The sequence below is a fragment of the Cajanus cajan genome, chromosome 4, assembly GCF_000230855.2.
Source record: "Cajanus cajan strain Asha chromosome 4, NIPB_CcT2T_4, whole genome shotgun sequence".
Lineage (NCBI taxonomy): Eukaryota > Viridiplantae > Streptophyta > Magnoliopsida > Fabales > Fabaceae > Cajanus > Cajanus cajan.
In genome coordinates, this window is record NC_138520.1 from 59,131,799 (window position 1) to 59,203,887 (window position 72,089).

The 72,089-nt window shown below is 36.5% G+C and overlaps 3 protein-coding genes and 1 long non-coding RNA gene across 5 annotated transcripts; 1 reads left to right on the forward strand and 3 right to left on the reverse strand.

The window, feature by feature from the left end:
* Window positions 1-20,503: 20,503 nt before the first annotated feature.
* Window positions 20,504-21,906, forward strand: LOC109817797 (RING-H2 finger protein ATL33-like). Its single transcript, XM_020383140.3, has one exon. It carries the CDS (start codon window positions 20,913-20,915, stop codon window positions 21,573-21,575), a length of 663 nt encoding a protein of 220 aa, XP_020238729.2. The 5' UTR covers window positions 20,504-20,912; the 3' UTR covers window positions 21,576-21,906.
* A 1,044-nt stretch (window positions 21,907-22,950) lies between these two features.
* LOC145956885 (uncharacterized) lies at window positions 22,951-23,813 on the reverse strand. The gene is made up of 3 exons (XR_014433216.1): window positions 23,469-23,813; window positions 23,329-23,375; window positions 22,951-23,057 (listed from the first exon to the last, which is right to left on the reverse strand). It is a non-coding gene; the product is annotated as an uncharacterized LOC145956885 (long non-coding RNA).
* Window positions 23,814-26,108: 2,295 nt separating this feature from the next.
* Window positions 26,109-29,845, reverse strand: LOC109816741 (protein ALP1-like). 2 transcript variants are annotated; one of them, XM_083072680.1, is made up of 5 exons: window positions 28,804-29,845; window positions 28,431-28,517; window positions 27,040-27,587; window positions 26,727-26,952; window positions 26,109-26,651 (listed from the first exon to the last, which is right to left on the reverse strand). In XM_083072680.1, the coding sequence occupies exons 3-5, from the start codon at window positions 27,559-27,561 to the stop codon at window positions 26,290-26,292; spliced, it is 1,110 nt and encodes a 369-aa protein (XP_082928806.1). In that variant the 5' UTR covers window positions 27,562-27,587; window positions 28,431-28,517; window positions 28,804-29,845; the 3' UTR covers window positions 26,109-26,289. The 2 variants fall into 2 exon arrangements, with proteins under 2 accessions (XP_082928806.1, XP_082928805.1); XM_083072679.1 differs by having other exon boundaries at window positions 28,777-28,888.
* Window positions 29,846-55,534: 25,689 nt separating this feature from the next.
* Window positions 55,535-56,029, reverse strand: LOC109788800 (uncharacterized). The gene has a single exon (XM_020347627.2). The coding sequence runs from the start codon at window positions 56,027-56,029 to the stop codon at window positions 55,535-55,537; it is 495 nt and encodes a 164-aa protein (XP_020203216.2).
* Between the last annotated feature and the right edge of the window lie 16,060 nt (window positions 56,030-72,089).

Here is a 72,089-nt window from a genome sequence, read left to right on the forward strand (position 1 = left end):
CGGGCTAATATTCTTATTAAGCTTTTGGTTGAGGAACGTTTCAATTTTATCACAGAAAATTTACTTTTGAGATGTCTGTCAAACTAAGCATTTATTGTCTTCTTATTTTGTCTAGCTTGCAACATTTTATGGTGACTGGAACATGTTTAATATTCATTAATCTGACTCATTATTTTATTTGTTATAATGTTCTCTCACATATCATTTTTCTCTAAAAGGATATCTTCAGATTAATTGCTATTAAATACACTTCAATGATTATGGAATGAGAATCGGTAAAAAGTTATGTGGAGAAGTGGGATTGACAGAGGCGTGCACATAAATAGTAACTCTTCAACTCTTAAATGACACCTAAGACTCAATTTACCTAAAGCAAAAAGGTTCCCATGGAAGAATACCTTGAATTTGTCTTCCTTCCTAGGAAGAACATTGCAATTTAAAAACTACAAGATGATGGGTATCTAGTGAACCATTACTTGGATAAGGCTTTATGGACAAATTTCACAAAGCTAAAATGGTTTCATGCTCCATATGTCTGCTTTTGGGCATCTGTCATATTGGATCCAAACACAATGGTGGCCCTAGTGGATCAGTAGATGATTAGGGTTACTCCTTTAATGTCTTAGATGTGGATACGTTCTATCTTAACCACCTCAATCTAGGTGTGAAGATAAATTTGTGCAATTTGATCCATAATCACTAGAAGTCTTGTCTCAATTAGAGTGACCAAGAAAGGAGCAAAATGACACCTATTCTTTAAGGTATGCTCTTCACTAAAGTGATTGAGAAGGTTCACATCAACACCAAAAACTTGGACAAAGGTTTTGATGCAAAAGATTTATTTGTCACCACTCTCAAGAGGATGGGATTGCTCACCTGTTTCCTCAAGTGAAGAGGAACTTGGTAGCTATCAAAATAGAGCTAGAGGAGGAGCCGCTGTAGACCCCTAAAATTGTCCGGGTCGGAAATAAAGCTTGAAGACTCTCGAAGACTGAAGGAAGATCAGCCAGAAGGACTCCTGGAAGGCCCTAGGAGGGTTCTCTGTAGGTCTAGAGGTCTTAGAATAGCTCAAAATAAGGAAGTGGAGGGAATGAAGCCCAATACGGCCGTACTGAACTTAATACGGCCGTATTGAAGCTTCAATACGGCCGCAGTGAACTCAATACGGCGTATTGAAGTTTCTGAAACTTCAATACGGCCGTACTGAAATCAATACGGCCGTATTGAAGCTTCAATACAGCCGTATTGAATTTAATACGGCCGTATTGAAATTTCTGAATTTCAATACGGCCGTATTGAACTCAATACGGCCGTATTGAAGTTCAAAAATTTCAATACGGCCGTATTGCTTCTGTAGGCCGTATTGCGCCTATTCCCTATAAATATGACGTCAATTGGACGTCATTGGGGACTTTTACACTCAGTTTTGACTCCCTCCTTGAGTATTCTGGGGTTTTTGAGCAGTGTTCTGCCCTAGAAATCTCTCTGGGAGTCGATCCGACGAAGTTCTGGAATTCCGAGCACTTAGCTTGGAGATTCGAACCTAGTCGAAGGGAAATCCTCCGGATTTCCATAGTCAAAATTTTATAGGAGGGAGCGAGCGGGCTTGTAGAGCGAGGGAACGCCAAAAAGCTTCCCAGTTTTACGAAATATATAAAAGCACGCTTCAAAGGTTTCTTCTTAAATCCTTCCTTTTACTGCTTTCTGTGTGCATATTTAAACTGTCATCATGTAGATAGTTAATTTATAATTGTTTAGAATAAATAGGGGTAATTTAGTAATTTTACACTGTTATTTTAGAAATAATCTGTCATAGGGAACCCGAAAGGGGCGCTGTGGGGTGCTAACACCTTCCCCACGCGTAACCGACTCCCTTACCCAACTCTGGTTGTAATGGCCAAAGTTGATTTATAAAATCAATTGCCTTATCCCTTTTTCCAATGTTTTGAGTAAAACATTGGTGGCGACTCCACGAACCCTCCTTTTGCGAAAACCACTAATCCATGGAGGGTCCCGCTTGGGATTAATATGGATTGGTGAGACATTTAATAAATAAATTGGATAAGATTGACAAGGTCTCAGTTTGAGAACAAGTCGTTCTAATAATCCAATACATTTTCAAAACTAAAATAAAAGCGAGCTCGACCGTCTTCGCGACTGCCGAGGCCCGTTTCGGGCCGGTGGCGACAGATGGCGACTTCACTGGGGAAGCTTCGAGAGTCAGTCCCATTTAGTGACAGATTATTTTTAACAAATAATAGTTAAAAATTACTTTATTACCCCTTGTTTGTATGATAACATGATTTATTATATGGCTTTAAAATAACTGTTGTATGTTTAAATTCCGCAATTGTTTGAAATACAAACTGTACACAAACCTTTGCACACAACAGTTCCCTCTATACCCGGGGGCATGAGTGATTAACCATAGGGAGTGGATGTTAGTACGGCCGGTTGTCGAATGGGTCTATAGGTGCCCGTAGACCGTTGTCGGAAAACATCACTCAAGGTGATAACCATGAACTTGAGTCCGACGGTGCGTTGGAGCTTTCCATCGACCTACGATGAGAGGAATTGGGTCCCTATAATGGGGGCACCTTGGGGGCCTTTGACCAAGTGAGAACAGTTAGATCCTCCTTGAATATGCACTTTTCTGCAGGAGACCCCTACCTCGTGATTCGCTCGTGACTGTTCGTGGATGAGTGAATTGTTTGTGCATTGTTTATGTGAAATTATTTGAGCATACATTGCATTTCTTTAAACATACAACATTCCTATTCTTTTAAAAATAAGAATAAATAGGAATAAGAATCTTCCATTATACGGTGTTAACATCTACCTTCATCACATTCATATAGGTAGTTTCCCTTTTCACCCAAAAAATACAAAAAATATATAAAATAAAAAATACCCAAAAAAAGAAAAAAGGGTTATTTATCCAAACCAAGCAATATCATGCATCATCTTAGGAACATCCTAAAAACATGATAATGCTTAGTTGAATAAACACTATGCATGCATATTCAACCTCATCATCTCATATCATGCATATAGATCATGGAGAGATCTAGGAGTCATTCATACATCTCTCCTAGTAATCCATTAATAAACATTAATAAAAAGAAAGAAATAATCGATGCGTATGTTCAAAGAATGGATCGCACGCCGTTCGTTATCAAGTGTAAGCCAACAACCGTGCCAATCGAGCGCACATCAACTCCGTTGTTGGTAATCAAGACGAACAAAGGGGAAGGTCCAACACCATTAAGGATCACAGTTCCAAGGCCTTTCCCTTACAAATCAAATAAGGCTGTGCCGTGGATATACGACATCCACTCTTCTGCCGACAGCGATATCTCTAACATCGCTGGACTTGGGGGCATGACTAGGAGTGGCAGGATCTACACTCCCGAAGATCTTCATGATAAAGCCCCCAAGAATAAAGAAAAAGAAGAAAAGAAAACCGAGGAAAATAAGGAATCCGAGGAGGAGACAGACAAGCTGTTAAAATATATCCGACAGAGCAAGTACTCCATCATGGATCAACTTCATAGGACGCCAGCAAAGATTACGCTGTTGTCGTTGATCCTATGCTCCGAACCGCATCGGCAAGCTCTGTTGAAAGTCTTGAACGAGGCATACGTGTCGCACACTATCTCCCAAGACGAGTTTGAGGGGATTGTTAGTCACATCAAGGCTAATGATCACCTCACCTTCATCGATGAAGAAATCCCCGCCGAGGGATCAAACCACAACAAGCCCTTACACATCTCTATAAAGTGCAAGGAGTATCACATCGCTAAAGTCTTGGTAGATAATGGATCTTCCTTGAATGTGATGCCAAAAAGAACGCTCAAGCAATTGGCAATCAAGGGAGTCCAAATGCGCCCAAGCAACATGATCGTTCGAGCCTTCGACGGTTCAAAAAGAGAAGTGGTGGGAGAAGTCAATCTCCCAATCCAAATTGGACCCACCATCTTCAACGTCGAATTTCAAGTGATGGACATTACTCCCGCATACAGCTGTCTCCTCGGCCGACCTTGGATTCATGATGCGAAAGCTGCTCCCTCTACGCTCCACCAGAAAGTCAAATCCATTGTGGGTGACAAGCTGGTGACTATACAAGCTGAAGATGACATACTCATCAGCAAGCCATCCACCATACCTTACGTGGATGCAGTGGAGGAAGCTCTAGAAACCGCCTTCCAAGCATTGGAAATTGCCAATGTTGAAACGTTTCCCCGAGAAATGAAGAAGGTAGCCCATATGCTCGTCAAGAACGGATACTTGCCAGGACAAGGATTAGACAAGTACTCCCAAGGAATCCCGGAGCTACCCATTATCAAGGACAATCCGGGGAAACAAGGGTTAGGATACAACCCTGTTAAAGATCAAAGAACGAAGAGGAATCAAGATCCTTCTCGACGTTCTTTAAGCCAGATCTTTAGGAAGGCCGGTTCACAAGCGTCAAGGCCGGTTGTCGTCGTCAAAATGTTTTTCTCCTTCCGATAAGGATGTATAGACTCAGTGACTATTAGAGATCACTCCTCGGGGACAGCCCGACCCCCGAGCCTCGATAGGGCACATGTTTCCATTATGATTATAATAAAATCATTCTTCATTAATTCTTTATTGCTTCTTTTCTCGCTTGCAATAAAATTCTAGACCACATTATTTTAACCCTGTTTGAATAAGCATAAATGAGGTTAAAATCATCTTGATAACAATAAACCCGCATCATTTTTATGTGGAAATGTGCATGACAGCTTGGAGCACCTTTTCTTGGCATCAATAAGTGCCATCATGGATAAAAGAAATCCTAAAGATAATAAGCTCAACAGGAAACCCAAAAAGGGGGCTGCACAAAAATAAGAGCAAAAGACCCGCTAGGAATCCCACAAAAGGGTGACCTAGGCAAAAATTAGGGTTACAAAATGATGAACAAAAACAAAAGCCCGCTAAGACATCACAAATGGGTGTTTTAGGCAAAAGTAAGGGCCATCAAAAAGAAAAAGAATAATAATAAATCCATGATGGTACCATCAATTGAATTCAACAAGGGGCTCAAGAAAAGCTATCCAAGTTGTCAAAGCACAATAACAAAGATGTGCTTAACCTCATAAGTGTTTAATCGAACAAGCCTAAACACATAAGCCTACCATGGCCAGCCATTCTTACAAAAACCATTTTTCAAAAATAAAATAATCCCCTCTAAAACACAAACCTTTGAAAATATATCCTTTCCTTCTTTTCTCTCTTGTCCCAAACGATTTTTGAATAATCTTGTGGAAACATGGAGATATAGTGGTCAATAGGAGGGTTGACACATCTTCTAAAGAAAGGGAAGAATCATTTGGTTGATGACACCAAAATCAAATATGCATCATTCCTCGGTAACAGAAATCGGCAGAGCACAGTCCGTCTGGAGGAATGGCAAAATCCAAACACAAAAACGCATCGGTTAATTCTTTTGAAAAAAGAATCAAATAGAATTAGGTGCATCATACTGCATACATGCATACAGATGATAGGTGTACTGGAAGATCACTTATTCTCTGTTTATTGAAAAAACAAAAAAAAAAAAAAATATAAACTTCAGAAAAACAATACGCCCGTATCATGTTCAGTACGCCCGTACCAAAATTAGGGTTATGAACAAATTTTCAATTCAATACGGGCGTACTGAAATGAATAACGGCCGTATTGGCAATAACAGAAATCCTCCCTCACATCAATGACAAAATTCCTCCAAAAAGAAGAGGATAGGGGGAGCCATTCATTTTTTCCAAAAATAAAATAATTAAACTTGCATTTTGTGCATCGCGCACATTAATAGCACATTCAAAGACCTCATCATGAGGCAATTGCATAAAATAGAAAAATAGAAAAATTGCTTGTGTATGACAGCAGCAAACAAAATGCAAAGATTCAGAAAATCAACAGCGTCATACAGAATAACTGAGCCTGGAGAGGCTTGCCGAAAGAATACTCTCAGAATAACTGAGCCTGGAGAGGCTTGCCGAAAGAATACTCTCAGAATAACTGAGCCTGGAGAGGCTTGCTGAAATAATACTCTCAGAATAACTGAGCCTGGAGAGGCTCGCCGAAATAATACTCTTTCAGAATAATTGAGCCTGGAGAGGCTCGCCGAAATAATACTCTCTCATAATAACTGAGACATTTCTGTACAGAAAAAGCCGAAAAACAACAAAAAAGGCAAAAATACAGAAAAAGCCAAAAAATGACAAAAAAGGCAAAAATACAGAAAAAGCCAAAAAATGACAAAAAAGGCAAACATACAGAAAAAGTCAAAAGTCGACAAAAAAAAAAAAAAAAAAAAAAAAAAGACAAAGATTTCACATCTTTCAGAATAACTGAGCCTGGAGAGGCTCGCCGAAATAATACTCTCAGAATAATTGAGCCTGGAGAGGCTTGCTGAAATAATACTCTCATCAGAATAACTGAGCCTGGAGAGGCTTACTGAAATAATACTCTCTCAGAAATAACTGAGCCTGGAGAGGCTTGCCGAAACAATACTCATTCAGAATAATTGAGCCTGGAGAGGCTCGCCAAAATAATACTCCACATCAAAGAATAATTGAGCCTGGAGAGGCTCGCAGAAATAATACTCCCCAGAGGGAACCTCAACTCATGCTCTTGGATTCAAAATCCCCAGCGAGAGCTATCAAAGCAAGATCGACGACATTCCCAATGGAAGCACGATCACCCAAGCAGTATATCTAGTCAAAGGACTTAAAACTTCCTCAGTGGAAGATAGCTCTCTGACTCAAGTGTTGAGTGAGGCTAAGCCTGCAGAGGCTTCCTAAATAATACTCTGGGATACATAAGATCCCTCATTCCCCAATCGCCTACTCAAGAGGCACTCCTTCAAAAAGAGGAAAAATAAAAAAGATCAATAACCATTCCCCAAGCGGAATTTGGCACTCAGCCGAACACTGAACTTCAAATCCCCAGTCGCCTACTCAAGAGGCACCCCTTCAAAAAGAAAAAAAATCAAAAAGATCAATAACCATTCCCCAAGAGGAATTCGGCATTCAGCCAATCATCAAACATCAAGATAATTCGCCTATTCAGAGGCACTCTTTCAAAAAAGAGAAAAAATCGAAAAGATCAATAATCATTCCCCAAACGGAATCCGGCTCTCAGCCTATCATTGAACATCAAGATGATCTGCCTAACAGAAGAGGCCAATCACAACCAATGACAAAATCCCCTGGCGGATAACAGCCTACACAGAGGCAACAAAATCCAAAAATTAAAAAGAGTTACCCGAATAAGGATAACCGGGATACTCCACCTACGTCAAAAGGACGTCAGCCAAACATAAGGCATTGCTCAACTCAGAGAGAAAGAGCATCTGTGTCTATACCCCAAGGAGTCAGAAATTCCCCAAGGGTACCAACAATGCAATGCAAGTTGGGGCACAGGAACCTGTGAATGACTGCACATCCCCTAGACGGATCCCTGCGTTATCCAGCCCTCAGTGGCACAAAAATCAAAAACAATCGTCGAAGCAGCATCGTGGACTGTGGAGACAAAATCAACATCCAGAATCCCCAGCGGATAACAGCCTACACAGAGGCAGCAAAAAATCAGAAAATCAAAAAGAGTTACCCGAACAAGGATAACCGGGATACTCCACCAACGTCGAAAGGACGTCAGCCAATCATAAGGCACCGCTCACATCAGAAAGAGCATCTTTGTGTCTATACCCCAAGGAGTCAGAAATTCCCCAAGGGTACCAACAATGCAATGCAAGTTGGGGCACAGGAACCTGTGAATGACTGCACATCCCCTAGACGGATCCCTGCGTTATCCAGCCCTCAGTGGCACAAAATCAAAAAAAACAACCGTCGAAGCAGCATCGTGGACTGTGGAGACAAAATCATCACAAATCCCTGAAAAGGAGATATTCACACTACCCCGTCGTCACAAACACGGAGGTACACAGCTTCCGGCTCGAGCAATGAGCGAAGCTATCTCTGGAAAGGAGGCACTCACTGCTTACCGTCGTCACAAAGGTACTTAGCTTCTGGCTCGAACAAAGAGTGAAGCTAAGCCTGGAGAGGCGGTACTCACAGCTTCCAGCTTGGGCAACAAGCAAAGCAAAGCCTGGAGAGGCGAAACTCACACTGCTCACCGTCGTCACAAAGGTGCTTAGTTTCCGGCACGAACAAAGAGCGAGACTAAGCCTGGAGAGGCGAAACTCACACTGCTCACCGTCGTCACAAAGGTGCTTAGTTTCCGGCTCGAACAAAGAGCGAGACTAAGCCTGGAGAGGCGAAACTCACACTGCTCACCGTCGTCACAAAGGTGCTTAGCTTCCGGCTCGAACAAAGAGCGAGACTAAGCCTGGAGAGGCGAAACTCACACTGCTACCGTTGTCACAAGGGTACTTAGCTTCCGGCTCGAACAAAGAGTGAAGCTAAGCCTGGAGAGGCGGTATTCACAGCTTCCAGCTTGGGCAGCAAGCAAAGCAAAACCTGGAGAGGCTACTCGACAATTTTCCACCGGAAGACACTACAAGTCAGAAGGTTGGCTTATTACCCGGACAATTGGGTCAACTCCTTTACTTGTCAATCGATGCACTAAAAAGACCGTTTGACTAAGTAAAGGGGGGGAAGCTGTAGACCCCTAAAATTGTCCGGGTCAGAAATAAAGCTTGAAGACTCTCGAAGACTGAAGGAAGATCAGCCAGAAGGACTCCTGGAAGGCCCTAGGAGGGTTCTCTGTAGGTCTAGAGGTCTTAGAATAGCTCAAAATAAGGAAGTGGAGGGAATGAAGCCCAATACGGCCGTACTGAACTTAATACGGCCGTATTGAAGCTTCAATACGGCCGCAGTGAACTCAATACGGCGTATTGAAGTTTCTGAAACTTCAATACGGCCGTACTGAAATCAATACGGCCGTATTGAAGCTTCAATACAGCCGTATTGAATTTAATACGGCCGTATTGAAATTTCTGAATTTCAATACGGCCGTATTGAACTCAATACGGCCGTATTGAAGTTCAAAAATTTCAATACGGCCGTATTGCTTCTGTAGGCCGTATTGCGCCTATTCCCTATAAATATGACGTCAATTGGACGTCATTGGGGACTTTTACACTCAGTTTTGACTCCCTCCTTGAGTATTCTGGGGTTTTTGAGCAGTGTTCTGCCCTAGAAATCTCTCTGGGAGTCGATCCGACGAAGTTCTGGAATTCCGAGCACTTAGCTTGGAGATTCGAACCTAGTCGAAGGGAAATCCTCCGGATTTCCATAGTCAAAATTTTATAGGAGGGAGCGAGCGGGCTTGTAGAGCGAGGGAACGCCAAAAAGCTTCCCAGTTTTACGAAATATATAAAAGCACGCTTCAAAGGTTTCTTCTTAAATCCTTCCTTTTACTGCTTTCTGTGTGCATATTTAAACTGTCATCATGTAGATAGTTAATTTATAATTGTTTAGAATAAATAGGGGTAATTTAGTAATTTTACACTGTTATTTTAGAAATAATCTGTCATAGGGAACCCGAAAGGGGCGCTGTGGGGTGCTAACACCTTCCCCACGCGTAACCGACTCCCTTACCCAACTCTGGTTGTAATGGCCAAAGTTGATTTATAAAATCAATTGCCTTATCCCTTTTTCCAATGTTTTGAGTAAAACATTGGTGGCGACTCCACGAACCCTCCTTTTGCGAAAACCACTAATCCATGGAGGGTCCCGCTTGGGATTAATATGGATTGGTGAGACATTTAATAAATAAATTGGATAAGATCGACAAGGTCTCAGTTTGAGAACAAGTCGTTCTAATAATCCAATACATTTTCAAAACTAAAATAAAAGCGAGCTCGACCGTCTTCGCGACTGCCGAGGCCCGTTTCGGGCCGGTGGCGACAGCCACTACTAAGGAAGCGTACAACCAGCCTCTACATCACCAAAATCCACCCTCAACCCAAACATTCCCCAACTACCAAATCCTCCTCAAACCCAAACACAAGCCTCACCTCCGCCACTAAAAAAAATGTACCCAAGCCTCTCCACATCTGTGTCCATGAGTCTTCATCTGATTCAGATGACAAACCATTTTCTTTCTATTTGTCTCGTTCTACACCCAAGACACGACCACCACCACCTCAACATTCAACAGAAGCCACTTTTCCTCTCACTCTAAGAAGCGTCGTTTGGCCTGAGGTCTTGTTGAGCCTCAAACCATGAGAAAGGAGCAAAGACTCTTCAAGTGTGCTAAGACTCTATCTCAACTAAGGCATAAGAGACATGAAAAGTTGGACGTTGTAAAGGCCAAAATGCTTAAGGAAACACTACATCTATCTATTGAAAACTTCGCCACCACAACAAACTCATTTCTTTATGTTGGTTGTAAACTTTGGTCTTTAGCTCAACAAAGACCATCTGACGAGGATAAGAGTCTTCAACCAACATAAACCAATGTGTCTAGTATTTAGACGAAGCAATCAAAATATTCTTGTATTTGACTAGCTTTTGACACAACTCTTGTACCACCATTATAAGTTGTAGGACTAGCTAAATCTTTAACATCTATTGAAGTAAGTCTTCCATCTGCTCAGATAAGAGAATTTTCAATAGCAACTCAAGTTAATGAAGTTGATGTTGAAGCCACCACCATTGATAAGCCAACAACATTTATTGCACCTATTGTGCCTGAATTCTCAATTCTTGTGACTAATGCAAGGACTTTTATTCAAGCCAATGACATTGCAACATTGGTAAATTTTTAAGTTTTAATTGAGGCTATGCCATTGACTGTAGATACTTCCTTGGTGTAGCTTGATCTAAAGGAACTAGAGGATTTTATATCTATTGTCCCCTAGTGAAAAAGGTTGATGTTGTTAGCATTAACTTTGAGAAGGCTACAAAGATGAATCATCTAGAGGAGGAGGAGTTCATTGATAAGGATTCTTGGAAGCCCCTAATTTATGACTCCACAAGAAGGTTTCCCTATAGTAATCTCATTGAATATTTGAACAGGTGGTATAGAGACAAACCAACCATCATTATCCATCCTTAAACCATATTGCAAACAAAGCTTCGACCTCTTGATCTAAATGCATCACTATGTTTGGATGCTTAGACCATTAGACTGATCAACTGACAATGCCATGAACTTGAAATTGCTTTCCATTCGAGGGATGCTCTAAAAATGAGTTATGAAGGAAACCCTCATAAGGTGTCATAAATGATTGGTGGATTACATAGGCCATGTTAGATTCAACCATGGACTTAATTCTTCATTGCCAATACCCATCCAAAGGTTGTTCTGTGCTATGTTTGCAACGGCAAGGAAAAGGAAAGCCAATACATAGAGGATAAAAAGCACATGAGATATGCTCGCCATCATCATTCTAGAGCCTCTAACAAAGAGTACCATTTTTACTCTATTGTATGATGCTCTCAAGTCTCTCTAGCCCCTACTTTAACCATGCCATCTACTACCAACACTTTTTATCTCCCTCAACGCATTTATCATTATCCCTCTCTTATATCCTTTACTTTTCATGTTTTGTTTCCTAACAACATTATGTTCACTAATTTTGATCATTCACAGACTGTACCAGATCTTCAATACCATCCTCAAACAAAAATGTCCTCCCTCTCAACAAGCACATGATAATGTTATGGCATTGTTGTTCAAATTTTTGACTCAATCTCTTCTCGCTACATATAGAAGGAAAACATGCTATGAGCGAAAGCTTTAGAAGTTTCTTGCACACCTCAACATCGAACTCAATTTAGATGAGGAAGACTAATTTTGGAGTGGTTTTTTGATGGATAATTCTGTAGTAAATATCTGTCGGTATTGTTTTGAAAATCTTTATGTGATTCTGACAAATAAATCCATCATAAAATTTCTATTTAATTTTAATAAATTTACTAATGTAACACCGCTCATATTTGAGCTCTCAAGGGTTTCATTTCACGACACTTCATTTTTTAGTAGGCTTTGTCTTTACTTGCACACTTTTTAGGAAACATCTCAAAAGGTCACTCATCCCTAAATTATTCACACTTAACTGTGGAGTTCTAACAAGATAAGCTACCAAAAAGTAGATGCTTCTTGTTAGTATAAATAGTACAAATTAATTCCTTTAAGTCATCTTCAACTATATAATCTCATATTTGTACTATCTCTGGATCCCTCTTATTCCGGTGTGTCCAAACTATTATAAAAAATACAATAATATATAAAATAATTATATTATATTTAATTATATTAACTAATAATAATAATTATATTATATTTAATTAATCTTTATTTGTATATGTACTTACTTTTATAATTAATAATCTACTTATTTCTATTTAAAATTAATATTATGATACAATTTAAATTATTTATTATAAATTTAAAAGTTTAAATAATAATTTAAATATTTAAAATATTATTTTTATAGTTTATAATGATAATATAATTTATAAAACTATAAATATTTATTTATTACATATCTATAAAATAAATTTTAACATTTTAAATAAATTATTAATTAACTTAATATATTTATTTATCTTAAATCTAAGATATAAAATTCAAAAAATATATTTATCCGTGTTTTATTTTTTAATTATCAACTATTAATAAAATACTAATTTAAAATCTTATCTAGTTTTTTCATAATATTTTCATATCAAATTTAAAACTAGATATTAATTATACAAAAATGTCAAGATTATGTAGTAATTTGTCAATAAGATTCTAGTTAAATAATTAATTTTTCCACTATATTGTTAGTAAATATTTATTTCAAAGATAATCAATTTTTCTCTATATTAATTTTCAATAAAATTTAATAACTTTTAATTTAACACTTGGATCGATGAAATTCAACATACACCATGAGTTACTGAGCAAAGTAACTTTACCAAGAGTTACTAAGCAAAGTAACTTTATCAAGAGTTACTTTGTGAGTTAATTGATTTCTCCTCTCACTCTCTCTCTCTCTCTCTCTCTCTCTCTCTATATATATATATATATATATATATATATATATATATATAATTTACTAGTCTTTTTTAGATAAAAATTTATTATTATATATATAGATATATAGATAATTAAAATTTTATTAATTTTTTTAATATATGTGTCAATTTTAATCAACTTTATTGCTACCAAATGGAATATTAAATATTTCTGATGAATGCAATTTTTGATAGAATATTAAACATTTTTTATAGATCAAATTTTTGACAAACCATTATCCGTTAGTAACATTCCATCAAAAAAATTTGACTTAAGCATCTGTCAAAAATTTTCGTTAAAAATTCTTACATTTTTTACAAATATAAATTTTTCAAAAGTATTTTGTTGGTAATATAACATTTCCTACAAATTTTCCATCGAAAATATAAATTTTTCGACAAATTTGTATTTGTCAGAAATTACCGACGGATATATCCGTTGAAAATATAAACTTTTCAACAAATTTATACCCGTCAAAAATTATCTGTGGGAAATATAAATTTTCCGACAGATTTATATCTGTTAGAAATTACCAACAAATATATTTGTCAGAAATATAAATTTTTCGACAAATTTGTATCCGTCGATAATTTCCATTTTTTTGTAGTGCACTGAGGCTACGTCTAGTTCTCAATTCAACCAGATTGAGTTCTACTAACTTTCAACAAAGTTACAAGTATTCTTTTACCAAGTCATTTCTAGCTTAACATAAGTATTCTTTGACTGGCCTCTTCAAGTCACTACCCAAGTATTCTTTTTACAAATAAGTCTTTCCAAACTCAACCCCAAATATTCTTTTATAGTCAAACCTCTCTAGACTCTACCCTATAACAATGCTTATGAAGGTATTACAAGATTATAGTTGTCATCTCTTTTAGACGTGATTACAATGAACGTTCAAGTACAAAAAAACTCCTAAAGCAGATTTTCTATGTTGTTTTCTCTTATGTTGTATATTTTCTATGTATCTCAAAATATTATTTGTGTCTATTTTTTTAAATTCTCTTGAGTTCCTAAGCTTATTATATAGTAGCTTTGAAAGAGATGACCATTGCAACTTCTTGAGTCTTATTCATAGAACTATTTCATCTTACTCCTTCATTTGATCTAGAGAAAGAAGAAGTATTTGTTGGTGTATTAAATGTGTCAATTTATGTCTTTCACCTAAACGTACTCCTTATCTTTGATAGATCAAGCTACTTATCATAGTAGAGTAGCAAAATGAGAATAGTAGGAAGCAAAGTTAGTGTGCAACAAAGATGTAGTCATTTTTCCTGTGCCTTTTCCATAAAATCTGCAATCTTTGTCCTTTGTTTTAATGCTCTACATGTTTTTATACGCTTATAATAGAATGTAACTTCCAAGGCAACGACTTTCGATTGTTAAGGTATAAAACATTCATTTAAAAATTCAAACGTGTCAGTCATAATAAATAATGGACGTTAAGAATAATTGTATGTTTCGTCTGAGTTGTTTTATCTTACAAATGTTACTTCGTCTTACAAAGTCTAAACTAACAACTCTTTGAAAATGTTTTCTTTCCAAAAGACATAATGTTTATTAGAATTAAAACTTATGAAAAATAAAGGATCTAAGATTATCTTTTGACTTAACAGTTATTGATCTAATGCCTTAAACATATTAACTTTGATTATGCATATTCTCAATTATTTTATTTCGATAATTATATATTTCTCAATTTGATAATCATGAATGCTCTGGCTCATATCACATATGATATGATCTATTAAGCTCTAATATATAGCTCTAGAAAAAAATTTTCACCTACTCTAATACATACTCTATGATTTGTTCCATAATGAATATTGCTTGAGTATGTCTTGATCTAATATGAGTCCCATACATTTTAGTCTATTTACACAAAAGCCTTTTATAAACATATCTCTAATACATAGCTCTAATAAAAACCTTTTTATAAACAAACTCTTTTTTTCTCGTGAAAATCCTTACTCTTACTTTGATCTCACCTAGCGTCTTTCCAAATCATCTTCAAAAAATAAGTTTTATAAAAATTCTTAAGACTTAAATAAAAACAAACTATTTCATCTTATTACCAAAATCTTACTTGTTTAAAGAAAATGTTTAGTCTCTCAAGTTTCTCTATCAAAATTTTATTTCAAAATAAATGTTTGCCACCATCAAAAAAGGGGAGTATGTTAGGTCAAAAAAAATCTTAGACTCCCTTGGTCTTAATTTTTATTATTAACAAACATAGAAGTTTTTGATCGATAGCATAAAGTTTTTGAAATGGCTAAAACAAATTGTTCACTAAGGCACAAGTTGTTAGTAAGATGAATCATGTATAAGATAATATGCTCACTAAGACGATTTTATTAAAGAATAAGATGAACTCTTAGTCATAAAATGAAAAATGCATTAAATCTTTATTATTTATGAACTCTAAACAAGATATTGACTACATCTAAACAATTCCTTAACAGATAGAATTTTAAAATGCTTCCTTAGTACCAACACTTTACAAAAAGAAAAGAAATGCATGTTTTGCATTAGAAAAGGACAAGCAAATATATGCAAACACGAAAAGTTGCAATCAAAAGTTGTTTCACCATTGCAACATCCTAACACACGCATGGTTCTAACTACTCAAATGATAAGTAGTTTTGTTAATCAAATAAGAAGTGATAATGTTGTGAAAGCTTTTGTTACACCAACAAACACTTCTCTCTTTAAGAAACATATCATGAAGACAGACAAAGCAAGCCATGAGAGAGAAGTTCAAGAACTTGCAACAACCATCTTCATCGAAGTCATATAAAAGGAAGTTTAAAGATTATAAAGAAAAAGAAATTGATTATTGTAAAAACTACATTCTTTTTTTCTATAAAACATTTGTACATAAATTTATTATATCACATCTTGATAAGAAGCCAAAATAATGTTGTAAAACTTAGTAACTCTCAATTATTAGGTTTGAGCCTGAAGAGACTTGTCTGTAAGAGAATACTTGTTCTTTGAGCTTGGAAAGACTTGACCATAAAAGAATTCTTGTTGTTTGAGCTTGGAGAGGCTCTATACGAAAAGAAACGCGGATAGATTGCTTGAAAAGACAATTCAAAGAATACATAGGATTGAGCCAAAAGTGACTTTGTAAAGAATACTTATATCTTTGACAACATAATGAAACTTGATCTGGTTGGATCAAGGACTAGATGTAGTCACGATGGCTGAAACGAAATAGTATAAAACCACTACAAGGAAAAATGATGAATTGCGACGGATAAATTGCGACGATTATCCTGAAACCGTCGTCGCTTTGATATTGCAACCCTTCATATGACGGTTTCTCCCAACCGTCGTAAAATTTTTCAACATTGCGACGATTTCTCCCAAAATCGTCACAAAATTTTCCAACATTGCGACAGTTTCTCCCAACCGTCGCAAAATTTTTCAACATTGCGACGATTTTTCCCAAAACCGTCACAAAATTTTCCAACATTGCGACAGTTTCTCCCAACCGTCGCAAAATTTTTCAACATTGCGACGGTTTCTCTCAAAACCGTCGCAAAATTTTCAAACATTATGACGGTTTCTGCCAACCTTCGCAAAACTTTCCAACATTGTGACGGTTCTTCCCAACCCTCGCAATTTACAAGACAAAAAATTGAAATAAAAATTCACACAGTCATGCACACTCCAAAATTATGTAATTTTACTTTCAATAAAAAATAGAAAAATAAAATCATAATGACATGTAATTACATTTAGAAATGTTAAAAAGAAAAAAATACTTTAATATACTATATTAATTTTATTTCTCTATCTTTTAAATTATTTTAGAATAAAAAAGTTTTATGTTAATCTTAGGAAGCTAAAAATTAATATATATATATATATATATATATATATATATATTACATTTTTTATGTGTTAGTGAAGTTAATAATTGAATCGAGAATATTGAAAAACTAATAAATAATTCATGAAATTTATTATATTAATGGTTAATTAAATATGAGATATTTGATAAATTAAATTATCTTTTCACAAATATTAACTTAAAAATCACTTTTAGGTTTGAATATAATACACAGACACATATATATAACCCCTATTTAATTAGAATGTAAAAGTTATTTTTAGTACAAACTAAATATTATTTTGTTCAAAAATTACACTAAAATTTGATAAAGTTTAGGATTAAAAATACATTTAATAGTAGATTAGACCAAAAGTAATATTTTTCTTTTGGAAGTATTATATTATCTTAATAAACTTATAATTTATTAACAATTTTATATTTTTTTGTTTAATATGAGATACACAATTATCATCAAAAAAATTATATATATATATATATATATATATAGAGAGAGAGAGAGAGAGAGAGAGAGAGGAGGAAGAAAATGACTCACAAAGTAACTCTTAATAAAGTTACTCCGCTCAATAACTCATAGTGTAAGTTGAATTTTATCGATCCAATTATTAAATTAAAAGTTATTAAATTTTACTAATAATTAATATAGAAAAAATTGATTAGAAAATAAAACAAGGATAAATACATTTTTTGAATTTTATATCTTAGATTTAAGATGAATAAATAAATTAAGTTAATTAATAATTTATTTAAAATGTTAAAATTTAATTTATAAAAATAATATTTTAAAAGAGAAAGGTTATAATAACACCAATGTAACTTTTACTAAGTATTACATCGCTCAATAATTTTATATTAAATTTAAATTTTATAAATTCAACCGTTACATTGAAATTTTTTTACTCTTAGATCATATATACAAAATTTTATATTAATTCAAGATGATTTGATACTTCATTCTTGTAAAAAAAATGACGTAATATATACATTTCAAAATATACTAAAATATGAATACTTTGATTACCTTCAAGTTGTTCAATTTTAAAAAAATTTGATATAAACATATAAAGTGATATGAACTTTCAATCTAACGGTTAGATTTACAAAATTCACATTTAATATAAGATTATTAAGCGGTGTAATACTTATTAAAACTTACACCGGTGTTATTATAACATTTCTCATTTTAAAACATATAAATTATTATTTAAACTTTTAAATTTATAATAAATAATTTAAATTGTATCATAATATTAATTTTAAATAGAAACAAGTAGATTGTTAATTATAAAAGTCAGTAGATATATAATAAATAAAGATTAATTAAATATAATATAATTATTATTAGTAATATAATTATTATATATTTATAACGATTCAGACACACTGGAATGAGAGGGATCTAATGATAGTATAAGTATGAGATTGTATAGTTGAGAATGACTTAAATGAATTAATTTGTATTACTTATACTGACAACATGTATCAGCTTTTCTGTAGCTTATCTCATAAGAACTCCACAGTTAAGTGTGTTTGACTTGGAATAATATAGGTATAGGTGACCTTCTGGAAAGTTTTCCAGAAACTGTGTAAGTAAGGACAAAACATGCTAAAAAATGAAGTATTGTGAAATGGAATCCTGGAGAAGAATAGCAACCGAATTTGAGACGTCTAAAAATTTTAATAAAATAAGAAATAAATATTTAGCGACTGATTTAGAGACAGTTAGTGCGATGGGTGCTGTAAGGGTCGCAATTCCAATTTTGTGATGATTTGTGCAACGGTTCCAATAGCCGTCGCAAAATTCACTCATGACGGACATTTTTGCGACAGTTGGTGAACCATCGTAATGGTGTCTTTGCGGCAGTTCTAACCGTCGCAATGTAGGTCATATAACTATTGCAAAATTGTCGTTTTCTTGTAGTGAACCTTGAATTCATTCTTTACTTCGTCTGCTCTCTCATATTTGTCATGGTTACTACTTCAATGAACAGAAAAAAGTAAGAGTTTTTGATGAGTTACATTATTTAATCTCACTTCTAGTGTTCCTTTTTTTCTCCATAGTCTTTCTTGCACATTTCTATGATAGAATTCTTTAACAAGAAAACAAGATGTTTGTAGATTACAACGAGGTATGTTTGCATATATCTTATTTTTTGGTAGTTATTTTGAAATAATTGGAAGGACTTGGTATGACTAAGATTTTACTTTTGCCCAACCCCAAGTAGAAAGAATGTACTCATTGTAGTTGGAACTCAATCTTGAGGAAGTAAAGTCATGTGTTCTTTTTTGTTTTTCATTAAATATCGAGCACTTTGCAATATCATCACAGCATATTTGTCATTAGCACATTACTTTACTAATATGGTCCACCTTTCCCTTTCCCTTTACCAAGGTTTTGTTTTGCCTAATAAACAAGTTATAGTTGAATATGGTTAATATTATGCCAACAAAAAATAAAAAATTAAGAAAAATTTCTAAACATTTCAGAGCAAATAATCTTGACTAATAAGAATCTAACACAAAGGTCATCACCATAACAAAGGGTAGTAAATATTGCGTCACTTTCAATTGAAAGATAAGAAAAAAAGATGAATTTGTCATAAGAAAATATTTCTTGATAATAATTTTAAAGAAAAAAATTTTTCGAGGAAAGAAGATTTGAAAGAGAGAATTTTAGAAACTTTATTCTCATATGATGGCTCAAAGTCATTTGTTTAACGGCTCAAAGTCATTTGTTTAACATGAGGTAACAAGTATATATAGAGTTTGATAACTTATAATAAATTAAGCTTATCAAGATTAGATTAACTTGTATTTAAGTTAACTAACAATTTCGAATTTTGAATTTAAAGAATTTTTCCTTCATTTGACACATCTAAATCTAGATCTAAAGTGACTAATAAAAGCTTGTCACATGATAAGGTGCAAGAGATAAAGTAAATTTTTTTAAAAGTAACTTAGCTACATTTTTTTCATCTATATAATTTAAACTAAAAACCTTATTTAAGAAATTGGAACCAAATACCGCTGACATCAATTTATATATATTCAATTTTGAACTATTTCAATTCAATCCCAAACATAAACTTTGAAATCATGAATATTCCATTAACATCTTTCAAATTATATTTAATGTTTAACTCATGGTATTTCAACAAATTGAAATGAAGCTAGTAAAAAATATACTTTTGCGATGCTTAGAAGAATGTACTAAAAGAAAGTTCAATTTTTTATAAACTCGAAAAAGTCAACTTACATATTTTTCAACTAAATCTCATTTTAGTTTCAATTTGTGAGAAAATGTCATAATAATCCTTGAAATTAAAAATAAAATAACAAATAAATTTCTGAAATTGAAATTTGTTAGTAACAATAATTTTTACCATTAACTCTATGTCAGATACTATAACAATAATAAATTATAAAATTATAGAGTAATATTATAATAAATTATACATCTCAAAGACTAAAATGACAATTTAAAATTTAAGTTTTTATTTGATATTTTTTAATTTAAAAAATTAAGAATACTTGCACATTCAAGAACTAGACTTTGGGTTTGCTCCATATTCCTCTATTAGTAATAATAAGATAATAGAAGGTGAAAAAAAAATAGATAACAGAAAATTGGGAATTAAATAATAAATAAATAAATAAACTAGCTGAATAAATAAAGAGGGACAACATATATAAACAAACTAATAAGTCACAAGTGTGATAAAAGGGTCCAGGTACACTTTTTTGTCCCCTATATCATTCAACCAAAACTTTCTCAATTCCAATCCTCATCACTCACACTCACCCAAACCAATAATTGCTTCCAAGAATTCACAACACAACTTCACCCCCAATCCCTCTCATTCTCCCAACAACCATTTTCAACCACCTTTTTTCCCAGTAAATAAATAAATCCAACCAAAACAAACAAGCCAAGAAAAATAAAAGTCAAAAACCCAAAAAGTTTCCAACCAAAACCACACATGACATAATTCACATTAATAATAATAATAATAATAATAATAATAATCCCTCCCTCACCACTTTCTCCATCACAATGCAAAACCCACCCACCGTTGTCGCCTCAGCCCCGCCGCCGCTCCCCCTCCTCCCTCCGCCGCGCCCCGCCGGCCAAGTCACCGTCCTCCCCTTCCCACCGCCGCCCCCGTTCCCCGGAGCCCCCAACTCCGTCTTCCAGATCACCGTCCTCCCCCTCCCGCCGCCGCCGCCGCTCGCCGGAGCTCCCAGCTCCGTCGATCTCTCCCCGCTCGAGTTCCTCCTCGCCCTCCTCGCCGTCGTCACCATCCCGGCGCTAATCTACACCTTCATCTTCGCCTTCCGCTGCCCCTCGCGCCGCCGCTGGCTGCGCGAGCCTTCCGCCGGCGAGCCCTCCGTGGCGTCGGAAGCTTCCCACCTCGACGTCGAGATCGCCGCCACCGCCGCCACCGCCGACACCGGCGTAAAGTACCGGAAAGAGACCCACGGCAAGGAAATCGGCGGCGAGTGCCCGGTGTGCCTGTCGGCGTTCGCCGACGGCGAAGAAGTCCGGCAGCTGAGCGCGTGCAAACACTCGTTTCACGCTTCTTGCATTGACATGTGGCTCAGTAAGCACTCCAATTGTCCAATTTGTCGTGCCGTCATTGTTGTCACTACTATTACCACTACTCGCAACGGTGACTCTGAACAGAGTTATCATCGCGATGCGTCTAGTTTTGTTTGATTTTTAATTTTTGGTAATTTTTTTTTATAAATATGGAGTTTTTACCTTTTATAAAGAAAATCCGATTATTCGTGATTTGTAAGTAGTGTTCGGGATTTCTAAGTAGTTTCCACTCCTTTATGGTACTTGAGTTGTGAATGTTGGGTGAGAAGGGGTTTGGTGGAGTGAGAGTAGTGAGGAGGATAGATAGGAATTGGGAAAAGTTGCATCCAAGTTCAGTGATTGAACACTTGAATTGTAATGGAATGATACTTCTGTGTATCAGTGTATGATTTGGATTTATGGCTTAAAATGGAATCTAGATAGCTGGGAAGTTTCCTTTCCGATTCAATTGTCCTAATTTGGCAAACTTGTTACTGTTTTTTCTCACTTGATTCAGGCACTTTACTGTCCAGGAGTTTTTTTCTTGCATTTAGCAGCAAATAAGCAAACATTTTTAATATGGCGTTTATTTTATAAGTTTAAGAAAAGTTTAGATAAATTTGGTTCAAAATATATTTGTATTTTTTATGAATAAAATAATAAATAAGAGAGATGTAAATTGATTTTAATGTTGATGGATAAGATATTAATGACATGTTAAGACCTACAACAAAATTTAAAATATTAATAAATAAGTCTTATTCAATCATAATTATTTTATAAATATATGGACACTTAAATATTTTTTATTTTAGAAAAGTTGTCTATTAAGTGAAATAATAAGAGCTTTTTTTTTAACTAAGAAATAATAAGAGTTAAATTTGAATTTTTAACCACGTAGATGACTTAAATAGTATTTAGGTATTGAATTAAACAATATTTAATACTCCTATAACTATTAAAATTTAATGTTGTGTTTGGATAAATCATTTCTAAAATTCAAGGAATTTCAAATTCTTAGAATTTGAATTACTCTCAATTGAATTCCTTTCCTTTTTCAAATATTTTGTTTGGATAGAGAATTTTTCAATATCTTATATTTCAATTATCTTGTTTGGATAAAGTATTTCAAATTCTATTAAGTAAAATTTCATTTTTAAATATTTATTAAAAAGTTAAAGTTTTAATATTAAATTTTATTTAAATATATTTAATAATTGGAAATTAATTTTAATATTAAAAATTTTAATTAATTCAAAAATAGTATTAGACATTATATTTAATCAATTTTTTCTTTATAAATTTAAAAAATATTTTAAATTCACAACATATTTAAAATCTTCAAAATACCATTAACATATATAAAACAATTAATACACATTGATTCACGATACGAAATAAGTTCATTTTAAACTAAGAAAAAAATAATAAGAATGTTTAACTTTGAGTATAGGTGGTTCAAAATCATAATATCTCATACAAATTTAAACCAAATACTAATGAAATTTCAAATGTATTTTATGTCCATATTAAAATAACAAAAATAAAAGATAGTTTGTCGAAGATATCAAGATCACAACTTCAAGTCCAAAGATTTTCACCTCCTCATAAAAGCAAAGCCTACAAAAGAATAAAAACAAATAACAATAATAATAAGACCAAGGATCAAAACTCAAATAACAAGACTTTTTTTTTGTTATCACACTTTAAATTTACACAAGTATATAATATATGATAAACTACAATAATATGTTAAGCATGAGTTTAATCTAAAAACAATGAAGAGCCACATGGAACGTGGTGCAAAACTTAAACATGGAATAATGGTTTAGATTAGTTTACAGATTGGATTTAGAAAATGGTCAGAAATCAAGTCAAGTAAGTAATTGACCTGATGATAAAATCCAAATATTCATGGAATGCATAAAAGCTCCAAACCTGAAACATACAAAATACATGAAAAAGTTAGAAAGTTAACTTCCAACAATCAATCAAATTAATTAAAATTAATAAGTTATGAAAAAAAATTACATCAAGAAATATGTGTTAAAACATAAGCTGCCTTTTTCTCAATTGGAAGAGCTTTCACAATAGCTAACTGTTTTGGAGTGTCAGATAACCATTTAACAGCTTTGGCCCATTGGTGTTGATTAAGGTTTGGTATCAAAGCTACTTCAGCTAACACTTCTTGAATAAAAGCATTTTCATCAATCGTAATATCAAATGCTTGAACAAGTCGCTTTAAAGATTCAGCCACTTCTTTCAACGAATTAGCTATTCCATCTTTTTCTCCTGTCTTTCTCCTCTGAGATTGTGTACTAGTAGAAGCTGAAGATTGACCCCTTCTTTGTGTAGTAAAACCAGGTTCATCTAAATATATGGAATCACTAGCACCCTCTAAACTTAATTCCCCTTCATTTATCTCTCTGCTCATGACCTCATCAGCATCCATAGCAGTCTCAGCTCCATGTCCAGTGGCTCTATCTTTGGCACACAAGTCCACTATATCATCCCAGTTTACAATCACCTTAAATCGAAACTGTCTTGCTTCTTTATGCGCCTTAAAAACAAAAAGAAACAAGTCAATAATAGAAAAATCAATATAATTATGCATATCATTTCCCACTGAAGTCATACCAGAAAGTGACATGTCTGCAATGTAACAAAATCTAGTTTATAAACATCTCTAGTAAAAAAATACAAAGCTGAAAATGCCTACATTCTATCAAAAGAAGTTTTGTTCAAATGCAATATCGTATATTATTGCTATGCTAGAATGCCAATCGCTGACTAAATATATAATACATCTAAAAAATATGGCAGATGCTAGCAAAACTCAGATAACTAAACAGCACATGCTCCAGAATGCAAAGTGCTCATAAATACAAAGAGCAGGGTGCGGAAGCACACATGTTGACACCTTATCAAATTATCAGTACACACCAAGTAGCATAAAATGTCAACTATTGTTACTTGACTGAAATTAGAGTAGCCACACAAATTCTTGGATCCGCTTCCACTCCATGGCTTCACAACTGAATCCTTTTCAATTTTCGAATCCACCACTATCTCTCAGTGGATCTTCCACCCCAACCCACTCTTCTGCTCCTGTCTCAATGTCACATCCAATTTCAATTTTCAATGCGACTTGATACAAAATTAATTCCTACTTTGGAAGCAGTAGGTCGGGGCAGTAATTAAGACTAGCTATGAACTCAATAATCCCACTGCAATTCTATTGAGGATGATCATGCATTTTGGTATGAAAGCAAGAGTTGCTGGCAGTGGGAGCATCAGGATCATTATAAAGGTTTGACTCTAAAAAAATTTATTCTTTTGAAACAGACTTAAGTTGTGCAAGGCAGAAAACAGAGTTAAATATTAGCAAAGACACGGACACAAGATCAGAACAGATAAGAGAAACTAAATCAAAGAATGCTCAAACAAGGCACCAACATAGCAAAATGTGAAGATGGATTATAAATTCAGAACAGAGAACATAATCACAAGGGGAAAATGATTTTGACAACTATCATTCCAGTTCCTCCCCTGTATAAAATAAAAAATAGCAAAAGTATTTCGAGAGACATTGGCAGCTTGCAATAATCAGCAACAACATACCAAACCATATAAAGTAATTTAATCAAATATTGTTTAAGGATGATTTAGAGTTGAACTTGAATTTTCCCAATGCTGTCACTCGGTCACAGTTGCACCTCCCAGAAAATCACAGCTCAAAAATGCGCAAAACGATCTTTCTCTCTTTAGCACAAATTAAACCCGGTAAAATTTCAATCACTAAAACCCGAAATAATAAAAATACTTTCCCCAGGGTATACCTCAAAAAGCCCAGAAACGCATCTATATTCTGCGTCTGTCCAACTAGTTAACAAAGAACAAAGATTATATACTACACTCAAACTCCATAATACCATACGTTGAATTGTTATAACATAAAAAAATCCAACTTTGAAAAGTCCAAGAATTAGAGGCCAACTATCAATCTGACAAACCCTATATAAATGAAACTCACAATCTAATAAATCATAAAGACCTAGTCCAGACACTAACATTTACATTGCTTTTAAAAAATGATAATATAAGATTACTTACATTGACATACTCATTCCAAGCATTTTCATTGTCAACTGTAATCATGTGGTTTGTACCATCCCAATCAAATCCACTTTGACTAAGGATGTCACTAACAACTCCATACCATGATCTCCAAAGTTTGATACGATTTTTTACATTCTCCCAAGTGACTTGGATTTTGAAGTTGGTAGATAACACTACAGCTGCAGCATTGTATGCTACCCTTTTCCAAGCTCCATCACTCTTGTTGCCCAAACTTCTTTGATCTCGTAATACATCAGCTAATACATGCTCCATCTCCAAATTCCATGAGAAATAACTTCTTGTTTCTTCATTATTTCTTTCTGTCATCTTTCGCTTTCCCTTCAAGTTCTCTTTGGATGACTCCATTGAAGTTAATATCACCTATTAACCTACATATAAAAAATGTCACATACAACCCACAAAAGTAACTTGATCAATCCAATTCATAATTCTAGATCATGTAAATATTTTTTTGTAAACAAATGGAAGCTATCAAAAGACAATATTTCAAGCAAAGTTTTCTTCAATCAAGTACAAAAAAGTCCATCAAGTACATAAAAGTCTTTATTCAATAGAAAATTACATAAAAAAAAAACTCTCCCTAAGTAATGTTTCTTCTAACTTGGTAGTTAGCAAACATATTTATCGCTAATGTATCTCGAAATCTTGTCCACTCCTCAGTAACTTGAATAGTTGCAACCTCGTCTATGACATTGTTTTGAACTCTTTCTCTTCATTGGCTGGTTAGCTCCTCATCAACAATAGATAAGAGCTCCAAGTCTTGAACCTCTAAAAGTTGATCAGTTTGTTGCTCATCTCTTATAAAATTGTGTAACACAAAACAAGCATTAATAATTCTTATTTGTGTCTTTATATCAAAAACTGAAGGAGTTCTTAATATACTCCATCTTTTTTTCAGTATTCCAAAAGACCTTTCTATTGCATTTCGTGCACTTGAATGACGAAGATTAAATAACTCCTTGAAATTTTGAGGGGTGTTTCCAATCCACTCATTCAGATGATATCTAGTCCCTCGATATGGTGCTAAGAATCCTGGACCATTAGTATATCCCGCATCCACAAGAAAGTACTTACCTACAATTTTTAAAAATAAAAATTACAACTTAGAACTAGATAAAATTAAATAAAATACTATGTACATGATATTACCAGTTGGAATTTCAAGTTTATTTTGACGACGTAAAGCATCTCGTAATACTCGAGAATCTCCTGCTGACCCTTCCCACCCAGGTAACGCATAAATAAACCTTAAATCTGGACCACAGGCTGCTAACACATTTGTAGAGACATCGCCCTTTCTATTACGATATTTAGGCCTATCTTCAAGAGAAACTGTTACCGGAATATGTGTCCCATCAAGTGCTCCAACACATTTCTACAAACAACACAAGTGTATTTATATATTTAGTTTTTCAAAAAGGTTTATTGTAAGTTTGACTAGCCTTACAATTGATAAACTTACCTCAAACCATCTCCATTTATTTTCACCCGGACCTTCTAGACAAGTATGAAACTTCAAATAATCCTGGCTCACTTTCATTACAGCTCTTAAGACATTATTAAATTTTCGGCTTATTGTTTCTTTAGATCTACAGTAACTAAAGTGCACTACTCTGTACTTTAGGTTGTGAGCAAGGATATGTAAAAACATTGCCACCGCTTCAGTTATTGGAACATTTCTTGTTCTTACTAACCCCCCTCTTTCTTGCAAAATTCTACAAAGCTTGAAAAATGCACTCTTACTGAGCCTTAACTGTTCAATGCAATCTTTTTCTGCCCCTCTATAAAGACGATTAAGGAAACTACGTCGCTCCAGTTCCCAATTATGAGCTGGTTCCTTAATAAAATAATTATTATGATACCATGCTACTACACCCATAAGCATATAAACCACGCAAGCAACAACAAATATGATTATCTCCTTAAACTCTTCTCTTTTACGTTTTCTTGATGTAATTCCGGTATTAACTATGCTAACATCCATTTCTTCTCAATCTACACCCTGTGAAACTAATATAAGAGAGAGAAAACTAAAATAATTAAAATGAAACTAATATAAAATGTCATGAATGCATTTTGTTTATGTTAAAAAATATTTTAGTTTTTGTTTCCATATGAAGAATCAAGAGTATAACATAATTTTAATATTTCTCTTGTCTATATCTATATGCATAAGTAATCTTTCAAGTCAGGGAATACCAATGATTGATTGTAGGTGAAACAAAAGCCTTTTCAATTGTAGAATTTCATATTTATTTGAAATCTCAAGGGTAATGTACAATAATCCTTTTCAATTCTAATACAAAAATATAAAAAATTGGCACACAAGATGAAGAAGAACAAAAGCCTTGTCCTGTTAAATGAAATCATTAACATAAATCACATCTGGCCATTCCGCTACATGCATGCAAGATAAACATGACAATAATTCATAATTTGGCAATTGTATAGACATGGGGAGAGAAAGAGCATATAATGATTTTATTTAATTAAAGAATCAAAAAGCAACCAACACCAATTTGCAGCAGAGATAAAAGTTGGGGAAAAAAGATGAAGTTGCCCAAGGTGACACCTTATAATAACTCTCCTCTGCCTTGAAAAATACCTATCATGAACCTATTTTTGTATAGCAGAAATATACAATACCTTTGATAATTCTGCTGCAAAATCTGCCCCAAGTAAATTTAACCATATTATTGGTAAGTTTCAGGCAATGCAATGTATACCTTCAGTAGATAAAAATCTTTACAAAATATGGAATTCTATATGCATTTTTTAGTCTGCATATATGCTAATTATTAACTGTTCTATAAAACAAAATTAAGCAAATATAAAGTTCAAGTAGAAATCCACCTGATAAATGCAGCACAAATGATCTAATCAACTGTCTCTAGAATTGCAGTAACGAATCCACTACAATTTAGATAATTGAAATTTGACCTGCAAAAAAAATAACTCTAATCTCAATCTTCATTCATAAGGTAAGGAAGCTCTACAGCTCCAACTCTGTTCCTACTGGCATATATAGCAGAAAAATAATATCAATCCTTAAACGTGGTCTACCACTTGCAGTCACTGTTCAATAATAGTAATATCTATATATATAGAACATTTATAAACCCAAATCAATAACAAATTCAACAACGAATTCAATAAAAATTCAAATGGAACCCTAATTTGAAAGAGAGAAAAAATGAACCTGAGTAAAGGGAGAAATCAAGAATACCGCGCAAGAGGGAAAAAGCAAGGATCATAAGGGAGAGGGAAAGCAATGATCATGAGCAAGAGAATCGGAAGAAAGTGAGCTTAGATCACGAGAATCGCAAGAAAGGAACATTGCGAGAGAAGAGCGTCACGAGAGAGACTCCAAGCATCACGAGAGCGAGTGAGCACGAGCATTGCGTGCGAGAGAGTGAGAGGGTGTGAGCCGCGTGTGTGCGTTCGCGAATGACCGAGCGTGAGTGGAGAAATTTCAAATTCTCCACTTTTTTACGGAATTTCAAATTCTACAAATTTAGTTAATTAAAATACTTCGTAAAAATGACAGGATTTGAATTTCTCTCTAAATCATTTATCCAAACAAATCATTTAATCATGAAGTATTTAAAATTCTTTAAATAAATGAATTACTCCAAAAAATTACCCTATCCAAACACACTATTAGTGTCAAATATGGAATTTTTTCGATAAATTTTTTATTAGTTTTTGTTTGACAAGTAAAATTTTAAATTAAACTGAATTTTACTGAATTTTGATTATTATATATTTAATCTAAGAATTCTCAATATATCATTTATTTAGTAATTATGCGGGTATCATCTCATATTTACTAATAATATTGCGAGTTTGATCTTTAATAAACCAATCATTAATGAGATTTTACTTACAAAGTAAAGCATTAGAACACTATTTTTATTAATAAAATAAAAGAGCATGCAGTGCAATTTAGAGATGTTTTCCCATTCTGCACGTGAAAATTTAGAGATAACTTCCTAATAAATAGGCAATAATGGCTATAGAGTTTCCTGGGAAATGAAAAAGTATGGCCAATGAGATAATTTGCACAACAAATTACAATTAAAATGTCATTATCGTAGTGTTTTTAAGGTCATATAGTATTACATTAATAAAATTAAATTTAGATTTTTATAATTAGATTTTGAGTTCAAATTTTATAAATAAAATAAAGGTAGTTGACTGGAAAAAAAATCACTAAAGGTGATGAATTAAATTTTTTAATTTTTAGTTAAAATTAATATTTAATATAATTAATAAAGATTTCACATCGATAATATAATTAAAAAAATATATTATTTGTAAAATTATACTGTAAAATGATGAAAGCTAACACATAATTTGTTATTATTTATTTATTGTAATATTACCTTAAAAATTATATCTTAAAATCTTTACCACAAATATAAAAGTAATCTCAACATCAAATTTGCTAACTATATATATTAAATAATTATAAATTTTCATATTTTAATGTTTTTCAAATAATCTGTCATTTAAAAGATTTGGATAATGAATTTTTAATGTTATTCTGGTTTAATTTTTTTATTAAATAAAATATAAATAGATTTATAAAGAATCGATAATTAATAAGAAATTTTTTATAGACAACGAGTATCCTCTATAGAGATGGACATATTTGTTTGAGCTAGATAATTAACGAGAATGAGAGAGTGTGAGAGTGAAAAACAAAATGTTAAGAATTCATTAATGTAAGGCAGAACAATAACTTTAATAAGAAAAGTAGGGATAAATGGAATAAATGATAAGTTAAATATTATATTATATTTTTTATTATTATTTAATTTTTATGATTTATTTTGATCTTTTGTTTTTAAAAAAAAATCCTTTTGATTTTTTATTTTTAAATTTTGAATAAATTCATTTTGATCATTTTCAATTTTGTGATACAATTTTAATTTTTATTTATTCAAGACATGATGCAGGTCATAGCCTATCTGCCTCACTAATGTTGAGCATAGGATAGGTAGTACCGGACGATAGTCAAAGGAGATCTCTCTAACTTGGTTATATTGAATGTGAGTTGAGGGTCATCGAGCATGGTTGCCTCCAAGGCTATTTGACTTGGTGACGCTAGACTCGAGTTGAGTGGCACTAGGCAAGGTCAAGATAGTAGCTCTCTGTCTAAATGACTCCAGATGCAAGTTGTGTGATGTCGGTCATGAGTTAGGCAAAGACTCTTTGCTTGAATGAGGCCAAGTGTGGGTGTAGTAACCCAATTTCGTCCGGGAAATGTCAATTTTGTTTTAAAAAAATAACAAAAAAAGGTATGAACAAGAAAGAATAAAAAAGACAAAAATATAAAAGGCAAATGTAACACCTCAATTTTCATACTTTTGTGGAGGGTAATTTAATAATTTTCATATGTTTTTAATAGCTCAGAATGGGTTGTTCCCAAAACTGGAACGAATCGTTCCCAAACTGGAACGGGCCGTTCCAACCTTCCAAAAAGATCTAAATTTTCAAGCCCGGAACGGGCCGTTCCAAAACTGGGGTCGTTCCAACCATCCAAAAAGATCTAAATTTTCAAGTCCGGAACGGGCCGTTCCAACCTTCCAAAAAACCTTAAAATTTCTAGCCTAGAACGGGCCGTTCCAAAACTGGAATGGGCAGCTCCAACCTTACAAAGAGCCCTGAAATTTCTAGTCCGGAACGAGCTGTTCCAAAACTGGAACGGGCCGTTCCAACCATCCAAAAAGACATAAATTCTAGCCCAGAACGGGCTGTTCCCAGAAACTAGAACGGCCCGTTCCCAAACTGGAACGGGCCGTTCTAACCTATTAAAAAGAACTATAATTTCTAGCCCGGAACGGGCCGTTTCCAAACTCCAAAAACACCTCTAAATTCTAGCCCAGAACGGGCCGTTCCGAAATTGGAACAGCCCGTTCCGAAGTTGGCCGTTGTGAGTAAAATTGTATCCCCGGAACGGGCCGTTCCGGTCCTTCCTGAAAGTCTATAAATAGCAGCCCTTGCCTTCCCAAAGGGCACTCACACACACCCACACACACACATCTCCACCTTGGACCAGAGGGGACCCAAAGGAAGAGACCAACAAGTTACCGCTACTATAGCGAAGAATTGTGAGTATATTAAACTCATTTCTTTTATTTATTTTTATATCTGTGAGTAGTTCTTATTTAAATTCAAAATGTAATTAAATTCCAAAATATAGTGTTACAATATTTAATGTAAATATCTGAAATTATTGTATCAAAATTTTATTGGAGGAATGGTTAACTAGATGTGACATCTTTTTAACCTTTGAATTTAAAGTACAAGTTGTGACAACTTATCTTTAAATTTGTCCTCCAAAAAAACGAAAATGTCCAACCAAGAAATTTTTTAATCACAACATCTATAACAATATTATAATTACAATTTTATTGAATTCACTTTGGTGTACACCTTGGTCAATTTTATATTTTTAGGGTGAATGAGCTGAGACAGTTCAAGAATCCTATATTTAACAAAAATAAATTTAATTAAAAAATATCAACACACAAATATTTTCTACCAAAGAACTACGTGACTCTGATTCTTCATTACACATGAAGATACGTAGGAGCAAGAACTAAATCTTGTCGAGCCAAAAAATAAAAAATATATTATTTTCTTTTCTATATAATAATAATAATTTAGTTAAATAAAATATATTTGATCATTTTAGTGAGATAAATATTTTATAAATTATAAATAATTAGTTTAATTAATTAAAGGTAATCGTCTTAGGACGAACGTTGTGAGGTGCTAATACCTTCCTCACACGTAATCGACTCCCGAACTCAAAAATTTGGTTTTCGTAGACTTTTTTCTATTTTATGGTTTTTCCAATATTTTTCCGTAAAAAACAACATTGGTGGCGACTCCCTTTTTTTCAATTTATTTTTCGCCGTCCCGTCGCGACCGAGGTTGCTACAGTGGGATTAGCCACACTAGGCGTGATTAAAACATGGGTTCTCTGCCTTATTCACGCCAGACGCAGGTGAATTGATGTTGGGCATGGAAAAGCCAAAGGCTCTCTACCTCAATGATGCTAGGCGTAGGGAGAATGATGTCGAATGTTGATTGCCAAATGAAAATGTCTTGTTTATTTGACTAAGTGTTTAATAATGGATTAGTAGGTTAGATTACTCATATGAATTATGTTGTTATATGACTTTAGCTTCTTATGCATTGATCTATGATGATGTATGTTGATACTTAAGTTGTTTAAAGTTGGAAGTTGATAAGAGTTGAAAGTAGTAAAATTGTATGTTATGGAGTGTGGAAGTAACTATGTTATAAATGTTTAATGCATTGAGTTGAGTTGTATTGATTGACTTAGTACTAGAGGAGAGATTTTTTTTTAAAAGAAAAATGAATGTCCCATTGTGAGAATATGGTGTTGTGATGCTCTACGAGCCCATTTGTTGGAAAAAGCCTTATTGAGTAGTTAACTCTTGAAATGTAGTGTTAAGTCTTCTTTATGACTTTAGTAGATACAATATGGGGCCAAGTCGAGCAATAGTGATTATAATTTATAAGTGACCATATGTAGAACCGTATGGTGGCAAGGTTGAGCCATACATATATGAAGTGACCAACTAAGTAAGGTACAAGGTCAAGAGCCAAAATCTCTAACTAAATATTGGAAGGGACATAGTATTTGGAGGGTAATTAACAGGCTAATTCATAATAGGTTTAATTATGCATACTAAGATCATAGTAGACTTACACCCAAGTTGTCATAATCCGGACAATAATACTAGACTTTCTTAGTTTAAATGAGAAATTTTGAGAAATCATATTGCGCTATATAGATTTTTATCCAAATTTGTTGTTGATCTAGTAACTCTAAAAAGACGTGTTATTAAGTTGGTTCGGTAGGGTCAAGCCACTTAGACTGTTCACCTATATTGTAAGAGATCTCTTAGTTGAATACATTACGATGGATAAAGTTGTTGTGTTGTACATATGATATGTTGATGAGTTGTATTGTTCATAGGCTAAGTTGATATGTCGATAAGATGTACGGTCATGTTATAAGTTGAGGTGTTGTTGTCTTTCTTAAGTTGAAAACATTGATAAGTTGTATTGTGTGGTTCATATATTAAGTTGACATGTGGAAAATTGTTAATTGGAGTGATTATGTTGATTATGTAAGTGTTGATATGTTGATCTTAATCATATAGTTGTACTTTACTTGTGTACTCATTGTATTGTATACTATAATCTTACCTTTGCATTTTATTTTTGGTTGGACTATGATGATAATACTTAGGCTAGAGGATGAGCATTTATTGAGAGCCATGTTGGAGGATGGTGGTTTTGATTAGGCTACTCTTATGTAGCTATTTTTTAGTTGTTGCTTGATCGACAACTAAAATTTATGTTTTCAATTGGATTATTGTAAATACGTATATATGTACATGATTTATGTTATAGTTCCATTGAGAAACATTTATGATTTTAACTAATTATTTCTCTTACACAGACGCACGCACACACGCGCGCGCACACACACACACACACAGACACACACACACACACACACGCACGCACGCACGCACGCACGCACGCACGCACGCACGCACGCACGCACGCACGCACGCACGCAGATATATATATATATATATATATATATATATATATTGTTGTATATATATCCAAGAATTGCTTGCATGGTGATAGTTTTGTTGAATCACTATAAAAAAATTATTTGATTTTTCCCAAAGATTTGTAATATAGGGAACAACTTAGGTCATTTTTCTCGAAGACACAAGTCAATAAGATTCAAAATTATCATGTAATTATAAAGGGAAATTTTATGAATAGCAAAGAGAATTTAGAATATTATAAACACAAACAGAAAATTCAATCTATAAATTCAATCAAAAATTACATCGATTTAAGGTTTACTCGTTATGGTAAAATTTTTGCGATTCAAGTTATAATCCAAATTCAATCAACCTAAATCAACATGAACATAATCTAAATGTAGATCTAAATCTAGATCTACTGAATTTCATAAAAACATGAAACACAATCAAACAATCGGGATCACAATATTTTTGTGAAATTTAAGAATGAGGAACGGTTGATTTAGGTCATTTTATGTTATTTTAGGTCTAGATCTAAATCCAAAATTAATTGTCAAATATAATCCAAATCCATTAAAACAAAATTCCATGAAGAATAAAAAATAGATCAGAGAAGAAAATCGCGATCACAATATTTTCTCTACATTTTTTTCTACCTTTTGTTCCTCTTCATCTTCTCTCTCTACTCTTTGTCCTCCTTACACATCTAGGTAAACTATTTTTCTTTTTATTTTTTTTGCATTATCTATTGATATTGATTGAATATTGGTATTGTGTGGCGGTGTGAAAACAAATGTGGTGGTGGAAGCAACGCGAATAGGATGTTGTGGAGGTGAACGTTGCAAGGGAAGTAGTGATGGAGAATGTGAAGAAGATGTCATGGTGCCATGTTGAAGGATAAAAAGCAACAATGAAAGGGTGAGAACAAGACAAAGAAACAATAGTTGACCTAAAAAGATTTTATGTGGGTTATTTTTATAACCGACATAAAAAAAAATATGACTTTTATGTGGGTTTATTGACTGACATAGAAACTTAAGACTTTCTATATTGCCTATGTCTATGATGAGTCTAAAACGTCTATTTTATTCATCATAAAAAATTATTATGCACATTACTACATATTAATTAGTTGTCTTTATTTTTATTTTTTTTGAAGATTAATTAGTTTCCAATATTGTCATGAAGTAAATAATCAGTGTTTCTGATGGAAGACTCATGACGATCAGTCTAGTAATGAAGAGTTGAATAGTATACATAAGGTCCTAAATTTCAACCTTCTTGTTATCATTATATACCTTTCTTACAAAATAAATTAAAATATTTGCAATGAAATTAAATAATAACATGAATTTGAGGTATAGCATTCAAGAAGTAATATTTACACACTTAAACAAAAACAATATTCTCAAGTGTTGATAACATAATTTTTTTAAAATATAAAAACATCAAATTTAACATTATCTTTTAATGACAATTCTTCCAAAGTTAATTTTTAATAGATTAAATATCCTTATAATCTCACTTACTTTATCTTTTAGTCTCATAGTTTAAAATAAAAATTTTAAATTCTTGTACTTATCCTTTTCAATCATTTTTAGTCCATATATTTTAAGATAAGTCTTTTTAGTCTATGTACTTATAGTTTTGTTGTCATTTTAGTTCTTATTAGTTTTTTTTTTTTTGTAATATTGTCTTTTTTTTGTTACGATAATAGAAGTCTTCAATTTTTTACCCTCACAAAATTAAAGGCCTGTACCACATCAATATAAAAGGAGAACATTGCAAAAAAAAAATAATAATAATAATAACAACAAGGTTAAAAGGATTTCAAAATTGTAAGTATAAGGATTAAAAAGATCTATCTTAAACTATAGGGACTAAAAATGATATTGAAAAAAATAAGTATAAAGACAAAATTTATTTTAAACTATAAAGACTAAAAAATAAAATAAGTGAAATTATAGAGACAAAAAATATTTTAATTTTTTTTATAACAACTCTTTGCAGGCACCAATTAAATTAACTCTTTCCTACAACCATGTCTTAACATTTTCTTATAATATATTGTATAAAACCTAAAAACAAAAAGACAATAAAACGAATAAATAAATTTATAATATTAATAAAGGTGATAAACACTTCATTTTTTTACACATTATGTTGATCGTTTTATCCTTTAATTGTTTTAAATAAAACTTCTTATGCTTTTTTATTTAAATTTTTTGTTTTTTCTTCTACTTCCTTGCAATATGATTTTTTATATATCTAACACCTTTTAAATAACTATTCAAATAGCTCACAGGTTGTAACTATGAATTAATTACTCACATATATTTAATGTCAATCATCATCATTATTATTATTATTATTATTATTATTATTATTATTATTATTATTATTATTATTATTTACATAAAATATACGGAGATATGAAGCGCAGTTTTTAGACCCTTTTATTATAATATTACAAAAAATAAATAAATTTACCAAAATATCATACTTTGAGATATATTTATCAAAAGTGTTACGTTTATTATTATGTAAAGAAATTGGTCATTTGCCAATTAATTTCTCACCTTAATTTTATTTTTTTTGCATAGAAATTGGTTAACCAACGGCCAATTTCTCAACTGTAACGACCCGCCTGGTCAATACACACAACACAGCACACCAGAATACTACACAGAAACGAACAAGTATATACATATAGGATCTAGAATATATATATATACAAGGTCCAAATCTGTCTAGAATCAAAGTGTACAAAATACATCCAGCAAATGCTAACTAAGTAGCTAAATACATCAAAAGAATAAAACTTCATCTACTAGCTGCAGACTCTCCTCAGCAAACACCAACCTAACCCTGCCCTGCTCCTATACATAGTATGATCATTGCAGTCCAAACCACATGGAAACACAAAGGGTAAGCTAGTGAAAGAAACAACATACATATATGAATATATGAATAATAAACAGCTACAGCTATCAGCACATCAATCATCTTAACAACATCAGCTTAATGTATATAACGGTACACCTTTCACATCATTCAGCAATAACAACAAAGAACAGCAGTACATAGCGGTAAACAGCAGTAAACACACAATGCGTCGTCACGCATATAAGTTAGTATTGGTCGCTTGTAAGCGGTATAGCTCGACCTGGCCCCTATACCGTGGTCGCTTTGTACACGTGTGCCTCGACCTTGCCCACACACGGGACCACTAAGAACTTAGAGGAGAACAACAAGTTACCACTCTAAGGGTCAGCTTTCCGGGGAGGGTTTTCAACAAATTGGGCTCCAAGAGCACCACAGCCACTCAATCCACACAATGGGATGAGGAAATTTCGAAAAACATCTCCTCTAGCCTTAGTGATCAACAGCTCAGCCTTACGGCCTACAACAGCCCAGCCTTACGGCCTACAACAGCTCCTAACAGCATGGAGCACAGCATTGCATAGCAACAATAACAGCACCGCATAACGACAATAACAACATACAACAATAGTGGCTTACAGCTCAGCTAAACAACTTACAGCACAACAATATCAACATACAACAATATACATCTAATATAGCTCAACATCATCAAACAACATTTTTAGTAGTCATCACATTATATTCATCAATTTCGGCTTATACTCAGCATAAAACAACTTCTAACAGCATTTAGTGAAATCAAATCTTCGCACCCGGCGCACTCGTGGTTGCACCCAGCGCAGTACAACCAGAGAGCACCAGGGGGGGCAGCACGCCCAGCGCAAGCATTCCCGCGCCTGGCGGGACTCAGCCAGAGAGTCCAAGGCTCACACGCGCCTGGCGTAATACCAATTGTGCCCAGCGCATGCCAGGCAGAGACTCCAAGGAGTCTCACGCCCAGCGCGACAAGGGTCGCGCTCAGCGCAGAATCAAAAAGCCCAAAATAGGTTACAACTGGTATCGCGCCCAGCGCGATCCAAGTCACGCCCAGCGCGGACCAACCAGAGACCCACATTCTCAAGCGCGCTTGGCGCACCCATCATTGCGCCCGGCGGGCTTGCCTAAATGGAATCCCCTGGTGGCCACGCGCCCAGCGCGAAATACGGCGCTCTACGCTAAGCTCAGCAGCAACTTCACCAAGCTCGAAAGTTTGCCCAAAACCTGCAAGAATCCACTTTCCAGCACATGCAATCTAGCCAAGATACCACATTTTCATCCAAGAGTTAAAAAATAACATCTTTTTACACATGCATCCACAAATCAAAGAAAAACCAAGAATTTTCTCAAAACCCCAAAGACCCCAAAAACTCAAATTTTCATTGATCAGTAAAGAATCAGCAATCATAAACAACCAAATGAGTTCTTAGACCCATTTTCAGCCAAAACGTAACAAGAAAACTAGCTTCCCTTACCTTGGTTCGAGAAATCCGAGCTTCCGGGAAGGAGAAACGAAAGAGAAAATGGAGAAGGAGAAAAGAAAGCTCCACTCCTCAGCAAGCTCCATGAGATGTGCACCACCTTAGCTCACAGCTAGCTTCAACACCACTAGTCAGCACCTAAACTCCCCACAGCACCACCTTAGGAAGAAAAAGGAGAGTGAGAGTTAAGGGTTGAGAGTGAGTGAGAATAGAGAAAAGAGAGGGGGAGTCTACGGGATCTCACATCAACTATAGTTTTTTTTACAATTTCATTTTTTTAATATTATTATTTTTATATAATATATTTTTCATATATAATTTGTTAGCTTAAAAGTTAGTTAAAATTGGTTAATATATAAATAAATTTATAATTTTCATTTTAAAACTTAAAAGTTTTATAAAAGAGATTATAAATAATTTAAAAAATTCATAATTTCATTATACAACACAAATTAAAAAGCACATGTATAGTACTAAAAGAAGAATTTTAAAAGATTAATTGCATTGCAAATATATATATATATATATATATATAAGATAAATAACTTCCACACAGACACTAAAATCAAATTCATAAGCAACAACTAATATCGTTGGCGTCCACTAATACTATATGTGCTCGAGTTCGATAAAAGTGATACACACTTCCTAGTGTAAGAGATGCTTAACCTAAAAGAGGAATGACTAACTAGATAATCCATGGTTAAACGGGATGAAATGGGACGTGATTATTGTGGCAAAATCTCAAAAATTACATTTGTTTTGCTCGCATGCCATTGTTGCTTGTAAACATATTCACTATGATTATGCATCATACTATACATACATAATATTTACAAGTTGAAATACATCTTCAATATTTATAAATGATGTTTTGAGAGTTGCACAATGAAAAATATTGGTCATGATATTATGAATCACAAATATGACCCACTCTGAATATGAAAAAAATAAAAAAAAGGTTGACCAAAATTCTCGCATATACACATAGAAATGGATATGAGATAACATAGTGGATCAAAACGAAGTTTTATGTGTACAAATCCATCTCATGCAAAAAAAATGTTCTTATTATGTGAGAACTTTTGATTAACAAAAATAATTTCTATAAATTGTTTCATTGTTGTATCTTTCATTTTGTTCTTTATGTTATTTTGATTTAAAGTCCATTTTAACAATTTCATATATTGTTTGAAATCTTAATTTTACTAATTATAATAATATATTAAAAATATTTATGTTTATTTTTTATTTTCTTCTAATAAATTATCAAACACATATATTACAAAATTTATTAATTTTCATTAAAAGAAATACCACATTTACAATAGAAACAAATACACAGTTAAAATAAAAATTAAAAATTTATTCACATATTCACTAATTTTAACTAAATTTTAAGCTAGTAAATTAAATAGAAAATATATTATATAAAAATAATAATATTAAAAAATGAAATTCTATAAATAAATAAAAAAGAAAAAAAAAAGAGACTCCTATTGAGAAATCAGTTTTTGATGAACCAATTTTTCAATGCAGAAATAATATATATATATATATATATATATATATATATATATATATATATATATATAGTGATGGATCCAAAAAAAATTATTAAGTGGGGGTAATAAAATATTTTGTATAATTTTTATTAAAAAAAATTTAATAATTTTTGAAAAATATATTTTTATGATAAAAAAATTAAAATACCTTATTTTAATAAATTAAATTATTTTATAAATACAGTGATAACTTTTGTTTTTTTTTTCTTTTTATCTGAGATATGTTTAAGTATCACTTTATAATTTTTTGTGACTTATTTAATATCAGGGGAATAAAATGGTAAAAACAATAGGATAAAAATAATAAAATTATCAATTTGTTTTCTTTAAGTATTTTCTAAATTTCTACACTCATTTAAAACAGGAATATTTTATGAGTGCAATGTCTACTTTTTTTTTATAAGAGTAAGTGACTTTATTTAAATATGTTTAAGTTAAAAAAAACTATGTGACAATTACTCTCATTTCTCTTAATGTAGATCCTCTCCTACCAACACAATGTACAATATACATGACCAAAAGGTTAAAAATAATTAAAAAAAAATGAAAAAAACCTATATTAGTAAACTAAATTATGACACATTTAATGAGTAAAGAAGTAATAAATTTTTTAGTCAAAAAAATACAGTATATTATAATAATAAAATAATAAGAAGGGATTGATAGACTTACTCTACTAAATAATTCATGTTCTACATCAAGTATTCATCTTATCAATTAAAAGTCTTTAATATATAGATCAAATTTATAAAAAAAAAAAATTTTAAAATTAAAAATTATTTGATACTCTGTTTCATTAATTTTAATTGATAGATAATTATAAAAAAAAAAGTATATGTTATGTTGAATCTATCTAATGAAGCATCATATGATTTTCAATTTTTTTTTTAAATTTGTAAACTTAATCTATACATTAAAAACTTTTAATTTAACAGTTGAATTTTTAAAAGTTTGATTTAGAACATTATTTATTGAATAGAGTAGATCCATCAAGACTTACTTTTAGAATAAGTAAATTTTTTTGCATAAAAAATTAAAATAATTTTATCATAAAATAAAAGTAATTAAATAATTAAAAAATATTAATATATTTTATTATATTAGATATAATAGGGTAATTAAAATATATTTGATAATATATATTTTATAAAAAATAATTAATATTTTATATAAAAAAGAAAATAAAGAAAATTTTAATAGGACAATTGCCTCTACTACTGTAAACGTAACTCTGTCGTTATATATATATATATATATATATATATATATATATATATATATATATATATATATTGTGTATGTAAAATTTTGGTGAGAAATTGGTTGGTAGAAAATTAAATTCTCAATATGAATAGTAAAATATAATATTTTGATAAATATATTTTAAGGTATGATATTTTGATAATTTTTTTAATATTATAATAATAAAAATAAAGTTCCATTTTTTACGGAAGAAAAAATACAAGATCGATCGGGAAGGTAACCAAGTTTATGCAAAAAATAAATAAATAAATAAATAAAAAATAAAAAATAGATGGAGGATGCTGCAAATTATGGGAACCTATGCAGTGGTTTAGAGCAACCAAATCCAGAGTAATAATAATAAGGGTGAGATGCTGAATCTTCAAGTTGTGCAGTGAAGTTGTATTTATTATTTATATTTGACCAATCAGAAACGCATGTCTTAGTCTTACCGGCCCATGTGCACTAACCACCCAAAGACCACACACACTAACAATTCCTGCTCACTATTGCTCGGAACACACCTCATCCAATTCTACGGTGCAACTCTTGTTTACAAAAGTATGTGTCTTTTCACTTTAAGTTTTGCATCATTTTTCCACACATTTTCAATTCCAACCAATTTAATTTCTTTACAAGTTAATTCATTTATTTCGACTGATTTAATTGAAATACATTAATAATATGCAATACTATTATTTAATTGTAATTAGTTATTATTTAATAACAAGAATATTTCAAACCATTATGAGCAGGGACAGATCTACCTTTGTTCATGTGGGGACAAATATTTCCATTAATTTTTTATGTCCATTATTATATATATATATATATATATATAATAAAATAATAATGAAATATATTATTTACCATGTTAAAAATTAAGTATTCTATTAACTTTTATGGTTTATGTTGTAAAAAAGTTTAAAATCAGTATATTATTTTTGAAGTATATTTTTTTAAAAGAAATACATCTAAGTGTATAGCATGTTAACTTAATTTTTCTTAAAAATAAATGGATGTAAGTTATCAAATGTATATGTATATGGTATTTGATAACATTTATATTTTTTAAAAGGAGTATATCAACAAGTTATAACTTTAATATTTTTTAAAATATACTAACATGTAACTCACTAACTTATTTCTTTTTTTAAAAAGCAAGTAGTTGTAATTTTGTATCATGTTATACTTTTTACATAGATGTGTCATGTTATATTTTTTTATAAGATAAAGTTTTAATGTAAGAAATGAATGATTAAATGATTATTTTGTTACTTATATAAAGAAAAATAATTTTAAAATATTAAAATAAGAAAATTATTTAGTATTTTTAAAATATAAAATTTCGTAGAAAATAATTAAAAAATATATTTTTATTTAAAAATAAATTTATATGTTTATTAATATAAATTTATATAAAAATATTGTCTTCACTAATTAAAATTGTTCTTACCGGAGATCTGTCGTAGAGATGATCCGCTGGGTAAGATCGGCGAGCCTCCTTCGCTAGAACGTTTGATGCTCCAAGATGGGAGTGGTACCTGCAAAAGAGACTCTGATGCTAAAGTTAGTGTTTGTGGATGTATGAGTCTCATATAAGTAATGCACGTACTTGAGTATGAATTAGGGTTTTGTTGGGCCTTGGGCCTGAGATCGGTTATGACCTATTTGAATGTCGAGCTGACGTCGCCTAGCGCGTGTCCGAGCACTACAAGAAAAATGTAAATTTCCGACGGAAAATTTCCGACGGATATGGATCCGTCGGAAATTTCCGACGGATTTATATTTCCGTCGGAAATTTCCGATAGAATTTTTTGTTGGAAATTTTCCGTCAGAAATTTCCGACGGAAATATAAATCCGTCGGAAATTTCCGATAGAAACTTTCCGACGGAAAATTCCGTCGGAAATTTCCGATAGAAACTTTCCAACGGAAAATTCCGTCGGAAATTTCCGAAGGAAAAATAAATCCGTCGAAAATTTCTGCGGGAAATTTCCGACGGAATTATTCTGTCGGAAATTTCCGACGGAATTATTCCGTCAGAAATTTCCGACGGAATTTTCTGTCAGAAATTTCTGACGGAATTTTCCGTCGGAAATCTTATTTTTAATTTATTTTAAATTTCTTTTTTTAATTTCTTATTTTTAATTTATTATTTTTAATTTTTTATATATATTTGTAGTATTAAAAATTTTATATATCTTTTAAAGGTATAAATATATATTATAATTATTTATTACAAGTTTTTTATATCTACGATTAGTATTAAAGATGAAAATAAATTAGGTTATACTATATTTTATTATAATTTACTTGGTTTGAACCTAACTTTCTTTAAAAATATATATTTTAAGTGTGACTTATTTATCTATTATAGATAATTTTTAAATATTTGGGTAGAACTACAATTATATAGACTTATTTTATAATAATTTAACACTATTAAAAATATAAAAATCTATATGTTAAATTTATAAAAATAAAGTTTAATTTATTTATGATATAAATCTGTTTTTAATATCTAATATATATTTTTAGATGATAATTTATTTTAAAATATATCTTATAATAACAATTCTAAATAGAATATAAATCTTATGATTTTTCTTATTTTGATTTTTTTAATCAATGTATACAATTTTACTATTTTGATTTTTTCAATCAACGTATACAATAAATAAAAAACACAAAAGAAAAACATGCATGCTACAAATTTTATTTTATCAAAAAATTATTTGTTTTAATATATTACATTATATATGTGAATATTAAGACATATATATATATACATATATATATATTATAATTAAACTTTTTTTAAAAATTAATTCATTATTAAGAATTTTTTTTTTATCACATGAGAATTAATTTCCTTCAAAAATTTGACAGATATCAAATAAATAAACATTTTTTCTGAATCTATATATTTATTTTATTAGAATATAATTTTTATTTTTTAAAATATATTATTTTTTTAGATAAAAAATTATGTATATGTCAAATAGTAGTGAGGGCAAGTGCCTCACTATTCCAAACGTGCAGCTGTCGCTGTATATATATGTATGTATATATATATATATATATATATATATATATATATATATATATAATATAAGGGGTTATAATTATATCGGTGTAACTTTTACTAAGTATTATGCCGCTCTATAACTTTATATTAAATGTGAATTTTGTAAATCCAACCGTTAAATTGAAAGTTCATATCACTTTATACGTGTATATCAAGTTTTGTTAAAATTGAACAACAACTGGAAGATAATCCAAGTGTTCATATTTTAGTGTATTTTGAAATGAATATATTACATCAATTTTGTTTTATAAAAATGAAGTATCAAATCATCTTGGATTAATATAAAGTTTTGTATATATAATCTATAAGAGATATGAACTTTCAATCTAACAGTTGGATTTACCAAATTCACATTTAATATAAAGTTATTGAGCGGTGTAATACATTGTAAAAGTCGCATTTAATATATATATATATATATATATATGAGGGGGTTATAATTACAATGGTATAAATTTTACTAAGTGTTACACCGCTCAATAACTTTATATTAAATGTGAATTTTGTAAATTCAACCATTAGATTGAAAATTTTTTACTCTTAAATCATATATACACACACACACACACACACACACACACACACACACACACACACACACACATATATATATATATATATATATATATATATACATATATAGACATGAGGGGAGCTATAATTACAAGGGTATTAATTTTACTAAGTGTTACACCGCTCAATAACTTTATATTAAATGTGAATTTTGTAAATTTAACCGTTCAATTGAAAATCTTTTACTCTTAAATCATATATACAAAATGTTATATTAATCGAAGATGATTTTTTATAAAATAAAATTAAATCTGTCGAAAAATTTATATTTTTGATGAGAAAATTTTTGTAAGAAAAGTTATATTATTGATAGAATATTTCAGACAAATTTATATTTGTCGAAAATGTAAGAACTGATTTTAAATTTGATATGAAAATATTATGATATAATTAGATAAGATTTTAAGTTAGTATTTTATTAATGGTTGATAATTAAAAAATAAAACATGGATAAATACATTATTTGAATTTTATATGTTTGATTTAAGATAACTTACAATAACTCTTGGTAAAGTTATTCCGCTCAATAACTCATGGTATGTTGAATTTCATCGATCCAATTAATTGTTAAATTAAAAGTTATTAAATTTTACTAATAATTAATATAAAAAATTAATTAGTTTTGGAATAAATTATTTGCTAATTAACAATATAATTGAAATATTAATTATTTTAAATTATTTAACTAAAATCTTATTGACAATTTACTATATGATCTTAATATTTTTGTATAACTAATATCTGGTTTTAAATTTGATATGAAAATATTATATATAATTAGATAAGATTTTAAGTTAGTATTTTATTAATAGTTGATAATTAGAAGAAAAAAAAATAAGGATAAATACATTTTTTAAATTTTATATGTTTGATTTAAGGTAAATAAATATATTAAATTAATTAATAATTTATTTAAAATATTAAAATTTAATTTATAAGTATGTAATAAATAAATATTTATAATTTTATAAATTATATTATCATTATAAATTATAAAATTAAATAATTTAAATTATAATTTTAAATAAAAATAAGTAGATGTTAATTATAAAAGTAAGTACATATAAATAAAGAATAATTAAATATATTATTATTATTATTATTATTATTATTATTATTCGTAATATAAAATTATTATATATTATTATTATAGTACAAATATGAGATTGTATATTTGAGGATGACTTAAATGAATTAATTTGTACAAATTATACTGACAACATACATAGACATTTCGGTAGCTTACTCATCAGAACTTCACAGTTAAGCGTGCTTGACCTGGAGTAGTACTGGGATGGGTGACCTTCTGGGAAGTCTCCCAGAAATTGCACAAGTAAGAATAAAACTCGCTAAACAGTGAAATATTGTGCAAGGAGTTAAGACCGAGCTCGTCAAGGAGTAGTGACCTTTTGATGGAACTAGGTGAGGAGATTGATGTTCCTTCACTTTGCTCCATGCTTAGGACCGTGAACTCTTGAGGTAGACCTTTGGAAGAAGCTTGAAACTCCATGAAGAGGTCTTCAATGGAGGAGAAGCCTCAAGGTGGTTCGGTTACTCCTTGCTTAGTGTAGAAGCTTGAGGAACCAATGGTTAAGGTTGAAGAACCTTGGTGAAAACTTAGAGAGAATTCTCCACGGTTTTAGAATGGACTCTTGATGAGAGAAATCTGATTATTATTTCTCAATTTGCTCAAAAGTGAGTACAAGTGTAGGAAAAACAAATATATAGGGGAGAGTAGCTTGTAGGAGAAGTTATCCTTAACCATGGTTCACTACGAACCATGGTAGGGTTAACTTAAACTCCTACGGTTTAGCTAGCTTGTAGGAGAAGCTAAACCTTGACCATGGTTCTTTTAGGAACCATGGTAAGGTAAGCTAACCTTGCTTGAGTTTAGAAGCTTGCAAGACAAGCTTCAAACTCAAGAAGGAATGCTTGAGAAATTCGGCCAAAGAGAAGGAACAAGCTAGGCGGCCCATGGTTCAAAATGCTCCTTGAATTAATTTGAAAATCTTTGATTTGGTTTAGTTAGGTTCATCATTTGATGATGAAACCTAGCTAAATCAAATCTATGAAAAATTAGGAGCAAAATGAGTCCAATATGTAAAATTTTGCCTAGGCCCAACTCAGGCCCAATTTCTAAGCACACCCTCAAGCATTGCTAAATGTCACCCCCTTTTCCCTACTGAAAAAATACAAAATAAAAGTATCAACTAGGGAGGTTAAATGGAGTTAAACTCTCCAAGTAACCTACCTTAAAAACAATATACAAACACTAGGAAAAAGCAAGTAAAGTGCCTCACAAATACAAAGGCAAAATAACCTATACAAGAGACTATTTACAAAATATATGAACAAGGTCTTTAAGATCATCCCATTCCTCTTGGTTCTTTCAGTATATCACCTCTTGGATTCCTTGGCCTTGGCCATAGTCTATTACCTTTCGCGTACGCCTGCCTATCAAGACGCCATGTGTCATAACTGTCGCTTCGTTCTCGAAAACGTGTAGGCGGCGTGTTAATGAGGAGTGACGGTTATGTAATGATGGTCGTGCTTTCCATAATGGGGCTCATTAAATGTGTCGCCAGTTTTGCCCCCTGGTTGACACATGTTGTGCTGTTTGAATTTTTGGGGGAAACCTTTTCTTTCTCTCTCTCGCGCCCCTTCCCATTCACTTTACTCTTTTCACTTTTTCTTCCTCCTTGACTTCTTGCGCATGCTGCTCCCTGCGCCTTTGTTTCTGCCATTCCCGTTCTTGTTTTCTTTGCCTCCGTTCTTCTCCGTCGCCTTCTCCGGCAACTGGGCTTTCATTCCCCGATTTTTGTTCTTTCTTTGTCCAAGGAGAACCAAGTACTTCTATTTCTTTAACTTCTCCTTCTTCTAAAATCTCTTCCACTTCTTGATGGCTGGTAACAGCGGTGCCGCTTCTTCTGCGCCTGCCAAGGGCAAGGTAAGGCGCGCGGCAAGACGGTGGCTACTGGGGCGGCCGCCATCGAAAAGAAAAAGGCGGAGAACCAGCCCAAAGAGCCCATCCCCGACATTCCTGGCTACGATTGGGTTAGGAGTGACGTGGGTGAATTGTAAAGTGTGTTTAGGTCGTTCCTGGAGATCAATGCGATGCGAAAATCGCATAGGATCTGTGATTCTTCCGTCTCCAAGTTCATCCGGCTCGAGCCTTGTCAGCCCGATGAGCGTGTTTATATGGGGGGTCCTTCTGACCCTCCTTTCTTCTATGTGTACCAGTGTCTTTTTAGGGATTTAGGCGTGTGTCTTCCCTTTTCTCAATTTGAGTGTGATTTTTTTTGAATTTTATCAACACGGCACCTTGCCAGTTGCACCCCAACAGTTGGGGTTTTTGCGGGCTTTTCAAGTCCTATGCTCAGCCTTGGGGATAGTGGTGTCTCTGCCCGTTTTTCTCCATTTTTATCAGTTGAAAATGGGTGTTCCGCCTTATGGCCTGATGTTCCTGAGTGGGAGTAAGTCTGGGGGTTTATTTTCCCTTTACTCCCAATCGTATAAAATTTTTAAGCAAGAGTTCTTCCGGGTGGCGCTTGTGGGTGTCAACCCGTTGGAGGATGGGGTGTTCTATTTAGGCGGGTTGCCGAAGTTCCCCTTCTATTGGCAGCCGGCCCCGACTAGGTTTAACGGAGTGGGGGGTTGCAATTGTCGGCCTCGGATACCACCGCCATTGCAAACCTTGAAGCGCTCCCTCGTCCGCTGGATTGCAAGGTCATCCTGTCGCTTGCCAACTCGGCGTACAAGGAGAGGGGCTTAGAGAGTGAGTATCTCGTCTTTCTTTTTAGGGTTTGTAAGAGTTTCTGTTACTGATGTATTTGCTTTCTCGTGTTCATAGGCATAATGGGCAAAAAACAAGTGGCGCGAGTTGAAGCATCGCTACAACGTTGCCGAAATTGAGGTTCCCAAGCCTCAAGAGGAGGAGGTGACCCCCCTGGAGACCCGAAGAAAAAGAAAGAGGGGAGAAAAAGAGGTCGGGGGGACCTCTGCCCCTCGAGATGCTGAGGAGGTGACCTCCAAGGCCGCTGATGCCGATGCGGTCAACCTTACTGGGAGTTCTCCGCTTGAAGGAGCTCCCCAAATGGTGGTTGAGGAAGGAGCTCAGGTTGCTGAGCAGGCTGCCCAGGCTACCAAGGTGAGTGCCTTGCTTTTTTTCTTTTCTTTTATCCTCCATTTTTCTTGTCCTTTGCCTTAGGAAGAAAGTCTTGTCTTTTGCAGGCAAGGAATGTTGCTGAGGTCCCGGTGCCTCTGAGTTCGGAGGCGCCAGGGGCGGACCCCCCCGGTGCCGAGCAGGAGGCGCCTGCTTCTGCTTCTGCCGAGGCCTGTGGTAAGGGGCCCAGCTGCGAGGTCCCGACTTCTACTCCAGCGACTTTGGCGTCGCTGTCTGGCCAGTCGAAGGGGGCCCCCAAAACCCAATATCTCGCCCAGCGTTTTGTAAAGGGTTCCTCCCAGGTGCGGTTGGACCATGTGAGCGCTTCGGAGGACATAGACTCTTTATGGAGTGCGGGTGTAACCTCTGAGAAGTTCTTTTCCAGGAGTTCGCTGAGCACGACTGATCAAGCCATGATCAAGTCGGCCAGGCTGGTGGGAGGTCTTGATTCTGCTGAGGTCTTCCTGCAGAGGACGATGGCCATCGTGGATCATTGGAAACACAAGTGGGTCAAGCAGCAAGAAGACTTGGCGAAGCTTAAAGGGCGAGTCCAACCCTTGAAGGAAGAAAACAGGGCATTGGTGGCTGCTCTCGGTGACGCCAAGATGCAGAATGAGGCCGAGCTTCAGGCTACCAGGAAGGAGCTGGAGAGAGTCCAGAAGTCCTTAGAGATTGCTTTGAGGTCTAATGAGACTTACGTTGCTCAGGTTCGTGAGTTGTAGGAACTCGCCAGCTCTTCCCGAGCTCGGGTGCGCGCCTTGGAGGACGAGGTCACCTCGCAGAAGGCTGAATTGGTGGCAGCGGCCGAGAAACGTCTTTGCGACGAGGTCCTTCTCGGTGGGAAAGAAGAGGAGGTTGTCGCTTTGAAGGTGGACCTCGCGAAGCTGGAGGTGGCGAAGGTGGGGCTGGAGAAGAAGCTTGAGGAAACTGAGCGGGCTGTCGTGTTTGAGCACAAGAGAGGATTCCTCAAGGCAGCTCGCTAGGCGAGGCTATACTCGCACCGGGGTTCGACCTCTCTGCCATGCATGTGGAGAAGGAGGTACACTTTGGGAAGCTGGTGAAGGAGGACGACCTCAAGGAAAGCTCAAGTGAAAACGCCTCCGCCTAGGCTGCTTTTGTAATATCTTAGTTTAGTTTTTTTTCTTCTTTGAATTCGTGTATTGAACTCGTGAAATTGTTGTATATATATCATTTTTTTCGAGATTTCGATAGTTCTTCTATTTTTGAACTTGTGTGTTTTGCGCTTGTGCATTTTGCGCTTTTCTGGGGCTCAAACTTAGCCTGATGTGAATAATTTGTCCTGAGGTTCGAACTCGACCTTTAGCTTAGAATGAAATAAATCGTACCAAGGTTCAGACTCGACCTCAGCGTAAAGCGGAATAAATTGTACCAAGGTTCGAACTCGACCTTGGCTTTAGAGTGAAATAGATCGTGCCAAGGTTCGAACTCGACCTCGGCTTAGAGTGGAATAAGTCCTACTAAGGTTCAAACTCGACCTCGATTTGACGTAAGGTAACTCTTACTAAGGTTCGAACTCGACCTCGATTTGACGTAAGGTAACTCTTACTAAGGTTCGAACTCGACCTCGGGTTTAAGCGAAACGTATTAAGGTTCGAACTCGACCTTGTCTAAGAGCGAGATACGTCAGCGTAAAGTGAAGTAGATCATGCTAAGGTTCGGATTCGACATCGAATTCAGCATAAACCATCTTATGGTAAAATAATGTAAAATTAAGAAAGTATGAATGGAAAAGAATGAGTTATTTTATTGATTGCATATATGTGCCTCGTTAAAAACCCTCTCAACCAAAACCCATTTTTCTGTTTTTTTGGACAAAAAGCTGAGGCGGGAAAAGAGTGCACAGCTCATTCTTACAAGTTCAGCTGAAATAGAATTTAAGATGTGTGGCATTCCAAGTCCGCGGAATGACTTTGCCGCTGAGTTCTTCTAGCCTGTATGCCCCATTTTCTAGGTCTTCTACAACTCAGAATGGGCCCAGTTGGGTGCAAGCTTTCCGTCTGATGCGTCTTTCCGTGCTTCGCCTAACAGTCGCCATACCAAGTCGCCAACTCGGAAAGAGCGAGGTCGTACTCGCGTATTGTATCTTCTGGAAGCTCGGAGCTTGCAGGCTTCTTCATGGATTTGAGCTTCGTCCTTGAGCTCGTCAATTAAGTCGAGGTCAGCTGCTAATTCTTGGGCGTTCTGCTCGCTGTTGAAGACCTGGCGTCGGTGAGATGTCTCTCCGATTTCATCTGGAATCATTGCGTCAGCTCCGTAAGTCAGCCTGTAAGGCATTTCTTGCGTTGTTGACTGGGGGGTGCAATGGTATGCCCAGAGGATGCTGGGAAGCTCATCGGCCCATTGTCCTTTGGCGTTTCCTAGCCGTTTCTTAAGCTCTCGGAGTATTACCTTGTTTGCAGCTTCAGCTTGGCCATTGGTCTGTGGATGTTCCACTAAGGTCGGGAGGTGCTTGACTTTGAGTTCCCGGAGGAAGTCTTCGAAGCTCTGCGCAATGAATTTTCGGCCGTTATCAGTTACAAGGGAATGGGGGATTCCGAACCTGCATACGATGTTCTTCCAGGTGAACTTCTGCACGTTCTTAATGGTGATCTTGGCTAGTGGGCATGCTTTGATCCACTTGGTGAAGTATTCAATTGCCAACAGGAGGAATTTGAGCTGACCTTTTACAGGGGGGAACGGTCCTAGGATGTCCATTCCCCACTAGGCGAAAGGCCATGGCGACATCATCTTGTGGAGGGCTTCGGGTGGCTGTCTATGCGTATTACCGAACTGCTGGCACTCTTTGCATTTTTGCACGTAGGCTTGGCAATCCGACTTCAAAGTGGGCCAGTAGTATCCAGCTCAGAGTACCCTGGTCACCATCGAGCGTGCCCCAGAATGCATGCCACATATACCTCGATGGATCTCCTTGATGACATATGCGGCTTGAGGTGCAGTTAGACATTTGAGCAAAGGGGTGGAGAGGCCGCGTTTAAACAGCTCGTCTCTGACAATTACGAACTTGGCTGACCTGACTCTCACCTTCCGAGCTTCATCCTTGTCCTCGGGCAAGATTCCTTCTTTCAAGTAATTCCAAATGTCTGTCATCCATCCTTGCTCTCCTCCGTCGCTGGTGTTGACGACCTTGTCATCCAAACTGGGTGAATGTAAGGTCTCTTGTATGATAGTCCGGTGTTGCCCGGGACGCTTTGTGCTGGCAAGCTTGGATAGGAGGTCGGCTCTTGCATTTTGCTTGCGGGGTACATGGTGGATTGTGAACTCGTCAAAAGAGGAGATTTGCTGGGTGGCTAGATGAAAATACCTCTGCAGGAGGGTGTCTTTGGTCTGATACGTTCCATTGAGTTGTTCCACCATGAGCTTTGAGTCGCTGTTGCAACTCACCCTTCGCGCTCCGAGATCGTGGGCTAACCTTAGCCCTGCTATAAGTGCTTCGTACTCTGCTTAGTTGTTCGTCACTTTGAAACCGAACTTGAGGGATTGCTCCAAAGTGACTTGGTTCGGTCCTTCCAAGATGATACCTACACCACCACCCTTAGAGTTGGAGGACCCATCAACATACAAAGTCCATACCTGTGGCTCCTTGACCGAGGTTGGCGTAAGTTCGGCCACGAAGTCGACTAAGCACTAAGCTTTCAAAGCGCCGCGGCTTTTGTACTGGATGCCGAACTCAGACAATTCGACCGACCATGCTATCATTCGCCCGGTGAGCTCTGGCTTTCGCAGGATTTTCTTGATTGGGTAGTCAGTCTTGACTACCACCTAGTGACTCTAGAAGTAAGGTCGGAGACGCTGAGCTGCGGTAACAAGTGCCAGTGCCAGCTTCTCTATCATCTGGTACCGTTTCTCCGTGTCTTGGAGTACTCGGCTGATGAAGTAGATTAGTGTTTTCACTTTCTGGTGCTCTTGTACTATAACTGCGCTGATAGCGTTTTCAGCTACGACCAAGTAGAGGAGGAGGTCAGCTTTGTGATCCGGGCTTTGTAGGATTGGCGGGGTTGTGAGGAAGGCTTCGAAGCTTTTGAAGGCCTCTTTGCACTAGTCCGTCCATTCAAAATTTTGCGGCTTACACAGGAGGGTGAAGATGGGCCCCGCTCTTTCCGCCAGTCTGGGGATAAAACGACACAAGGAAACCAACCTTCCCGCCAAGCGTTGGACTTCCTTCATAGTTTGAGGGCTCTGCATCTGGATGATGGCTTTTCACTTCTCCGAGTTGGCCTCGATCCCCTTGTTAGTGATCATGAATCCAAGGAACTTACCTCCCTGGACACCGAAGATGCACTTCTCTGGGTTGAGGCGCATGTTGTGCTTCTTGATCTGGCTGAACACCTCTGCCAAGTCGGCAGCATGAGCTTCGGCTGAGGTGGTTTTGACTACCATGTCATCGACATACACCTCCATGTTCCGTCCGATCTGTTGGTAGAAGACCTTGTCCATCAGCCACTGGTAGGTGGCCCCTACGTTCTTGAGGCCGAAAGGCATCACTCGGTAGCAGTAATTAGCATGATCGGTGATGAATGATGTGTGCACCTCGTCAGGTGGATACATCATGATCTGGTTGTACCCAGAGTAAGCGTCGAGGAAACTGAGGAGGGCGTGCCCGGATGCTCCGTCGACCAGCCTGTCGATGCTCGATAAGGGGTACGAGTCCTTGGGGCATGCTTTGTTCAGGTTGGTGTAGTCGACGCACATGCGCCATTTTCCCAAGCTTTTTTTTACCAATACCACGTTTTCCAGCCACGTGGTGTATCTGACCTCACGGATGAAGCTGGCATTCAGCAACTTTTCCTCGGTGATGATGGCTTCCCGCCTTTCGCCACCGACCTTCCTCTTTCTCTAGGCCACTGGCCTTGCCTCCTTGTGAATTGCTAACCTGTGATAGATGAAGTTAGAATCTATACCTGGCATGTCGGCGCTGGACCATGCAAAGAGGTCGGCGTTCCTGCAGATTTCAGCTTCGAGCTGTTGCCGCAACTCCAGGCTCAACTGCCTTCGTACCCTGCCCCGGAAGCTTCGCGATCTGGAGGTTATCAAGCTCGTCGATGGGACTCGGTCGCTCGTCATGGGAGTCGGACCTCGGATCGAGGTCAATGATGTCCACGTGGGTGATGTGAGCCACTGTGTGGGGATCACTCTGGCAACGCTTGTCAGATGAAGCAACCTTCAGACTTTCGGCGTAGCACTGCCGAGCTGTCTTCTGGTTTGCCTTGACGGAGATGATCTTGCCGTCACTCCCTGGGAACTTGATGGTGAGATGTGGGGTAGACACCACTGCTCCGAGTTGGTGAAGCGTCGGCCGTCCAATAATGATGTTGTAGGACGTGTGGGCCTCGACGAGGAGATATCGGACCATGATCCTCCTTGTGGCGGGAGAGGTTTCGAAGGTTGTCAGCAGGTCCACATATCCTCGAGTGTGTACTCGCTCTCCTGCAAAACTGACTAGGGGCTCTGTGTGAGGTTGGATGAGAGAGTGAGGGATATCTAACTTGAGAAACGTCGGCCAATACAGGACGTCAGCCTAGCTCCCTTGGTCGATTAACGTCTTGTGGACCTCCCAATTGACTACCTCCACGGCGACGACCATTGGGTCATCCTGGTTAGGGTTGACGCCAACGTAGTCTTTGTCAGTGAAGGTGATTGGCGGGGAGCTTTGATGCGAGGCCGAGGTAGCGGAGTGGACGTTGTTGATGCTGCGCAAATGTCATTTTCGCGCCGAGCTGCTAGAGCCTCCCCCTGCGAAGCCACCTACAATTGTGTTGATGACGCCCCGCAAGGGGGCTGACCCTGTTTCCTGGCTTACCTCGGCCTGCACTACGCCACTAGTGTTTTGCTTAGAACTAGAGGGTTGGTCTGTGCGGGCTCCTGAACCACGACCTCTGCCCCGTCCTCGACCATTGTAGCTTCCTCTGTGGCCCTGCTGTCACTGGACGTACTGGCCGAGGTGACCCGCCTGAATGAGTTCCTCGGTACGGTCTCGGAGTGTGCGGCACTCTTCAGTGGTGTGACCGTGGTTTCTGTGGTATCGGAAGTGCTTGGATTTGTCTGCACTGTTGGGGCTGTGTACTGGTGGTGGCAGGGTGAGTAGGTTGCTGTTGCTGGCCTCCTCCAGGATATGTACTCGGGGCGCATTCAAAGGGGTGTAGAAGTCATATCTCCCCTTTTTATTTACCCTAGTAGTCTTCTTGAACTGACTTTCGTTGTTGACTTTCACCTTGTCCTTGTGACCATTGTCTGGTTTCGCTTGTGACTTCCCGCGAACCTGGTCACGAAAAGCGGAGTGCTCCTCCATCTATATGTACCCTGCCGCTCGGGCACGGAGTTCATCCATATCGGCGGGAGCTCGGCGGCATAGGCTGTCCACAAAAGGTCCCGACTTGAGCGCCATGAGCATGGCATGCAGGGCAACTTCGGGATTCAGGTTTCGAATCTTGACCGAGATGCTGGCGAAGCGTTCCATGAACGCCCTCAGTGGCTCGTCGTCGCCCTGCCTGAGACTGGCCAAGGTGGCAGAGGTGACGTGGTGAGGTCGACTCGTGGCATACTGCGCCGTGAATCGCCTAACCATGGTGTCGAAGCTGTCGATTGATTTGGCGGGTAACTGGGTGTACCAGTTCAATGCAGCCCCTTTGAGCGAGGTCAGAAAAACCCTACACAGAACAACATCGTCGTTAGTGTAAAGGTTTACCTGTGTGACGTATAAGTCGACGTGCTCGTCCAGATCCGTCGTGTCGTCGTAGCAGTCGATGTGGAGGGGCTTCCAGCCAAAGGGCAGGGGTGTCTCCATGATGCCGTCCATAAAGGGATGGCAGCGGATGCTCGTCCGATTGCCTGGAGCCTGGGTTGGAGCAATGCTGACTTCATGGGCCGACCTATTCGTCGGTGCATGTGACCGGTGTGTAGCAGGCTGGGGGGTCGGTGCCCTAGGTGCTATTGGTGGCTGAGAAACCGAATGCCCCTCTTCCTCGTGTTGGTTACTCGGTTGAGGAGGTTGATCAGAGGGGCGCCGAGGGAGTTGAGCGCGAATACGCTCATTCTTGGCTCGCAGCGCCGCTAGGTCAGCTTCATTAGCGGTACGCATCGCTGCTAGGTCAGTTTCGTGCTTGGCACGCATGCTTTGTAGATCGGCGGTGTGTTGTTGCCGCATCTGCTCGACCTGTTCGATCAGTCGCCTCAACGCTGCTTCGTTGTCATTGGTAGTTGTGTGATCTAGGTCATCAGTTGCGCGTCTGCTATGGCTTCTGGTGAAAACCATAAGCGTGGCCGATAAGAGCTGTCTTGATTGGCCCCACGATGGGCGCCAAATGTTCTTACAGGAGATCTGTCGTAGAGATGATCCACTGGGTAAGATCGGCGAGCCTCCTTCGCTGGTACGTTTGATGCTCCAAGATGGTGGTGGTACCTGCAAAAGAGACTCCGATGCTAAAGTTAGTGTTTGTGGATGTATGAGTCTCGTATAAGTAATGCACGTACCTGAGTATGAATTAGGGTTTTGTTGGGCCTTGGGCCTGAGATCAGTTATGACCTATTTGAATGTCGAGCTGACGTCGCATAGCGCGTGTCCGAGGTCACTTTGCGCTGAGATACCGAGTTCGAGCTCGGCATGGCGGTACGAATAGTACAAAATTTTTTAGATTCGTTACTAGTTCCAAAACACTACATTGTTTATTCAAGAAGAAGCTTTCACCAACAAACCTATTACAAGGTTAGGCTGAAGTGTGAGCTCTAAACGCATGACTTAACATCCTAAGTGGCTAGCATATTATTAGCGTGTTTGTTTTATGCTATTCCCGAATTTCAAAGCCCCGTTCAACATAACTTCACTCTTTTGTAACTTTGACGTTGAACAGAACTAAACAAGAATACAAACATGCTGTCAGAACACTATTGGGGTCCAATTGCTTTCTAAAATATTTATTATGCATGTTTTTCATTCAATAATTCTTACACCATACACATGTGTAGTGCCGGATTATGCGTAGTTTCTTTTCCATGCTTTATTAAGAGACCTAGCTTTACTAGAATGCAATGAAATGAGAAATATTAGATTTAACTTAGTGTAGCTTCATTCTCTAATGTTTCTTATTTACTACTACTATTGAAAGGATAAAATAAAGTATTTCATGAATTCCCAGAATGTGGATATATGGGATATTGTCCAAGAAGGTCCTTACATTCCCATAATAAAGACCTTCAAAGAATAATCAAAAGCATTAATTAAGGAATAATCAAAAGCAAAAGGAACACTTTTCTACATATATATTTGACACCTCGAGTAAAGTGATTTCTTTTTTTATTTCTTGAACATGGCTTCTTAATCTCATACATTTGAACACGCACACAAAATTTAGCTTTTAAAGAAGTTAAATGAGAGATATTCTAGTTTGTGTTCATTATATTATTGGAGAAATATGTACCAACTTTATAGATAATTAATTTTTATTGAAGAAATTTAATTAATCATTTTTAGGAAAGTCTCGCATATATCCTTATTATGCTTTTTTTCTTTATCCACATGGCTTGAATATAAGAATTTACTTAATGTATTCAAGTATAACACCCGAAATTTATAAATTATTATTATTATTAAATAAATAAAACGTCATATGTTGCATCGTTATAATACACTACGAGGCGAACTATTTTTTTTTTGTTAAGTTGAAATATATAAAGAATGCATATAAAAGTATAAATAAAAAAAATAGATTAAAATCATATATAGGTATGGCAAATAAATTTGAACTCATGCATATTTGTTCAACCCTAACGAGTGTTTTTACAAAAAAGATTAGCTTAGATTGAGTTTGGAGTTGGGTTTCGATTCAAGTTTTTCTCGTCTTAAAGAATCAAGCTCAAATTTAGGGATGTAACCAAGGTTGATGCCGATATCTTGTGAGTCCTAGCTAGCCAAAATTATAAGTATGTGTACGTTTATATATATATATATATATATATATATATATATATATATATATATATATATATATATATATATATATATATATATATATATATATATATATATATATATATATATATATATTTATAATCATGTTATTTGTAAGAAATATTTATCAAATTTCTTAATAATTAATTTTTGTCAAAAAATCTAATTTGTTATATTCATACAAGAGGATCAAGTATAATACCACTTAAACTAACAACTTATTAGAATGAACCCTTATATGTAAACATTTTAAAAATATAATCATTTACAACAAAAAAAAGTAGATAATTTATAAATAATTTAATTAAAAATGACTATACTGGTACATCTCCAAAATAAAATAACTTTTGAGGACAAAAAATGGTACATCTCCAAACTAGAAAGGCCAAAATTAGAAGAAGAAAAAATTAAAGGACTATAACTTCAAAAAAATTTAGAGACCAATATGACACCCTCTACTCTACATATAACTATAACAAAGTAGAAGATTCATTTAATTAAAAAAAATAAAGTTCATGCATAAATAATCAATTGGAAAACATCATGTATAGAAGGGAATATCACATAATAACTAAACTTATCACTACTCCAATAAAAACAAAATGAAAATAATTACAAAATAAGTCTAACATTACGTCCTAACCAAAAAATCAATTCCTAACAATGCCACATCCTATCGAAACATAACCCAACACAAGATTCAAGTCTCATCACCAACATCATCAATGCCACTCTAACTCATGGCATAAAACATAGTCAAATAGCCAACACACAACATCAAGATATATAACAACAAATTATAGTAATAATAAGATATAGCAATAACAATACATAACACTAACAAGGTATAACATAACATAATCAATTGTTGAGTCACAATACGGTTCATCATATGGTTACACATTCATATACATGATACCATGGACACGAACTTCAATGTGCATATGCATGTGACATCAGTAAGAACACATCGATTTTTCAATTTTTCATTTATGCATATGATGCACATGTCACACGAGACTCAATGCAATATCATGTCATCACGATGCATATTCACAATTTGCTATCGCATGACCCTCACAGAAACCACACACATTGGTTTTCCAACATCACTACCATTTCACATCATTTACAACAGCCATACCTCACAATATCATAAATTCATATTCAATCTATAATGTTTAATTATATACATCATTTACCACAAAAGTCATACATATTAATCACTAGTAGCTGGAAACATGGAGAAATACCAAGCACAAAATGGTGCCTAATGGCAGCCATCCCATGCCCGATGTGACGCACCCAAAGAGCATACGTTGCTCTTTGGACGACTTGAGCTCTGTGTGACTAACCTCATGCCTGATGTGAACACCTCAAAGAACTCCTTGAAGCTCTTGCACCTGATGTTTACTAACCCACGCCCGACACGAGTGGCACATAGAGCACAAAACGACACCCGACAACCCCAAGGTGGCACTCGACATCACATTAGAAACCCAACACTATAGGAAATGTGAATTTCATACAACAAGTATCAATTATCAACTTCACGATTCTAATAGGTAAAAACACTCCAAAACTCAAGTTACACTTCTAAAAGTCATAAATTACATATATCCATATTCTCATACCAACTCCTTATACAAATACCAAAATATATTCCCTTAAGGTTCCCATGGAAACACATGGATAATCCAAGATTCAAAAAATTAGTTTATTTCATGAAATTAAGCATACATACATATCAATAACATTAGATAGGTGAAGAATCATATGGAAAGAAAAAGCATGAGTTAGGTCACAATTTGGCTTTTCTACCTTATACGATGCACATCAGAGGAGAGATTAGAAGTCAATCTCACTACCCAATCATACATCTCATGTCCAAATTTAGATTACTTACTCCTCTTTTACCTTAGTAAATGCTAGACAAAGGGCACAAATCTCTAGAATGACTTCCAATGATCTCTAGAGTGATTTCCAACGATCTCTGGTTCTCCTAATTCTCCGAAGTGCAAAGCATAAAGAAGGAAAAAAATGAGAAGTAGTGTACACTGAAAACTCATATAACCCCTTCTTAATTCCTTAACCTACACTTAAGTCTTTAATAAAACAATTTAATTGCGATTACACTTCTCTTCCCTCAAAACATTAAAATAAAACATATATTTTTTAGGGGATTAAAATAAAACATATCTTTAATCAAAACCATGTAATTCATATAAATAAAATGCTCTTATAAAAATCAATCCAATTAATCATTAAAACATTAATTAATTATTTGTGAAAAATTTTAGAGTGTTACAACCAAAAATATATTTTATTATTTTATGAATATTATACAAAAAAAGAGATAATAATAAAAATTTATAATCATATCACAAATTTTACTTTTAGATATAAAAATGTATATATATACAAAAGATAGTTTTATTCTTAAAATAATATTAAAATTATCTCACAATTATATAATTTTTTTTTAAAAAAATTGTTTGGTTCCTCTTAGTCATGGGTCTAGGATGGTTACACCGTCAGATAAGCTCCCGGGCCAACCTTGTATGTAATTACTCACCTTGTCCTATCCTTGTACTCATCTAACTATTTTTATTTTATTTTGTAATTATTATTTTTTTGTTACAACATATTTGGTGAATATGATTAAAAAATTATGATGAATATGATTTCTTTTATATTTTTCAGTTACAACATTAGCCTTGATGTATTTATCCAACCTCACCACCACACTAATCACTGGAGTCAACCAAGAAATGAGATAGTTAAAGTAGTAAATATAGAATTTTAAATTTAAATTTTGTTATCATCCTTGTAATTCCTATGTAAAAAAAAAAAAAAAAAACGTACCACTGGACAACCAGTATGATTCGGATCCGGATTCTCTGACTTTGGGGAAAGAAAGTTATGGTAACTTAATACATCTCAACCGTTAAATGTATAAAAATAAATCAGATTGTGACACGTGTACAATATATATTTTAACTTAAATGTACACGTGTCACAATCTGATCATTTATTACAAATCTAACGGTTGAAATGTATTAAGTTACCCTAACTTTCCCTCCACAAAGTCAGGGGATCCATTTCCGTATGATTCTCATGCATTTCAATCTAATACTTCAATACCTGTCAGTATATATATTAGAATATTTTCAGTTTATTGCTGGTCACTTTTTATAAGACTCTATAATTATCTCTTACTTTAATTTCTCCTTCCTAAAATATGGATAGTTAATTAATATGTTAAGAAAAGATCAATAAATTTTAAAAATTAATGAGATAAACTCGTTCTCTCTTATACTAAGATTGAAGAAGATGAACAACTATAATATTTAAATATTAATTAATTAATTAAGTGGGAAATAAATAGTTAAAAAATATATGGTTGATTTAAAAAAAATGTTAAAACATTTGTTTTTACCAAGTTAAGAATAATTTTGAAAAATAGTTTAAATTGTTGATAAATATAATATTATTAACAATTAATATTTTTAAAAATTTTGTCTAAATTAGTTCAAAGGTGTACTGGGACTACACACCACCCGGTCAAAGTCAACACTAAACACACCTCCTTAGGCCGAGTACCTCCCTCAGGCCGAGTACCCCTCAGGCCAACAAATGGGCTGAGTACCCCCCTTAGGCCGAGTACCCATCAGGCCAATGAATAGGCCGAGTACCCCCCTTAGGCCGAGTACCCATCAGGGCAATGAATAGGCTGAGTACCCCCCTTAGGCCGAGTACCCCTCAGGCCAACAAATGGGCCAAATACCCCCTTAGGCCGAGTACCCCCCTCAGGCCGATGAATAGGCCGAATACCCCCTCGAGCCGAATAACCCCTCAAGCCAACAAATGGGTTGAATATCCCCTTAGGCTGAGTATCCATCAGGCCAATGAATAGGCCGAGTACCCCCCTCAGGCCGAGTATCCATCAGGCCAATGAATAGGCCGAACACCCCTTCAACCAATGAACAGGCCGAACATCCCTTCGGCCAAGGAAAAGGCCGAATACCCCTCCGTCCAAGGGGAAGGCCGAATACCCCTTCGGTCAATGAACATGCCGAATACCCCCTCGGCCGATGAACATACCAAATGAGTATTCAGCTGTAACGAATTTCCATGAGAAAAGGAAAACAGGTATTAATTACATTAAACACATCCACGTCAGCTATAATTAGTGTGCAAAACCTCGTGCACTAGCCCAATAATCCAGAAAGCCCACCAGGCCCAAGAACGTCACTATAAATACGGTATTGGTGGGACTGATTGGAAAGGTACGTTATTATCCACTATAAAGGCATTTATTACTCTACACCGAATACTTACTTGATCGTCGGAGTGCCTTTGCAGGTACCCTCCCCACCCTTCGGAGATAATGTTCGGTCGGCACTGAAGACTTAGGAGATCACGAAGGAGGAGCGACAAGAGGAGTGTTTCTACACAGGAACATTTTGGCGCCCACCGTGGGGCCGAAACCAAAACGATTCTCGACCCTGAAGTAAGATGGTAGCAACTAGGAGTCAGCAAGAGAACGAAGCAATTCACAACCTCGGGATGCCCCGAGAACCGAGACAGCAGACGAATCAAAACGAGGAAGGAATGGAGGAGTCATACGTGGATCGCTCCCAACCCCCTAACCCATCATCGGCCATAGAACAGCTGAAGGCCGAAATGTTGGAATTAAAGAGACCTCGGGAGAAGGACGCCCACGAACTGTCGATCCTGAGAAAGGAAAACGCGGAGCTTAGGAGCGATAATTGATCCTGACATCCGTCCCACGACACCCCCAACACTCAGTCAACGTGTGATCAGGGGGAATCGTCGGGATGGTACAAAGAGACAAGAATTCTTCAGTCGCCTGGCGGAGTGATGACAACAACTCTGGATTAACAACGACGATAAGGGAAAACACCGTTTACTCCCAACATCGCCGGAGCCCGGTTGTCGAACAACTGGAAAAACTTGGCCTTGGAAAAGTATGACGGAACCACTGACCCCGAGGAACACCTTGATGCCTTCGTCACTCAAGTCGGTTTATATACCAACGAAGACGCTGTCATGTGTAAGGTTTTTCCCACATCACTGAAAGGATCAGCATTGAGTTGGTTTACAAGACTTCCCCTAAGATCGATAGACTCGATCACAACCTTGTCCTCTCGATTTGTAATACAGTTTGCCACGAGTCGACCCCATCAGCTCACCTCCATCGCGTTGGTCAATATTCGCCAGGAAAAGAAGAAACCTCTAAGAACCTTCATGGAACGGTTCAGGAAAATGACCCTATCTATCCGAGACCTAGACCCGGCGGTGGCAATGCACCACCTCACCACGGCACTGAGGCCAGAGCCCTTTGTAAACAACCTATGTAAGAAGCCGTCCCGAGACTTAGACGAATTAAGACAAAGGGCCACAAAGTACATGCAGATGGAGGAGTTAGCCGAATTCAGGAACTAGAACCGACCCGAGTTGTTTCAAGAGAAGAAGGAGAAGGAATTCGTCCCTAGATCCCGCCCGCGGTACATTTTTGATCGGGAAAAGAATACCCGAGGACCCCGATATGCACAATACACACCCCTTAACTCCAGCCGAACCAAGGTGCTGAGGCCCTCACCACCGAAGTCCTCACAGTACCTCGTCAAGCCATGACCCCACCCCATGCAAACAAAACAAAAATATGTCAGTTTCATAAAAACTGGGGGTATACCACCTGTCGCCACCGGCCCGAAACGGGCTTTCGGCACTCGCGAAGGATGGTTGGACTCTTTTATTTGTTAAAAAAATATGGATTGCTAGAATGACTTATTCTCAAACTGAGACCTCGTCAAACGAGCAATTTTATTAAAAGGCTCACCAATCCATGTTAATCCCAAGCGGGACCCTCCATGGATTAGTGGTTTTCATAAAAGGAAGGGTTCATGGAGTCGCCACCAATGTTTTACTCAAAACATTGGAAAAAGAGGTTTAAGGCAATCGATTCAAAAATCGACTTCGGCCATTACAACCAGAGTCGGGTAAGGGAGTCGGTTACGCGTGGGGAAGGTGTTAGCACCCCACAGCGCCCCTTTCGGGTTCCCTATGACAGATTATTTAAAAATAATAGTACGAAATTACTAAATTACCCCTATTTATTCTAAGCAATTATAAATTAACTATCTACATGATGATAGTTTAAATATGTACAATCAGAAAGCAGTAAAAGAAGGGATTTTTAGAAAAGACCTCTTGAAGCGTGCTTTTTATATATCAAGTAAAACTGGGAAGCTTTTTGGCGTTCCTTCGCTCTACAAGCCCGCTCACTCCTTCCTAAAAAATTTTAACTATGGAAATCCGGAGGATTTCCCTTCGACTAAGTTCGAATCTCCAAGCTAAGTGCTCGGAATTCCAGAACTTCGTCGGATCGACTCCCAGAGAGATTTCTAGGGCAGAACACTGCTCAAAAACCCCAGAATACTCAAGGAGGGAGTCAAAACTGAGTGTAAAAGTGTCAAATGACGTCCCATTGACGTCATATTTATAGGGAAGAGGCTCAATACGGTTTATGAGGGTCAATACGGTCAACATTGAAATTTTGAACTAATACGGCCGTATTGAATTCAATACGGCCGTATTGAAGTTCAAAAAACCTCAATACGGCCGTATTGAAGTTCAGTGCGGCCGTATTGAAGTTCAGTGCAGCCGTATTGAATTCAATGCAGCCGTATTGAAGTCCAGAAACTTCAATACGGCCGTATTGAGTTTAGTGCGGCCGTATTGAAGTTCAAAATGTTCAATACGGCCGTACTGAACCTCTGGGAGGCCGTATTGGGCTTCATTCCTCCCACTTTTCTTATTTTAGCTATCCTAAGACCTCTAGACCTATAGAGAACCCTCCTTGGGCCTTCTGGAAGTCCTTCTGGCTGATCTTCCTTCAGTCTTCGAGAGTCTTCAAGCTTTATTTCCGACCCGGACAATTTTAGGGGTCTACAGCTGCCCCCCCTTTACTTAGTCGGACGGCCTTTTGGTGTACCGGCTGACAAGTAAAGGAGTTGACCCAATTGTCCGGGTGATATGCCAACCTTCTGACTTGTAGCGTCTTCCGGTGGAAAATTGTTGAGTAGCCTCTCCAGGTTGTTGCATACCTCGGCGCTTCTGACAACCTCGGTAGCTAAGTTTACCCTCTCCAGGGTCAACTTCACTCGACGCCCGAGCTGGAAGTTGAACATCAACGTGCCTCTGACGACGCTGATGGTTGAGTACCGCCTCTCCAGGCCTAACCTCACTCGACGCCCGAGCCGGAAGCTAGACACCAGTGTTAACATCACCGATGATTGAGTACTGCCTCTCCAGGCTCTGCTTCGGTTGTTTCTGACGACCTAGGCAGCTAAGTTTACCCTCTCCAGGGTCAACTTCACTCGACGCCCGAGCTGGAAGTTGAACACCAACGTGCCTCTGACGACGCTGATGGTTGAGTACCGTCTCTCCAGGCCTAGCCTCACTCGACGCCCGAGCCGGAAGCTAGACACCAGTGTTAACATCACTGATGATTGAGTACCGCCTCTCCAGGCTCTGCTTCGGTTGTTTCTGACGACCTAGGCAGCTAAGTTTACCCTCTCCAGGGTCAACTTCACTCGACGCCCGAGCCGGAAGTTGAACACCAACGTGCCTTTGACGACGCTGATGGTTGAGTACCGCCTCTCCAGGCCCTGCCTCTTAACATTCAGCAGTTGAGTATTGCCTCTCCAGGCCTGTGCATACCTCGGTGCTCTCGACAACTGGGTAGCTGAGTAGTGCCTCTTAGGCTTGTGCATACCTCGGTGCTCTCGACAACTGGGTAGCTGAGTATTGCCTCTTAGGCTTGTGCATACCTCGGTGCTCTCGACAACTGGGTAGCTGAGTATTGCCTCTTAGGCTTGTGCATACCTCGGTGCTCTCGACAACTGGGTAGCTGAGTATTGCCTCTTAGGCTTGTGCATACCTCGGTGCTCTCGACAACTGGGTAGCTGAGTATTGCCTCTCCAGGCTTGTGCATACCTCGGTGCTCTCGACAACTGGGTAGCTGAGTAGCGCCTCTTAGGCTTGTGCATACCTCGGTGCTCTCGACAACTGGGTAGCTGAGTATTGCCTCTTAGGCTTTGAGATGATTTTGTCTCCACAGTCCACGATGCTGCTTCGACGATTTGATTTTGATTTTGGTGCCGCTGAGGGCTGGATAACGCAGGGATCCGTCTAGGGGATGTGCAGTTACTCATAGGTTCTTGTGTCCCAACTTTCCATTGTGTAGTTGGTACCCATTGAGGAATTTCTGTTTCCTTGGGGTGTAGACACGAAGATGCTTTTTCTGAGATGAGTGGTGCCTTATGATTGGCTGACGTCCTTTTGACGTTGGTGGAGTATCCCGGTTAACCTTATTCGGGTGACTCTTTTTGTTTTTCTGGTTTTGTCGCCTCTGTGTAGGCTGTTATCCGCTGGGGGATTTTGTCATTGATTGTGATTAGCCTCTTCTGTTAGGCAGATCATCTTGACGCTTGATGTTTGATGATTGGCCGAACGCCGAATTCCGCTTGGGGAATATTTATTGATATTTTTTATTTTTCTCCTTTTGTAGGGATGCCTCTTGAGTAGGCGACTGGGGATTTGGGGATCTTATGTATCCCAGAGTATTATTTAAGAAGCCTCTGCAGGCTTAGCCTCACTCAGCGCTTGAGTCAGAGAGCTATCTTCCACTGAGGAAGTTTTAAGTCCTTTGACTGAATATTTTGCTTGGATGATCGCGCTTCCATTGGAGATTTTGACGATCTTGCTTTGATAGCTCTCGCTGGGGATTTGTTCCATGAGCTTAAGTTGAGGTTTCTCTGGGGAGTATTATTTCTGCGAGCCTCTCCAGGCTCAATTATTCTGTACAGTTTGTCGAGTATTATTTCGGTGAGCCTCTCCAGGCTCAATTATTTTGTATGAGTATTATTTCGGCAAGCCTCTCCAGGCTCAATTATTCTGTGGGAGTATTATTTCGGCAAGCCTCTCCAGGCTCAATTATTCTGTGGGAGTATTATTTCGGCAAGCCTCTCCAGGCTCAATTATTCTGAGAGTATTATTTCGGCGAGCCTCTCCAGGCTCAATTATTCTGAGAGTATTATTTCGGCGAGCCTCTCCAGGCTCAATTATTCTGTATGAGTATTATTTCGGCAAGCCTCTCCAGGCTCAGTTATTCTGTACGATGAGTTGCTTTTCTTGTTCAGCCTAAGAATGCAAGCTGAGATGTCCTTTGGAGAGTATTATTTTGGCAAGCCTCTCCAGGCTCAGTTATTCTGTATAATTTGTTGGATTTTCTGTATTTTGCCTTTTTGTTGATTTTGGCTTTTTCTGTGTTTTTGCCTTTTGATTTTGGCTTTTTCTGTGTTTTTGCCTTTTTTGTTGGTTTTGGCTTTTTCTGTATTTTTTGTTGATTTTGGCTTTTTCTGTATTTTTGCCTTTTTGTTGGTTTTGGCTTTTTCTGTACAGAAATGTCTCTGAGGAGTATTATTTGGGCGAGCCTCTCCAGGCTCAATTATTCTGAAAGAGTATTATTTCGGCGAGCCTCTCCAGGCTCAATTATTCTGAGAGAGTATTATTTCGGCGAGCCTCTCCAGGCTCAGTTATTCTGAGAGAGTATTGTCGCCACCGGCCCAAACGGGCCTCGGCGGTCGCGAAGACGGTCGAGCTCGCTTTTATTTTAGTTTTGAAAATGTATTGGATTATTAGAACGACTTGTTCTCAAACTGAGACCTTGTCGATCTTATCCAATTTATTTATTAAAATGTCTCACCAATCCATATTAATCCCAAGCGGGACCCTCCATGGATTAGTGGTTTTCGTAAAAGGAGGGTTCGTGGAGTCGCCACCAATGTTTTACTCAAAACATTGGAAAAAGGGATAAGGCAATTGATTTTATAAATCAACTTTGGCCATTACAACCAGAGTTGGGTAAGGGAGTCGGTTACGCGTGGGGAAGGTGTTAGCACCCCACAGCGCCCCTTTCGGGTTCCCTATGACAGATTATTTTCTAAAATAACAACGTAAAATTACTAAATTACCCCTATTTATTATAAGTGATTATAAATTAACTATCTACATGATGACAGTTTAAATATGCACACAGAAAGCAGTAAAATGAAGGATTTAAGAAGAAACCTCTTGAAGCGTGCTTTTATATATTGAGTAAAACTGGGAAGCTTTTTGGCGTTCCCTCGCTCTACAAGCTCGCTCGCTCCTTCCTAAAACTTTTAACTATGGAAATCCGGAGGATTTCCCTTCGACTAGGTTCGATCCTCAAGCAAAATGGCTCGGGGCTCAAGAACTTTGTCGGATCAACTCTCCGAGTGATTTCTAGGGCAGAACACTGCTCAAAAACCCCAGAATACTCAAGGAGAGGGTTGAAACTATCTGAAAAAGTGTGGAATGACGTCCAATTGACGTCATATTTATAGGGAATAGGCGCAATACGGCCTACAGAAGCAATACGGCCGTATTGAAATTTTTGAACTTCAATACGGCCGTATTGAGTTCAATACGGCCGTATTAAATTCAATACGGCTGTATTGAAGCTTCAATACGGCCGTATTGATTTCAGTACGGCCGTATTGAAGTTTCAGAAACTTCAATACGCCGTATTGAGTTCACTGCGGCCGTATTGAAGCTTCAATACGGCCGTATTAAGTTCAGTACGGCCGTATTGGGCTTCATTCCCTCCACTTCCTTATTTTGAGCTATTCTAAGACCTCTAGACCTACAGAGAACCCTCCTAGGGCCTTCCAGGAGTCCTTCTGGCTGATCTTCCTTCAGTCTTCGAGAGTCTTCAAGCTTTATTTCCGACCCGGACAATTTTAGGGGTCTACAGCTGCCCCCCCTTTACTTAGTCAAACGGTCTTTTTAGTGCATCGATTGACAAGTAAAGGAGTTGACCCAATTGTCCGGGTAATAAGCCAACCTTCTGACTTGTAGTGTCTTCCGGTGGAAAATTGTCGAGTAGCCTCTCCAGGTTTTGCTTTGCTTGCTGCCCAAGCTGGAAGCTGTGAATACCGCCTCTCCAGGCTTAGCTTCACTCTTTGTTCGAGCCGGAAGCTAAGTACCCTTGTGACAACGGTAGCAGTGTGAGTTTCGCCTCTCCAGGCTTAGTCTCGCTCTTTGTTCGAGCCGGAAACTAAGCACCTTTGTGACGACGGTGAGCAGTGTGAGTTTCGCCTCTCCAGGCTTAGTCTCGCTCTTTGTTCGAGCCGGAAACTAAGCACCTTTGTGACGACGGTGAGCAGTGTGAGTTTCGCCTCTCCAGGCTTTGCTTTGCTTGCTGCCCAAGCTGGAAGCTGTGAGTACCGCCTCTCCAGGCTTAGCTTCACTCTTTGTTCGAGTCGGAAGCTAAGTACTTTTGTGACGACGGTAAGCAGTGAGTGCCTCCTTTCCAAAGATAGCTTCGCTCATTGCTCGAGCCGGAAGCTGTGTACCTCCGTGTTTGTGACGACGGGGTAGTGTGAATATCTCCTTTTCAGGGATTTGTGATGATTTTGTCTCCACAGTCCACGATGCTGCTTCGACGGTTGTTTTTTTGATTTTGTGCCACTGAGGGCTGGATAACGCAGGGATCCGTCTAGGGGATGTGCAGTCATTCACAGGTTCCTGTGCCCCAACTTGCATTGCATTGTTGGTACCCTTGGGGAATTTCTGACTCCTTGGGGTATAGACACAGATGCTCTTTCTCTCTGAGTTGAGCAATGCCTTATGTTTGGCTGACGTCCTTTTGACGTTGGTGGAGTATCCCGGTTATCCTTATTCGGGTAACTCTTTTTAACTTTTGGATTTTGTTGCCTCCGTGTAGGCTGTTATCCGCCAGGGGATTTTGTCATTGGTTGTGATTGGCCTCTTCTGTTAGGCAGATCATCTTGATATTCAATGATAGGCTGAGAGCCGGATTCCGCTTGGGGAATGATTATTGATCTTTTTATGATTTTTCCTTTTGAAGGAGTGCCTCTTATGTAGGCGACTGAGGAATTGGAGTTCAGTGTTCGGCTGAGTGCCAAATTCCGCTTGGGGAATAGTTATTGATGTTTTTTTTTTTATTTTTCTCCTTTTGCAGGGATGCCTCTGAGTAGGCGAATTATCTTGATGTTTGATGATTGGCTGCATGCCGAATTCCGCTTGGGAAATATTTATTGATATTTTTTGATTTTTTCTCCTTTTGCAGGGATGCCTCTGAGTAGGCGATTGGGGAATGAGGGATCTTATGTATCCCAGAGTATTATTTAGGAAGCCTCTGCAGGCTTAGCCTCACTCAGCGCTTTGAGTCGGAGAGCTATCTTCCACTGAGGAAGTGTTAAGTCCTTTGACTTGTATATACTGTTTGGATGATCGCACTTCCATTGGGGATTGCGTCGATTTTGCTTTGATAGCTCTTGCTGGGGATTCGTTCCATGAGCTTGAGTTGAGGTTTTCTCTGGGGAGTATTATTTCTGCGAGCCTCTCCAGGCTCATTTACTCTGTACAGTTGGGGGATGAGGAGTATTTTGGTAAGCCTCTCCAGGCTCAGTTATTCTGTACAAACTGTTTGTTGGATTTTCTGTATCCTTGCCTTTTTTATTTTCGGCTTTTTCTGTATTTTGCCTTTTCTTCTGATTTGGCTTTTTCTGTATTTTGCCTTTTTTATGTTTTTGGCTTTTGCTGTACAGAATTTAAATTGCTAGAGAATTTTGAGTTCAAAAGTGGCAAATTTCATTACTAAAAATGAATTTGTACAAGGAAAATTTGAGAAATGGGGCTAAGCCCAACCAAACTAATGCATGAAACAGCAATAAAACAGAAGCCAGTCTTCACTCCTCTGCCGGCGGGTCCTGTGGCGGGTCCGGGAAGCGGCGATGCATCCAGACGGAGAGGTTGTCGAACCCCTGCACCAAGGTATCTAGTCGAGCATCTGTACTCTGCTGCCATGTGCCGATGCTATGCTGAAAAGCATCGAATCGAGTATCGATGCTTTGCTGTAAAGCGTCAAAGCGGGCATCAAAGTAGGCCCTATCCGACTGCGAGGTGCCGGTCTCTGGCTGTGGGCTGCCATCGCCCTCAAAGTTGAGGTCATTGAGGATGTCGGCATAGGCATCGGGGCCATCTACTCGTACAAACCCCCCAGCTGATCTAGTAATGATCCTCATGCTAATCAAAGTGGTAGCACCGATCAGCTTTGGCGCCAGCGCCCTTGGCTCTTCGCCATCGGGGCATCCCCATGTCTCCGCCAGCTGTGAGAGGAGTGGGGCGACCAAGATATACCCCTGTCTAGACTCTCCTCCCTCTCGTGTCCCCAGCTTCTTCACATGCTCGAGGAAGAAATATCCAGGGTTGGCCTTCCGTCCGGTGGCCATGCAATATAATGCCAGCAGGTCCGGACGAGTAATCGACTCGGGGCTCTTGGACCTGCCATGGATAGTACTGGTAAGGATCTTGTGGCAGATCCGAAGAGCGGTCGGAAGCCGGGAACCCTTTACCCCTGAATGGTAATCCTCTCGGCCAGTGAGCAATCTCCACATGTCAACCGGAGTCCACTGATCAGGCCACTCGCATATGGCATCACGAAATTCCAGCTGATCAGTGCGGCTGAAAAATCCTGCCTGGACATTGAACTCGTCCAAGGTCAAGGAGCGGTACCCCTGATTCATCCAGAAGTCAACCGAGCAGACATCTTCCCCATAACTGTTCGTCGACTCAGTAATACCGATGGAGGCCAGGAACTCCTTCGTGGCTGTCAAGTACAGCTGAGAAGGGGAATCAAGGAGAAATCCCCATCCTATGCTGCCGAAGTAACCCCTGACGTCATCCTCCAAGCCCACTGCTCGGAGAAGGTCAAAGTCGAGCACCCTTGACGGCTCGAAGTTGAATGTCTCTATGAGCTCCA

Excerpts from the sequence above, each read along its gene's own strand:
- LOC109817797 (XM_020383140.3), top strand. The coding sequence starts at position 20,913 with ATGCAAAACCCACCCACCGTTGTCGCCTCAGCCCCGCCGCCGCTCCCC.
- LOC109788800 (XM_020347627.2), bottom strand. The coding sequence starts at position 56,029 with ATGGAGACACCCCTGCCCTTTGGCTGGAAGCCCCTCCACATCGACTGC.
- LOC109816741 (XM_083072680.1), bottom strand. The coding sequence starts at position 27,561 with ATGGATGTTAGCATAGTTAATACCGGAATTACATCAAGAAAACGTAAA. Across the intron at positions 26,953-27,039 it reads ATAAATGGAGATGGTTTGAG|AAATGTGTTGGAGCACTTGA; the intron begins GTAAGTTTATCA and ends TGTTGTTTGTAG. Across the intron at positions 26,652-26,726 it reads TAAACTTGAAATTCCAACTG|GTAAGTACTTTCTTGTGGAT; the intron begins GTAATATCATGT and ends TAAAAATTGTAG.